Raw genomic sequence first — 58,014 nt, 5'->3', positions numbered from 1 at the left:
GTTGGAGAGCGAGGTGCTAGGGGTTGGAGAGCGAGGTGCTAGGGGTTGGAGAGTGGGGAGCGAGGGGTTGGAGAGTGAGGAGCGAGGGGTTGGAGAGCGAGGGGTTGGAGAGTGAGGAGCGAGGGGTTGGAGAGTGAGGAGCGAGGGGTTGGAGAGCGAGGAGCGAGGGGTTGGAGAGTGGGGAGCGAGGGGTTGGAGAGCGAGGGGTTGGAGAGCGAGGAGCGAGGGGTTGGAGAGCGAGGTGCTAGGGGTTGGAGAGCGAGGTGCTAGGGGTTGTAGAGTGAGGAGCGAGGGGTTGGAGAGTGGGGAGCGAGGGGTTGGAGAGTGGGGAGCGAGGGGTTGGAGAGTGAGGAGCGAGGGTTTGGAGAGCGAGGAGCGAGGGGTTGGAGAGTGGGGAGCGAGGGGTTGGACAGCGAGGGGTTGGAGAGCGAGGTGCTAGGGGTTGGAGAGTGAGGAGCGAGGGGTTGGAGAGTGAGGAGCGAGGGGTTGGAGAGCGAGGAGCGAGGGGTTGGAGAGTGGGGAGCGAGGGGTTGGAGAGCGAGGAGCGAGGGGTTGGAGAGCGAGGAGCGAGGGGTTGGAGAGCGAGGAGCGAGGGGTTGGAGAGCGAGGTGCTAGGGGTTGGAGAGCGGGGAGCGAGGGGTTGGAGAGCGAGGAGCGAGGGGTTGGAGAGCGAGGAGCGAGGGGTTGGAGAGCGAGGAGATAGGGGTTGGAGAGCGAGGTGCTAGGGGTTGGAGAGTGAGGAGCGAGGGGTTGGAGAGTGAGGTGCGAGGGGTTGGAGGGTGAGGGGTTGGAGAGCGAGGGGCGAGGGGTTGGAGAGCGAGGAGATAGGGGTTGGAGAGCGAGGGGCTAGGGGTTGGAGAGTGAGGAGGAAGGAGTTGGAGAGTGAGGGCCAATTGGAGCGGAGAGTGAGGGCCAATTGGAGCGGAGAGTGAGGGGCGATTGGAGCGGAGAGTGAGGGGCGATTGGAGCGGAGAGTGAGGGCCGATTGGAGCGGAGAGTGTGAGGAGGTATTGGAGAGGAGTGTGAGGAGGTATTGGAGAGGAGTGTGAGGAGGTATTGGAGAGGAGTGTGAGGAGGTATTGGAGAGGAGTGTGAGGAGGTATTGGAGAGGAGTGTGAGGAGGTATTGGAGAGGAGTGTGAGGAGGTATTGGAGAGGAGTGTGAGGAGGTATTGGATAGGAGTGTGAGGAGGTATTGGAGAGTGTGAGGAGGTATTGGAGAGTGAGGAGGTATTGGAGAGTGAGGAGGTATTGGAGAGGAGTGTGAGGGGGTATTGGAGAGGAGTGTGAGGGCTTGGAGAGGAGTGTGAGGGATTGGAGAGGAGTGTGAGGGGTTGGCGAGGAGTGTGAGGGGTTGTTGAGGAGTTGTAGAGGAGTGTGAGGGCTTGGAGAGGAGTGTGAGGGCTTGGAGAGGAGTGTGAGGGATTGGAGAGGAGTGTGAGGGGTTGGCGAGGAGTGTGAGGGGTTGTTGAGGAGTTGTAGAGGAGTGTGAGGAGTTGTAGAGGAGTGTGATGAGGTATTGGAGAGGAGTGTGATGAGGTATTGGATAGGAGTGTGAGGAGGTATTGGATAGGAGTGTGAGGAGGTATTGGATAGGAGTGTGAGGAGGTATTGGAGAGGAGTGTGAGGAGGTATTGGAGAGGAGTGTGAGGAGGTATTGGAGAGGAGTGTGAGGAGGTATTGGAGAGGAGTGTGAGGAGGTATTGGATAGGAGTGTGAGGAGGTATTGGAGAGTGTGAGGAGGTATTGGAGAGTGAGGAGGTATTGGAGAGGAGTGTGAGGGGGTATTGGAGAGGAGTGTGAGGAGGTGTTGGAGAGGAGTGTGAGGTGTTGGAGAGGAGTGTGGGGAGGTGTTGGAGAGGAGCGAGAGTGAGGAGCGTTTGGAGAGGCGAGTGAGTGAGGAGCGTTTGGAGAGGCGAGTGAGGAGCGATTGGGGAGGAGAGTGAGGAGCGATTGGAGAGGAGAGTGAGGCGCGATTGGAGAGGCGAGTGAGGCCCGATTGGAGGGGAGTATGAGGAATTGAAGATGAGTGTGACGGATTTGAGAGGAGTGTGAGGGATTGGAGAGGAGTGTGAGGGATTGGAGAGGAGTGTGAGGGATTGGAGAGGAGTGTGAGGGATTGTAGAGGAGTGTGAGGGATTGTAGAGGAGTGAGGGATTGGAGAGGAGTGTGAGGGATTCGAGAGGAGTGTGAGGGGTTGGAGAGGAGAGGAGTGTGAGGGGTTGGAGAGGAGAGAGGGGTTGGAGAGTGAGGAGCGATTGCAGAGGTGAGTGAGGAGCGATTGGAGAGGCCAGTGAGGCGCGATTGGAGGGGTGTATGAGGAATTGAAGAGGAGTGTGAGGGATTTGAGAGGAGTGTGAGGGATTTGAGAGGAGTGTGAGGGATTTGAGAGGAGTGTGAGGGATTGGAGAGGAGTGTGAGGAATTGGAGAGGATTGTGAGGGATTGGAGAGGAGTTTGAGGGATTGGAGAGGAGTGTGAATGGTTGGAGAGGAGTGTGAGGGGTTGGAGAGGAGTGTGAGGGGTTGGAGAGGAGTGTGAGGGGTTGGAGAGGAGTGTGAGGGGTTGGCGAGGAGTGTGAGGGGTTGGCGAGGAGTGTGAGGGGTTGGCGAGGAGTGTGAGGGGTTGGCGAGGAGTGTGAGGGGTTGGAGAGGAGTGTGAGGGGTTGGAGAGGAGTGTGAGGGGTTGGAGAGGAGTGTGAGGGGTTGGAGAGGAGTGTGAGGGGTTGGAGAGGAGTGTGAGGGGTTGGAGAGGAGGTATTGGAGAGGAGTGTGAGGAGGTATTGGAGACGAGTTTGAGGAGGTATTGGAGAGGAGTGTGAGGAGGTATTGGAGAGGGGTGTGAGGAGGTATTGGAGAGGAGTGTGAGGAGGTATTGGAGAGGAGTGTGAGGAGGAGTGGCATTGGAGAGGCATGAGGGTGGAGATGAGTGAGGAGTCACATATTATGTGAAATAAATAAATTGTGTTCATTGCACCATTTTAACCATTTTGTAATTATGCCGCCATTTAATGTGCAGCATGTAAATCAAGATGTCGAAATGTCACACACGTCCATACCCGTGGGATTCCCACGGGTGACCCCACTAGTTCTAAATATTATTGTACTGTACATACTTTATAGATGTATTCACATTCGAATTGTACTGTACATACTTTATTGATGTGCAGGGAGTGTGATGTATTTGTGATGTGATGTGATGTGATGTTGTTTGTTGTTGTATACTTTATTGATGTATTTACATTGTAATTATACTGTACATACTTTATCGACGCATTCACATTCGAATTGTACTGTACATACTTTATTGATATATTTACATTCTAATTGTAGTGTACATACTTTATGGACCTATTTACATTATAATTGTACTTTACATACTTTATAGACGTACTTACATTATGATTGTACTGTACATACTTTATAGACGTATTTACATTATGATTGTAGTGTACATACTTTATAGACGTATTTACATTATAATTGTACTTTACATACTTTATAGACGTATTTACGTTATGATTGTAGTGTATATACTTTACAGACGTATTTACATTATGATTGTACTGGACATACTTTATAGACGTATTTACATTACGATTGCACTGTACATACTTCATAGACGTACTCCCATTCTAATTGTAGATGCTGTACTTTACAGAGGTCGCTGGAGCGAATCGACTTCGCCTTGGAGGGGTACAGAGACATTGGGGGAGTGCCGTGAGTTTGGGTTAAAGGACTAGATAAGGTGGTACCATCTTAAGATAGTGATTGTAGGGTGAATTGCTATTATTATTTGTGTCGTGATTCCGGTGTGATTTATAATATATTATTATTGTTTGTTCATAACCCTTGGTGTGGTTTCACTATTGATTTGATTGTTTCATTAGATGATTTCATTGAGGGTTTCATTATTGATTGATTTCAACCAAGGATAACATATCTTTCTGCCGGGGACCCTCTCGGGGTTCGGAGGTTTACCGAGACCAGGGGATAGGGGAGGAGCCCGTAACACTACCTTAATCCAGTATCACTGCTCACCTCCACTCATTTATTTCTCTTTTTCCTGCCTATGGAGCCAAGTTCCACATCCGCTTCAATCCCTTTTTTCCCTCCTAGTTTTCAAGACAACTGTTCACCACAATCTCATCCAAAACCATGATCTTTTTGCACATTTGTTAACCCCCTCCCTCCATCCCACCCAAATCCCTCCTAGATCCACTTCCAAATTTCCCGTTTTATTCCCTCCTGAGAGTTTCCTCCTGTATCCATCTTGTCCACCCGAGGCATCCTCTCCTGCCCCCTCATTCCTCCCACACCCATTGTTTCTCCAAGCCTGCCACTATCTTGGCCTTCAACTCTGCTGTTGGTGTTTCCCCACTCTCTCAACTGTTCCTTTTGTGCTGTTGCATCCTCATCCCTTCAGTGTACTGGTACTAGCTCTTTCACGAGCCTCGACTATGTATACAAAAAAAAAAAAAAAAAAAAAGAGGTACTTGCTTGAAAAAAATATAACGTGTAAAAATTGTTGTCTATTTTGGTACATTATGTGCGGACAATCAGACAGACAAACAGACCCAAAATGCAAGACAAGGCGAGGCTAATAAGCCGAAATGTAATGAGTAGCCTACTGAAGCCATGTGTATTTGACGGCGCAAAACTGCATGAATTATTGTAAACTTGCTGGAGACCTGGAATCTAAAGAGGGCTTGCCCCGAGGCGTGCACCGCAAGCTTTTGATGAAGCCCTTCAAACAGCCCACTGGCGGAAATACCATGGTGTCTCCAGACGTGTGGTCACAGCACTGTCTGTTTGCTGTGTATCCCACGTGACCGCACAGAAGATTGATGTTACTATATAGTCAGCAGCACTCATGGAGGCCGGAAGGGTCGGAGGTAAACACATATTACAGGGAAACGTAAATACTACGTCATATAATTGTGTGACAGCATAACACAGAGGTCGACCTGAAGACCTACAGTCATAACGTGACATCGGTGGCCCATCTGCTAGCATTAGTTGGTGAACACTAAACATCCCAAAATGTTTGTTTTTTCCCAATGTGCAGGCGAGTCATCGCCTGCATCCAGAACAAATTGCAAATTCCTGCACAATCGCTGTCAGTTGAACGTCAGGCCTGGATGGCCAGTTCGTGAAAGACTTTCCCCGGCTGACCCCAAAATGTGAAAATAATTTGTGCCACTAAATAAGTCGTAGTGGAATGGATAAAGAGACAAACTCAGGGAAGACGTGGAATGTCCATGAGTACAACGAGGACACTTCTGGCGAGTACAAGTATGGTGAAGATTTCAAATGACAAAATAGAATCCACAACAAGGTCGGGTAAGAGACGTTTCGGGAGGTATTTCGGGAGTTCGCTGCTATAACTCCAATTCGGTGGGAACTAGAACTCAGCTCTCCGTAAGGATGTCCGTTTCCGTTACTCCAAGTGACGTCATTCTCTCTCTCAATGAAGATCGGCCAAGAAATAATAGAAATCGCCTTTTCTCCTTGCGACACTCATCCAAATAGTGGAAAAAGCACCCGGAAACAAAAACTATGATTGGTGGCTAAAAATGGTGGAACACGCTTCACGGTAAAACCATCACAACACTGTTGGAATGGTGTAGCAGATGACAGAAGACATGACCCAACTAACACAACTCAGTTAAAACGTTGTTACCCTCACCAGAGGAGAGGGGATTGCGTCTGAGTCAGTTTGTCTGTCTGTCTCTTTCTTTGTCTGTTTTTTGTCCCCCGTCGCACCGCGGAGCGAAAGGGGGACTATGGTTTTCCCCTCCTTCCGTGTGTCTGTCTGTCCGTGCGTGCGTGCGTAAGCGAAGGACCGCATTCGAATTTGGTGTGTGGGTGCAACCCACGTCAAAATCCAAGATGGCCGCCGCCATGTATGTCTGATGCCATGTATGTCTGAACCTTGTGAGCGGAATATCTTGAAAAATAAGCGAAGTACCAACTTCTAATCTTGTGTGTGGGTGTATCTATGCATAAGGAAGAACGCTATTGAAAATTGGGTCGCCACGTCAAAATCCAAGATGGCCGCCACCATATATATGTCTGAACCTTGTGAGCGACATAACTGGGAAAAATAAACGAACTACTAACTTCTAATCTGGTGTATTAGGCTATGAGCCGAGGGGTCGACCATGCTCAATCAGAGGGAGGATGGCTAACAGTTATTTTTGGCAAGGCCAAGGTCCCTAGTGCTGAAAAAAATGTGATAGCAGTGTGAAACTCTTAGCCGTATCTGTGTTATCATCACATTTGTCAGATCACCCATTTATCGCTTTTCGGGTCATTTTTCCCGCTTAAGATTTAGGGGGTGGGGTTAGTTTTTTGGCTCTCAAATAATATCACGTGTATATATCAGCTAGTGTGGTATATCAGGTAAAAGGTTATTGAATTACCTTTCAAATGATGTATAGAAAGTGCCTGTGTGATCTATAGTAACCTCTTTATAATGATTATTAAAACATAATTATTTCCACCAACTCTCAAAACTTCATCACAAAATCCCCAATTTTAGGAACAAAAATAGGCAAAAATCAAAAGGTATGTAAAAGGTATGTTTCGATTTGAGACACACATACAGTATAATTAGAGTCAATATCCTCACACATATGATCATGATGTGCAATGAAATTCAATGCAATATGTGTAGACATGCTAATACGAATGTTGTCATCAATGTCAATATTTTCATTATATTTTAGGTGATTTGCAACCATGACAGCGGTGCACGACATCTAATGTATTTCTCTTTGTAGATTTGTTGGTGCAGAATACATTTTTAAGCAACTATAGCAACTGATGCTAATTTGTAGTAGTGGTGGTGGTGGTGGTCTCATTCGATATTATGTGTCTTTCCAGGTGAGACGGTGGTGGTGATATTGGTGGTGGTGAAACAGAGTGTACCGCAGATAGACAATTGAACAAATACTTGCAATGGAGATTGCAATCACTCAGAAAGTTCCCAAGGACGTTTGTATCATTCATAAGCTATCGTTAGATGTCAAACCAGAAGATCCGCTCATAAGCCCTCAAACATTCGATTCGTGGACTACATTGCTGGATGCGGCCAAAATACGGAACCATGCACCCATTCTCGACCTTGCTCAGTTGCTGCCAGAGAAGGAGATTCCCCGAGTATTCTACCACAGGCAGTGCAGGAGCGTGTTCACCATGAAGCGAGATTTGGAAGCACTGAAACGAAAAGCTGAATCCAATTTAACCGACGATGCTGCTGCAACATGTTCAGCGAGCAAGAGACAAGCCAGAAGGGCATCTTCGGAATCACGCATCTATGAACCGGATTGTATATTCTGTGGAAAGACCAAGTGGTGCAAGGGAACGTCATCCCGTGAAAAGTTGAGCAAGGCTGTTGATCTGAGAGCAGATGAAACACTGCGAAACAGCGCCGTGCGTAAATGTGACACGAAAATCATGGCTGCCACAAGTAGAGACATTGTGGCAGCTGAAGCACGATACCATTTCTCTTGCTACAGAAGTTACACGAGACCATACACGAGACAATTCGGCAACAATTATTGACGGGATGCTCCTTATACAGAAGGTGGCAGGTGATCAAACTACATATGCCGAAGTGGCCATGATTGTCCTATCCATGGCCCTGAAGGATGGATGCAGTAGCCAGAGGATCGATGTCGTCTTTGACACCTACAAAGAGACTTCCATCAAAAACAGCGAACGGTTAACCAGGGGGGAAGAACTTGGACTTGAGCTGAAAAACATCACGGCATCTCAAATTGTAAGGCAATGGCGCAAGTTTCTCAGCTATGTTGGGAACAAGTCAAGTCTTATCATGTTCCTGGTCGAAGAGTGGAAGAAACCAGAGTACATCAGACGCCTACAGGGAAAGGTTCTCTTTGTAACATGCGATGACAAGTGTTATCAGATCACATCTGATGCTAGCCAAGAAGTAGTGGCCCTGGAAAGCACACACGAGGAAGCAGATGGTCGTCTGTTCTTGCATTCTGCCCATGCTGCCGCACATGGATACCAGTCTGTGCTTATTAGCTCAGATGACACCGACGTACTTGTCATTGGCTTGGCATTTCATACCAAGATTCATGCCAAGTTGTTTCAGAAATGTGGCACCAAAGCAAGGGCTAAAATCCTAGACATAGGGAAAATAGGAAAGTCAGTCGGCACAAATGTATGTCAGGCCCTAATTGGAATGCATGCCTATACCGGATGCGACACAGTCAGCACGTTCGCTGGACGAGGAAAACTGACTGCAATAAAACTCATCAGAACCAACAAAGATGTGCAGGATGCATGTACACAGCTGGGAGAGGACTGGGACGTCAGTGAGGAACTGATGGATAAATTGGAGAACTTCACTTGTCATGTACGCACCGAAGTCGGGGACAGTGAAGGTGAATAACTTGAGATATCACCTGTTCTGTGCCAAGAGGGGAGAGATCGACAGTCACCAGCTACCTCCGTGCAAAGACTGCTTAACCAAACATGCACAGCGAGCCAACTATCAAGCCGCTATTTGGAAGAGGAGTCTCAAGATGGATCCAGCAGTACCGAGTCCAATCGGGAAAGGATGGCACTGGGATACCCAGGATGGTCGCGTGCAGCTGGCAGTCGACTGGATGCAAGGACAGCCCGCACCACAGGCGGTTCTGGATTTACTGGCATGCACCTGTTCGAAAAGATGCACACTACCCATGTGTGTCTGCATGGCCAGTGGTTTGAAGTGCACAGACATGTGCAAACTCACCACATGTGACAACCAGAGAGTGTATGGTGAGAGTGATGACAGTTCGGCAGAAGACGATGAAGAAGACGACGACGATGACGAGGATAACTTCTGAATTGTAGAACTGTATGGAGAAAGATCATGTACATATGTGTAACAAATATGGTGTACGCTGAATTGATACCTCGTGTACTTTATGGTATGATGTCTATAAATATATGTTGCTTAAATAGAAAGTACATTGTTTTCCTTTGGTTTACTTTATGTATAGCTGGTAATATAAGAGAACCATACAACACTACAAGACTAAAAACGTTTGCATGAATATGATGTAAATTATCTCGCCAAGTTAGGGTACATCAGGATACATACATATACATGGAGTAGGTTAATCATCACATGCATCATACGTCTGTGGTATATTCAAGAACACCACATACAGTTTGGTCATAATGCCTTCCTATTTTTAGAATTAGACATTTCTGACACCAATTTCAGTACTTTTTGGCCTATATATGGCTGACATCCCAATATTATATATACTATTTTTAGACCAATAATGGTATACAAACTATATACATGCTGTCGGTCAAAAATCGTAAAATGTAAATCAATATATCATAAGAGCGGAAAGATATACATTTATGGATTTTAGGTCATGGTTACAGCAACTACTGTATATTGGATTTTCTCATCTTTATCAAGGTGTATGAGATTTAAGGCCCAAATTTGACTTTAATCATACTGTGTGTTTCTCAAATTCAAAAATGCATTTAATATCCGCCAAACTGAATTTTTGCCTAATTTTGTTTTCATTGGGGATTTTGTGATAAATTTTTGAGGGTTGGCGGAAATAATTATGTTTTAATGATCATAAAGAGGTTACTATATATCACACAGGCACTTCCTATACATCATGTGAAAGATAATTCAATTACCTTTCACCTGGTATACAACACTAACTGATACATATAGGAGATATTATTTGAAAGCCCCAAAACGAACCCTACCCCCTAAATCTTAGGCGGAAAAATTACCGAAAGCGTTATTGGGGTGGTCTGACAAATGTGATGATAACACAGATACGGCTAAGAGTTTCACACTGGTATCACATTTTTTTCAGCACTAGGGTCCCTGGCCTTGCCAAAAATAACTGTTAGCCATCCTCCCTCTGATTGAGCATAATGTCGAAAATTTGAGGGTCTGGCTCATAGCCTATATGGGTGTATCTACGCATAAGGAAGAACGCTATTGAAAATTGGGTCGCCACGTCAAAATCCAAGATGGCCGCCTCCATGTATGTCTGAACCTTGTGAGCGAAATATCATATCATAGCATGTTTTCTGCGTCTTCCACTTTGTCAACTCACATCACTTCCCCGACGGGGGACCTAGGCGTAACGCTTGTTTACTTGTGAAAATCGAAGCTTTTTCAAGTTTATTGGTTGGGCTTATGCGTTATTCTGTCTGTCTGTATGTCAGTCACCTACAGGTCACAATTTTCAACCGATCTTCAACAAACTTTACCAAATAGTATAAGCAAGAAACCAATTGGTCATAAGCAAGAAGCCTATTTTTTTGGGGGGCAACAGGTCAACATAGGCCAAAGGTCGCAACTTTGTCAAATTTATTGGCACCAACTATGTCTAACTTTGTCAATTTCTTTCAATCATCCGATTGACTTGAAATTTGAAGAGGACTTGCATATCTGGTCACTGAATTGAACCACCAAGTATTTTCTCAGGTCAACATTGGCCAAAAGGTCAACATAGACCAAATTTCTAAAATCCTCAATTTTTATCTGATTAACTTGAAATTTTAAGAGGACTTGCATATCTGCTCACTGAATTCAACCACCAACTATTTTTGAGGTCAACATAGGCCAAAAAGTCAACATAGGCCAAAAGGTCAACATAGGCCAAGTTTCTAAAATCCTCAATTTTCATCCAATTAACTTTAAATTTGAAGAGGATTTGCACATCTGGTCACTGAATTGAACCACCAAGTATTTTTAAGGTCAACATAGGCCAAAAGGTCAGCAAAGGCCAAGTTTATAAAATCCTCAATTTTCATCCGATTAACTTGAAATTTTAAGAGGATTTGCATATCTGGACACTGAATTGAACCACCAACTATTTTTGAGGTTAACATAGGCCAAAAAGTCAACATAGGCCAAAAGGTCAACATAGGCCAAAAGGTCAACATAGGCCAAGTTTCTAAAATCCTCAATTTTCATCCAATTAACTTGAAATTTGAAGAGGATTTGCATATCTGGTCACTGAATTGAACCACCAAGTATTTTTAAGGTCAACATAGGCCAAAAGGTCAGCAAAGGCCAAGTTTATAAAATCCTCAATTGTCATCCGATTAACTTGAAAATTTAAGAGGATTTGCATATCTGGACACTGAATTGAACCACCAACTATTTTTGAGGTTAACATAGGCCAAAAAGTCAACATAGGCCAAAAGGTCAACATAGGCCAAAAGGTCAACATAGGCCAAGTTTCTAAAATCCTCAATTTTCATCCAATTAACTAGAAATTAGAAGAGGATTTGCATATCTGGTCACTGAATTCAACCCCCAACTATTTTTGAGGTCAACATTGGCTAAAAAGTCAACATAGGCCAGATTTCTAAAATCCTCAATTTTCATCGGATTGACTTGAAATTTTAAAAGGATTTGCATATCTGGACATTAAATTCGATCACAAAGTATTTTTGACGTCAACATAAGCCAACAACTTATTTTAGGGACTTCGCAAGTATTGTGCCATGCACGACATATTTCTTGTTTGTCTGTCTGCACAGAATAAATATGATTTTCTCAACAACCGTTGGTCCGATTGGCAGGAAATTTCCACCATAGGTGCACCTCCTCCTGTGGAATGTTTTTATGATAATTATTACGTCATCTGCCGCATGGGTACGGGCGCCATCTTGGAAAAAAACCCAAAATAATTTGCACCTCGATATCTCCGAAAGTGCTGCAAAGAAACAATTGAGCCATGGCTCATTGTAAAGAACTCTCCATGGGGAATGACATATGTTATTGATGATGTCACAGGTGCCTCCATTATGGCGTCATAATTCGACAAGTACAAAACTTCATCCGATCAAGATGAAATTTATTGAGCGTCATCAAGGGATAAATTGGTGGAGAAAAATTATAATGATGACGCTAAACAGATAGAGGCAAAACCACCCAGCTGGGCCCTGTGCCCAGCTGGGTGGTACAAAACCACACCACCCAGCTGGGCCCTGTGCTTTTTCTGGTCTTCATCAATGATCTCTCCGACTCTCTGGAAAATCCTCTCTATCTCTTTTCTGATGCCTCCACTCCCTGCCGTTCCATACCTCATCCCTCAGATCGGCAGTCTGCAGCCTCCTCACTCTCTGCAGACCTGGACAAAATCACAGACTGGTCAAGCAAGTGGAACATGTCTTTCAATCCTGACAAATCTCACACTCTTACTATGTCTCTCCGAAAAGACCGACTGGAAAACCCTCCCATCTACTTTCTCAACAATCCTCTCCAAGAAGTTCTGCCTATCTGCCATGATCTGTCTATCTGTCTATCTGACTCAGTATCTGCCATGATCTTTCCTGGGAAAACCACATTTCCAAGCTGGCCTCCAAAGCCAGTCGACAACTGGGCATCCTCTGTCGTGCGAAGTCCTTCCTTGGCACACCTGAGCTCCTCACCACATGCAAGGCTTTCATCCGCAGCTCAATGGAATACTGCTCTCCCCTCTGGGCCGGTGCTAATGTCTCGCACTAAGCTCGTCTTCACGCTGTTGAAACCAAAGCTTTCAGAATCATTGGAATCTCCCGCGATGAAGCTAACTCCGAGGGCTTTTCACTTACTCACGGCAGGCAGGTTGGTGGTCTTTCTGTCTTCTACCGACTCCTCTCCGGGCTTGCTCCCACAGCTCTGTCTGTGCTCTGTCCCCCAAATATTCCTACAGGTCGCACAAGACCTGCCAGCAACCATCTGATGGTTAAACTGCCGAAATCAAGTCTCTCTGTACACCTTCACTCTTTCATTCCTCTTTTCTCCCGCCTCAGGAACAAACTCCCTCACTCTCTTCAATCCCACTCCTCCCTTCAGGTATTTAAAGCAGCTGTTCACCACCATCTCTTATCTTCCCCCATCCAAGACCTTGATCTTTCCTACCCCCGTTAATTCACCCCAGATCCAGTTTTTGGAAATACTGACTTCTTTCCTGGAAGTCCTTGCAGTGTCCATCTGTTTTTTTTACCTCTTCCACCACCCCCCCCCCTCTTCCCATGCCTCCTGCCCCCAAGCCCTCTCCCTTCCACAGATCTCCCGATGTCCCTGCTCTCAAATGTTGTACTTGTGTGCTTCCTTCTCTCTCCCCATCTTGTCTCCCACTCCCTTTATCATTTGTTTTATTTGTCAGTTTGTCTTTTTGTGATCAATGTTAGCTCTTACGTGAGCCTCGATCTTGTAACCCCCCAAAAAAACAACAACAAAAAAATCATTACACGCATGATCGCATACCCATGACAAACAAAAAGTTCTCGGACCATGATGTCATAGGTCGCATAATTTGGCGACTATGATTTTCTGAAGAATAATAATTTAAAAAGCCACTCCTCCAGAACGGCTGGATAGATTGAACGGAAACTTCACCCATATCTTCCCCATGCCTTGCATGTACCATACTGCCCTTGAATAATTCATACGTCACATGGTTTCGTGGCTATATTCGATTGAATGAAAATCCTTTAAAAAATTATATCTCTTGAACCGCTTCATTGATCGATGTTAAACTTCAAAGTAATGTAGTAGTCGTAAATCAGAACATGTGTTTAAAATTTCAATATGATTGGTCTTACAGTGTGGCAGTTAGAAGATGTTATTGTTTGAAGAAGAAGAAACTCTACTATATTATCTTCTCAGGCCATGTGAGTTTTCAATACATCTATTAGTTATGTACTGTTTGAAGTCAGTGGCATCCTGTCTATTAATTATGTACGTCTATTACCTGTGTACTATCAGAATGTACCTTTCGACACTTTGGAATGCTGAGAGCCATTGGACCTTCAAAGAACATTTAAGACCTCTCAAGACCCTTAAGACCACCAAGACCCCAACATACCCTGAAGATCCTTAAATACCATGAAAAACCAGAGGACCCCAAGGACCCAAAACACCCTGAGGACTGAAAAGACCCATAGAACCTTGATGACCCAAAAGACCCCGAGGACAGCCTCATTAAAAAACCTTTTTAAATACAGTATTGAATTCAGTTTTATAAAGAGGACGTGATGTGTCTCGCGTGTCTTATTTAAGTTGGGTTGTACAAAATAATGAAAGAATGTACAAAACCACCCCACAAAATACACCTCACAAACACATCCTGGCGAGGGTCTGCAATCTCTGATGGCTCTTTCCTGTTTATTGGTTGTAAACGTGGTCTATTTACAAACGATGGTTGTAAACACGACGTCTATTTCCCAACGTTGGTACAACGTTGTTTGTTGGTTGTAAACGTGATGGCTATTTACCAACTTTGGCCCAACGTTGTTTATTGGTCACAAACATGACGTCTATTTACCAACTTTGGCCCAACGTTGTTTATTGGTTGTAAACACGACGTCTATTTACCAACTTTGGCCCAACATTGTTTATTGGTTGTAAACACGACGTCTATTTACCAACTTTGGCCCAACGTTGTTTATTGGTTGTAAACACGTCTATTTACCAACTTTGGCCCAACGTTGTTTATTGGTTGTAAACACGACGTCTATTTACCAACTTTGGCCCAACGTTGTTTATTGGTTGTAAACACGACGTCTATTTACCAACTTTGGCCCAACGTTGTTTATTGGTTGTAAACACGACGTCTATTTACCAACTTTGGCCCAACGTTGTTTATTGGTTGTAAACACGACGTCTTTTTACCAACTTTGGCCCAAAGCTGTTTATTGGTCGTAAAAACGACGTCTATTTACCAACTTTGGCTCAACGTTGTTTATTGGTTGTAAACACGACGTCTATTTACCAACTTTGGCCCAACGTTGTTTATTGGTTGTAAACACGACGTCTATTTACCAACTTTGGCCCAACGTTGTTTATTGGTTGTAAACACGACGTCTTTTTACCAACTTTGGCCCAAAGCTGTTTATTGGTCGTAAAAACGACGTCTATTTACCAACTTTGGCCCAACGTTGTTTATTGGTCGTAAACACGACGTTTATTTACCAACTTTGGCCCAACGTTGTTTATTGGTTGTAAACACGACGTATATTTACCAACATTGGCCCAACGTTGTTTATTGGTTGTAAACACGACGTCTATTTACCAACTTTGGCCCAACGTTGTTTATTGGTTGTAAACACGACGTCTATTTACCAACTTTGGCCCAACGTTGTTTATTGGTTGTAAACACGACGTCTATTTACCAACTTTGGCCCAACGTTGTTTATTGGTTGTAAACACGACGTCTATTTACCAACTTTGGCCCAACGTTGTTTATTGGTTGTAAACACGACGTCTTTTTACCAACTTTGGCCCAACGTTGTTTATTGGTCGTAAACACGACGTTTATTTACCAACTTTGGCCCAACGTTGTTTATTGGTTGTAAACACGACGTATATTTACCAACTTTGGCCCAACGTTGTTTATTGGTTGTAAACACGACATATATTTACCAACATTGGCCCAACGTTGTTTATTGGTTGTAAACACGACGTCTATTTACCAACTTTGGCCCAACGTTGTTTATTGGTCGTAAACATTACGTCTATTTACCAACTTTGGCCCAACGTTGTTTATTGGTTGTAAACGTGACGTCTATTTTCCAACATTGGCCCGACATTGGTTTTTGGTTGTAAATGTGAATCCAAACTAAATCAGTTTCTTGGTTTAGGTTTGTCTGGATAGTTAAAAACGACAACAAAATGTAATTATTTTATTGAAAATTTTGAAAAAAAACATGCAGCACACATAGGGTTAATGAGTGTTATTTGATGTGAAATCCTCCAAATATGACTGACTGTTAGGTACTTTCATAGGTTTACCACAACAACGTTGGGCCAACGTAATTTTGTCTTGTCCGAAAACTCATCAAAATCCGTCCACAACCTTTTGAGATATCCTTCTAACAGACAGAGGGGTGAAAACATAACCTCTGTCCATCTTCGGAGGTAAATATCTCTAAGAGAGATGAGAGAGAAATATATATTTTTCTTGGAAATGTTTTCATGGTAATTCGATCCTGATACTTTGATAACTAGATGGTAGGGGAGAAGCAGGTTAGTTGATACAACCTACCTCCTAGCCCTCAGAAATGAAACTTATGTAAATGCTACCCTCTGTTGTTAGCTAGTTGCATTACATATCATTGATAAGTAGGTCAAGAAGTTACAGACAAAGAAAGGGTGTGATTCTCCAAAAAACCTGATTTGTGTCCTGAGTAAAAACGCCAACAAAAGGTAAGATCATTTATTGTGATAATATTACATAGATTTCACAGGAGTTCTCATTGGTTGATTATACCTTGTGAAAGTGGCTTTCAGCCTACGCTGCTTTGATTGCCAGGATAATACACATAAGCATGTGGGCAACATGTGTTGCAAAAAACCCATGCATGGGTTAGATGATACAGTCTGCATAAGTTAGTTGATACGCGTATCAACTAACCCTACCGACCTGTATTAGTCTGGAGGCACTTCCAGGAAATGTGACAGTAGGGGTACACTCATGTTACAAGCTGGCAACAATGTTTTTCTGAAAGCCCAGACCTCTAGGAACCCAAAAAGTCTTGTTGCCAGCTTGGGAAATGGTTTGGACCAGATTTGTGGCCGTTTTTCAAAATGGCCGCCTACATTTTTGGTGTTTTCTAATATTTGAGCTCTAGAACTTATATCTGGCTGTCTTAAAGGTCTCTAGGGTTATGACCTTATAACATATAGTCATACAACAATCCTCACCCAAATTGGGGTGCATGGCATATCTATAAGTGGTTTTATTGAAGCAAAAAGGCAAAAATATGCCTGAAAAACGCCTTCATTTTGATTTTTCCAAATCACTAAATTGCATACTGTGAAGTTGTTCTTTGGTCAATTTCTTTCAAAATAGTTTTAAAATTTGCCCAGATCCCTCCTCTTCATTAGCAAATCTTCAGGAATATACCCAAGTTCTCAGAAAATATGTTTTATGCATGATCAGCTACCCCTACCCCCTAAATCACAAAACGTGCCAATTTTCAATATTTCCAGATTCCAACCAATATCATTGTTGTATGACTTTTTCTCATCATGATAGGTCCAAATTAACTTACTCTATGTGATTAGGTGTTAATAAAAATTGAATTTCACACTTTAGTGAAAATCCAAGATGGCTGCCAAATGGCCAATAAAATATAATATTTCACATTATGACGTTAAGTTAAGGTAATGCAGTCTACCATTTGATACCAACACATTTTTGAGACATAATATATTGCAATAATGATGCTTTCCTTTGTATCCTTCCTCAGGTCCTGCCCGAATCATCATTTTAACATAATTGTTGTGTTAACAATGTACTATAACATATTGCTTGTTGCATGTGCTGTAAATAGCTTTCAGTGTTGTGGTAGACGTAGTCTTTGTCTCTTTCCAGATATGAATGAAGATGGAACCTGTAGCTGTGATAGGCGGGAGACGGAAGAGAGAATCAGTTGCACTGGACATCGACTGGAGCACATGCTTCATTTGCCAAGGCAACAGAAAAAATGAAAAGACAACCAAGCCCACAGATGTTGGTCTCGAACGCTTTAAAGACTGTGTGATTACGAGACAGAAATACCATGACCATGAGTACATCTCAACACTTGACAGAATACAGAGTATTGACCTTGATGATGAAAAAGAACACATAGTATGGCACAGGGGCTGTTATTCAAAGTTTACACATGCCAACCATATTGAGAGACTGAAAAATCGGCATGAAAAGGAAGCAAAGGACTCGTGTGACCAACCATCTACATGCATTCGCCCCTCTTCTAGAGCATCAGTTGCTTCAGTGTCCTGGGACAAATGTATTTTCTGTCAGGAGGATAAGGCAGGAAAGCAATTGAGGAATGTAGCCACTTTAGAGACCTCAGACAGAATACTAAATGATGCTCAAAAGAACAAGATTATGAGATGCCGGTTGGCAGGAATAAGTGACCTAATAGCTGCTGAAGGGAAGTACCACCTTCCTTGTTATGTAACCTTCAGGAGGAAGTCTGAGTCAACTGTGGTAGAAGAAGGCCCAGAATATCCACCAGATGTTTGTTTCAACAAAATGATCGAGGAGGTGGATGCTGGGCTGTCTGGAGGAGACATCTATACCATGAAAACCATCTGGCACCAATACTGTTACATGATGAGAAGAGACTTCAGTGTCTGTGTGGAGCAATGTGACCGACAGAGTTACAAAGCATTCAAGAACAAAGTCAAAAGGGTATTAGGAGATAGGGCAGATTTTGTACAGTCCATGAATCAACAGGATTCACTTCTAGTCTTCCCACTAATTCAAACAGGTATTGTTGTTCAGAACTTAGCAGAGATGGCAGATGAGCTAGAACAAAGTGAGATACAAGATTCTGATGAAACCTCCCAGCACATTCCATCTTTCTCAGCCGAAACAAAGGACAAGGAACTCTTGAGTTGGCTTTACAGAGTGGCAGTCAAAATGAGAAATGACATCAAGACAATGCCAGGACACTCAGATATTGGAGACATCAATACTGAAAGTGCACAGAAGGTGGTTCCTGAAAGCCTTTACATTTTCCTACGCCTGCTGTGTGATTGTGACAGCATATTTGAAGATTCTGAAGGGACCTCCGAAGGTGATGATGATGGAGAAAGCAAAAGGATTTTGAGCATAGCACAGGACATAGTATGTTTGGCATCTGGTGGCAGAAAGCAGACACCAAAGCAACTAGGGCTAGCTCTCACTGTTCACCAAGCAACAAGGTCCAAGGACTTGGTGCAACTAATGCATGCTGCAGGACATGGTGTTAGTTATGAAACTGTAAGAAGAGCTGACACTGCCCTTGCAAACTCTGTCTTGGCCAGATATGTTGAGCAAAACAACACAATAATACCCCTGAATTTTGCACAAGCTACCTACCAAGGATACATCAGATATGCTAATGATAACATTGACATCATAGAGGAGACCCTTGACGGTCAAGGCTCCTTTCATGCCTCACAGTCCGCTGCCTTTCGAAGAAGCATACCTGGCGAAAAGACCATTGCACCTGATGTCAAGTCAAGCAGTAGCAGATCTGTAACTGTGCCAGTAGCCTAGTCAAAAAATCTGAAAATGTGCCTTTCTAGAATGATTGAGGCATTTTTGAGTAAAAGCAAACAAACCACTTTTTCTGGGGTAGTTTTTCATGCTGAATATGAATCTGTTGTTTGCCAAGCCCAAAAATGCGTAATTAGGTCACTAATCAAGGTCAAAGGTCAATGAGTGCAAAATTCAATTTTTTTGAAAAAATGCTTTATTTTACATCCCCTATCTGTACATTTCAATTATTTTACAATATTTTGTCTAGTAAGGTTGCTAAAGCTTTTCAAAATCTTATTTTTAAAGGAAAACGTGAGGACACATCTATGCTCATTTGCCTTTATCTCTGTAAGGGGCGACAATTAGTTTTTGCGTAATTTGCTTGCAGTTTAACCTCTAAATGCACAATGGGGCAGAGTTTTTATGCTCCTATTGATGGTCTAGAGATAGATTTTATAAAGACAGAATCTAAATGTCACCGGTAAACAACATAGGTCAAAGGTCAATGAGTGCGAAAGTCTTGTAATGACGTAACAGTTACTTGCACTTGAAACCATCCCTTTCACTCAACAGTGAAAGTGGCTTCATCTTTCTGACCCCAATGCATTTGCCATGTTTGTCAAATCATTTCCATTCAGACAGAGCAGGGTGTTCTTCAATAGACCCTTAATGATGAAGAATGAATCTAATAGCCTAGCATAAGCCATCTAGTTCGTACCCTAGGCATCAGGCATTAAACATTTCAGGAGTACAGGTAAGGGTCTTTTTAAGATTGTTAAAAAATGAAATATAAAATCAAATGAAAGTAAAGGAATGCATTCTTCTTTGGTGAGATACATGTACATACAAATGTGTAATGTATGCTTGACATCTCACATCATAGGCAGGCCTACATACATGTACATTTACCTAACAGTAGTAAAAAGACAGGCAGGGCATGGGCATTGACGATGAGTGCCTAATGCATCTACCACTAATGAATTAGTGATATCGGTTAGATGTTTTGTCTTGAAGAAGCTTTACTTTGTGTCTTTGAGAATAAGATTAAAACCCGGGCCAACACTGCCTGCGCTTATTCGATCATTTAAGGGCTGTTGCAGTATATCATACAACGTTGTAGTTTTCATGGTCAGAACATGCGTGCCTGGTGCTTAGTTTGGTTTCTGTTTCTCCCCTCAGGCCAACCATGGAACCTATTGCCAGCCTCAAGCGACAGCGTGAGGATGTGTCGTTTGAACTTTGTATCATTTGTCAGGGAACTAGCCAGGTCAAAGATACGATTTTCAACCAGACAAACCAGGGTATTGCTGCCATCAGAGAGGCGACCGAGCTCCGATGCAAACTTAGACACTATGAATTTCGATCAGCCGTGGACAGGCTTTCGACTCTCTTTGCAGAGCCTCCAGAAAGTCTCCCCAAACTTAAATGGCATAAGCTATGTTACTCTGCATACACACACAAGGGGAAAATAAATGCTAAGCTAGCCAAGGAACAATCGAAAAACGAAAAAGATCCTGAAAGAAAGAGTGTTTCGGCTGAAGCATGTCCGTTTTTACGCAGTAGTACTACTAAGATGAACTGGACATTGTGTATGTTCTGCCAGAACTTTGACAAGAAGCAGAAGACAAGTCGTGTCACAACCTTCAAAATGAGTAATGAAATTACGGAAAAAGCTAAATTTGTACATAACATCTTAGTCCGTACTGCAAATGAGAATGATTTAATCTCAGCTGAGGCATGTTACCATGTTAACTGTCTTAGTAAATTCTTTAGGGATGTCAAAAGGGCGGAAACTGAAAGCAAATCAGCAGACATGGCGATATCATGGTTGTGTCAAGAGCTGCGTCACTCTGCTGAGAAAGGGCACGTATTTGAACTATCTGCAGTGTTCGAGAGGTACAAAGAGTTAGCCAGTGAGTGCGACGGCACAATTCCTACATCGTATCTTAGTAGACTGGGGACTTTTAAAGAAACTTTGTCGAATTGCATTGGGGACATTTATGAATTTCTTGTGCTAAGAAATTTGGCGCCTTCAGAGAAACAAACTTTGCTTCTTCCACGACATTTCAGTCACATACCTCTTTCAGAAATGGTGTGCGGTCAGAACAGTGCAGACTATATTCCCATATTTAGACAACAGGATGATCATTTTCTGTCTTTAGTGCACGTTGCTCTGCAACTCCGCAGTGATATCATGTCACATCCTGCATTCGAAGGTTGCGATGTAAGCGAAAAAGCAGAGTTGGCAAGTGTACCACCATCTGTACTCATGTTTGTGAATATCTTGCTTGGAGGCCAAAGTAGTGTCGATGCTGAGTTTGACGAAAGTGAGATGTCTGAAACTGGTTGGGTGAAGAAGACAAGGGTCCTTAGCATTGGACAAGACATGGTCTATGGTGTATGTGGAGACAAGAAGGCACCGCCTAAACACGTTGGAATGGGTATGACGCTGCACCAGTCAACTCGATCAAAGAAATTAGTTGAGCTATTCCATAATGCTGGGCACATAATCAGCTATAACCGGGTTCTTAGGTATGACACTGCCATGGCTGAAAACACTCTGAAAGCGCTTGATCAAGAAACTGGGGCAGTTGTTACCAGCAACCTGGTTTCGGGACGATTTGTGCATTTTTCTGGCGACAATATTGACATCAATGACTCTACCCTAGATGGCAAAAATACATTTCACGCTACTCAGTTAGCTGCCTGGCAGAGGGGGCCATCTGCTGAAAGCGGTCTTGGAGACATCAAACCATCCAATACGTCAACGTTGGATATACCAACAGCAGTTGAAAAGATCCAACAACAGCAGTTTCCGACACCATCAAAGAAGGTCACAGAAGATGCTGAAAAGTTCATTTGCCATATCTACAAGGAACCATCTGAGAACTGCAATCAAGCCCGCATTAAACTGTTCAACAAATGCCATGCAACGGAGACCCTACCTCCATCTAGTGATGCAGCAAAGTTCCACATAGAGCGTGCAAACTACCAAAGTTTCATTTGGAGAGAGGCCAGTAATCCAATGACAGATCTGCCACCGCCGACTGATTGTGGATGGAAACTCGTTGATGACAAGTTGTCACCGGTTCTTACAACTTTACCGTCAATTCCAAAGGGATGCCGAGAACTTACTCAGTGTGGTTGCAAGAAAGGTTGCAGTTCTGATAGTTGCTCTTGTCGGAAGTGGGGGAAACAGTTCTGCACTGAGGCCTGCAAGTGCAATGCCAGTGAAACACCATGTCGAAACAGGCCAAAGTAGGGGGGGGGGGGGGGGTCAGAGCTTACACAGTTAAGCTAATTGGCATTCCCCTGGATGGCTCCTCCTTCCAGCCAATCAGTCTGACAGACTGCAATTGATTCAGGATTAATTAAGAATACATGTGATAATGATCAACTGCCTGCACTCCAAACATGTTTGCCATGAAGTGCATTTTGCGCCTTGTGCCATGTAAGTGCACTTTGCGCCTTGTGACCGTTAGCCTTAATTAAGTGGCTAATTAGTCAAATATTGACATTTAGTGTAGAAAACAATCTTGCTATTATATAGGACTCAGGTAAACCACTTCACTGATGGTATTTAAGGCAACAATTCAAGTGAATTAAAACAGTATGTCAAAAAACGAAAAGTTGCTTCATTACGGATATATTCACAAAAATCTGATTTTTTCCCTTCACAATTCCCTTTACTTTCATAATTGTGAAAAGCTGTAGTAACCTTACCAGACAAAATACTGTAAAATAATTGAAATGTACAGATAGGTGATGTAAAATAAAACATTTTTTCAAAAATTTTGAATTTTGCACTCATTGACCTTTGACCTTGATTAGTGACCTAATTACGCATTTTTGGGCTTGGCAAACAACAGATTCGTATTCAGCACGAAAAACTACCCCAGAAAAAGTGGTTTGCTTGCTTTTACTCAAAAATGCCTCATGAATTCACGTTTCCCAGAAATTTGACTAGACTACAGAGCATTTCAATGAGATTCAACCTTCAGGCATGGGCACCCAGAAACCCGAAGCAACATTTCCAGTAGCTGTGAAAGCTGATTGGTATATGGAATCGGATGCCCAGGTTATCTCTGAGGCTATGGCCATAGATGTGTCATGGCTCCTTGCACGTCAAGTCTCACACCGAGGACCAGCATGTTCCAGGCTGGACAGCATTTAACCAGCGTGTGTCTGATGTGAATCCAGCAAAGACTACAGTAGGGCCTATGCCGATAATCAATGAGCCTGCACATGAGTTTGACACCATCTGGACAGTGATTCAAAACTGCCAAAGGATGACTGCTGCACTAGGGCAAACGTATACAGTACTTACCTTTGATGAGCAACTGTACTGTAAAGCCAAGATGTTGCAGTGGGCCAAACCAGACAAATGCAAAAACCTAGTGGTGATGCTTGGTGGTTTCCATATTCAAATGAATTTCACCAAGGTTATTGGACAGTACATGGCAGATTCCGGCTTGAAGGACATTCTGGTAGAAAGTGGTGTGTATGGCGAGAACACTGCACAGAACATCCTCAACGGGAAACAATGGAACCGCACAATCCGTGCCCACAAGCTTGTGTTTGAGGCATTATGGCGAATTCTGTGGCAGAAGATCCTACATTGGCTGAATGAAAATGAAGTACAGATTGATGCAGAAATCAATCAGGTATCAGAGGACCTTTCGAGAGCTTTCCAGCAGGCAGACGATGAGGCCATCTACAGTGCTCTGAGGCGTCTGGTGCCCAAGGCCTACCAGGTCAGTGCCCTAATAGAAGACATGGACAGGGAACACGAGGCAAATGTGTGGCCAATGTGCCAATGTGCCACATGCCAATGTGCCAAATCCAGGAATCCCCAATCCAACAACATCCGGCTGGTACCTTGAGGACAACCAGCTGATGCCCCGTCTCATGACCAAGGAAGGGCTCACAGCAGAATGTGTCAAAATTGCGACGTGTGCATGTACCTCAAAGGCCCGTCCATGTCTAACTAGCAGGTGCAACTGTAGGAAAAATGGATTGCGGTGCACATTGGCATGCAAATGTGCAGACTTATGCAGGAACCCCCTCAATGACTCTGATAGTGATTAGACGACATGCATGGAAACTTGAGTATATTCCATAATGTCATATTGTTACTATGCTGGCTGTATTTGACGTAATGTAACTAGTCTTGCTTCAGCTCTGTTCCACCAATGTATTACTAGTCTATGATATGACTGTATCCCACATTCTGTCACTTATGTATGAATAGCCAGATTAGCTTGTTGGGTATGACTTTGTTAATTCAGTGCCAAATATTTGTTTAGTTTAAAGGTGCAAGCATTGCATTGACGTTTGTATTGTTTGGATCAGTGTAACATAATAATGTTTGCATTATGTATACAAGTTATGTATGTTTATTTTTGTTTTACATTAAATAATATAGCTTATATTTTACAATCTTCTATGTCTTCATTTATGTAAGTGCCTTGTTTGTCAGCTATGTTGGAACTAATATACTCCGCAAACAAGGCACTTCCAAATCGACACTACTTTCCTGAAATTCAAATGTTATAAAACATAAATTTTACATAAAGTCCCCCTCTAAAATAATACATCTTCAACTCATCAAGACTCTTTCACATACATGTGACCTATAGAATAGTAGTGCCTCATATATTTAGTATAAATGGAACATTTTAGAAGTGCCTCTGAATGAAATTGCAGTCTTATGGTCTCGCGCCACCAAATATTCTATGGCCATTTGGCAGCCATCTTGGATTTTCACTAAAGTGTGAAATTCAATTTTTATTAACACCTAATCACATAGAGTAAGTTAATTTGGACCTATCATGATGAGAAAAAGTCGTACAACAATGATATTGGTTGGAATCTGGAAATATTGAAAATTGGCACGTTTTGTGATTTAGGGGGTAGGGGTAGCTGATCATGCATAAAACATATTTTCTGAGAACTTGGGTATATTCCTGAAGATTTGCTAATGAAGAGGAGGGATCTGGGCAAATTTTAAAACTATTTTGAAAGAAATTGACCAAAGAACAACTTCACAGTATGCAATTTAGTGATTTGGAAAAATCAAAATGAAGGCGTTTTTCAGGCATATTTTTGCCTTTTTGCTTCAATAAAACCACTTATAGATATGCCATGCACCCCAATTTGGGTGAGGATTGTTGTATGACTATATGTTATAAGGTCATAACCCTAGAGACCTTTAAGACAGCCAGATATAAGTTCTAGAGCTCAAATATTAGAAAACACCAAAAATGTAGGCGGCCATTTTGAAAAATGGCCACAAATCTGGTCCAAACCATTTCCCAAGCTGGCAACAAGACTTTTTGGGTTCCTAGAGGTCTGGGCTTTCAGAAAAACATTGTTGCCAGCTTGTAACATGAGTGTACCCCTACCACCTTTTCTAGGCCACTTTTGGGGATATGCCTCCAGACTATATCAACCAACCCATTCATTTTTATTTTTTTTACAAAACAATGCTGTAGTCATTTGTAACTGGGCTTCATACATCATAATATATGTAGGCCTATATAGCCTACACTGTACATATTTAGAATATAAGAATAAAACATCTTTAGAATAATATAAGTCCATCTGAGTTGTGAATCTTGTTCCTTTCCTGATATTTGATGCTTGCCGATTCATTTGTTTGGCAGATCTTTTTTTCTCTCTAAATTAACCTTTAGCCCTATTGTTCGATATACTTTACATTACCTATGTATACATAGTAGGTATACAACAGAATAAATAACAAACAAACAGCATTAATTAACAGTGCTCATTGACTGAAAATACCATGAGTACAAATATTATACAGAAATGATGGTATGTTGCCTAGTTTGATGTGTATCTGTTATTATGTGCATGCTAATTTTTTACCATTGGCAGAAACACCATGTAAATCGATGTATCATCTAACTCATTCACCATGTAAATCAATGTTTCATCTTACCCATTCACACCTACCAAGGTGTATCAACTAACCCACTTGGTCAGGTCAGATGATACGTATGACAAACAGTTTTTTTTGTGAGCCACCATTCCAAGTTTGATAATGCAGCAGATCTGGCATGCTTCACAGATATGTCCAAGACCCTGATATTTATTTTGGACAATTATTGAATCCTGTCGAGCTAATAGTCTTCATTATAGGCCAACATAACTGAAAAGTGTATCAACTAACCTGCCTCTCCCCTATTCATAGAATACTTACCCTGCGCAGTCAACTTGTTGTGAGCCAACTGTTCTGTTTTTGAACATTTTATTTCTTTGATCCAATATGGCTGCCAGACCACGTGAGCGATGACATCATAACTTTATATTCTCTAATATAATTGTTGCATAGATCACGCTCAATACATTTCAAACTGATCAGATTAAGCGTTGTCTCTGTCGAATTATGACGTCATAATTATGGCACCAATGACGTCATTGTTAACAATACCTATTCCCCACATGGAGTTATTTACAATGAGCCATGTTTCAATTTTTCCATGCAGCGGTTTTGGAGATGAGCCATGTTTCAATTTTTCCATGCAGCGGTTTTGGAGATACCGCAACATTTTAAGTTTTTTCCAAGATGGCGTCTGTACCGCATGACCTATGACGTCATGATTATCATTGACGTATTCTACAGGAGGAGGCGCTCCTATGGTGAAAATTTTGTGCCCATTAGACCAACAGTTGCTGAGAATTTTTTTTTCACAATGATCGGATGAGTGTTGTACTTGTCGAATTATGACCTCATAATGAAGGCATCGATGACATCATCATTAACATATCTTATTCCCCAAGGTGAGTACTTGACAATGCGCCATGTTTAAATTTTTTCCATTAAGGCTTAAGCGGCTTGGGAGATATAGAGATGACGTTTTTCCAAGATGGCGTCCATAGCACGTGACCTGTGACGTCATAATTATCAGCAAAAAAATCTACAGGCAGAGGCGCTCCTGCGGTAAAATATCATGTCAATCGGACCAACGGTTGCCGAGAAAATGATTTTTTAAAATGCAGACACGTACATACGGCACACGGCACACCTACGGAACACGGCACACGTACGGCACACGGCACACGTTTTCAAGTGACTGCTTAACCCCGCTTTTCGTTTCGTGGGCACAGCGTAATAAATCAACAACGGGGGCCGGGGTGGGGGGGAATTCCATCCAACTGTCTGTCAGTGACGCGACGCCTCCCAAACAGTTGTGCAGATATTCATCAACTTGGTGGTTATGATCGCCACATGGCAAGAAGGTGCGAGAGTAGTATTATTTTGGCCCTGCCCCCTCGGGCTTCATGGTGCTGAGAACCAGGTCAATGTGGGGTTCATGGTGCCGAGAAACACGTCAATGTGGGGTTCATGGTGCCGAGAAACACGGCAATGTGGGGTTCATGGTGCCGAGAAACACGTCAATGTGGGGTTCATGTTGCCGAGAACCTCGTCAATGTGGGGTTCATGGTGCCAAGAACCTCGTCAATGTAGGGTTCGTGGTGCCGAGAACCAGGTCAATGTGGGGTTCATGGTGCCGAGAACCTCGTCAATGTAGGGTTCGTGGTGCCGAGAACCAGGTCAATGTGGGGTTCATGGTGACGAGAACCAGGTCAATGTGGGGTTCATGGTGACGAGATTCTGAGCACCTCCATGAGGTTTCATTTTTCTGTTTTTATTTTCATGAATGTTTGGGTGGGGGGCAAGAGGAGGGGAGAGGGGGGGCGAAAGGTAAGGCCCATGGGAAGGATGAGGGAAATCCTGTCTATACTCCCAGGTCTCTACTACTACACGAGCCTGGGAGGGGGCGGACCATTCAAAACCTCACATGAAAACAAACAGGACAACGAGAGACAACGAGGTCGTGACCGTGCACTGCCCGAGTCAAGTGATGGAATTGCGCACTTTATATGCTGGAGAGGCGGACCTCGTAGAGGACATGCCCTTCTGATCCATCCCAACATTTGTCTTCTTTCCTTCCCTCTCTGTGCTGTCCATTAAGGCTTAAGCGGCTTGGGAGATATGGAGATGTGACGTTTTTCCAAGATGGCGTCCGTAGCACGTGACCTATGACGTCATAATTATCAGCAAAAAAATCTGCAGGCAGAGGCGCTCCTACGGTGAAATTTCATGTCAATCGGACCAACGGTTGCCGAGAAAATGCATTTTTAAAAAGCAGACACGTCCGTACGGCACATGTACGCACCCGAATCCTAACTGTGTTTTCGCTTGGCGAGCACAGGGTAATAATTCCTACATATTTTTAAAAGTCCATTATGGCGTTGTCTATTTTCGGTGTTCAAGGTTCAAGAACCCAGTGTTCAAGGTTAGCACATGCAAGGACAACAAAACCCCAAACAAAGCAAAATAACACAAAAAATGATGCCAACGTTTACATTTCTCTTTTAATATCTCCTCCACGTGCTATGTGCAAAATCTTGGAATCTGCTCCGTTGAGGTGCTAGCAGGAGGTGCTGCATCACGAAGCCCCTGCTCTCTCTTGAGAGAGTGAACGTTAAATAATTATCTACCGTTATTTAAACGAGCATGACCGGGAATAAGGACCAACGTCATGGATCTCGCCCCCAATTACGGCAATCCTAAACATTTCAAGGGAAGATCCCGTTTTTTTGTCAAGCCGAATGATGATGCAATAGATGAGGGCGAGACTACCAGAAGTGGGGCTACATCCGGGCACTGTGGACCATAGCAACCTGGCTGCTGTTGAAAACAAAACCCGTCTGACAGGTTAATGCAGTGGTTCTTAACCTTTTTAAAGGTGCCGAACCCGAACGAAACCCACCAAACCCTCGCGGAACTCCTCAAATTTGACAAAAAAAATTAAGAAGAATTGCATCTTAATGCGTTTTCTGTTCTTTTCGGGAGGCGATCTGGGAAATGCTCTGGTAATTATCTGGTTTTGTTTTGGCAAGGGCCACCCTCAAATCATTTTTGCATGCAAGCCTGCTCCTTTTCTTTGTTTTAATGTCCACCAGTTTCGAAAACGCATGCTCGCAGAGATACGTTGTAACGAACGGCGTGAGGATCTCAAGGGCAATTTTAGTGATGTGAGGATACCCTTCCATTTGGCGGCACCAAAACGTTGAGAGCGTTGTTGTGCCGAAGAGTTGTTGTTGAGTCTGGCTCTGCTGAAGTTCGATGAGGTCGTCGAGGTATTGGTCGTTGACATCTGCCGTTGCAACGTCAAAAGTAAACGGCTGCCGCACCCATGCTGGTTACTGCTCTTGGTCGGGGATGTAGCCGTCGAATGACTTTCCCAGCTCATATCATCCAAGTGCGTGGCAATCGCTTGCTTCAGCTCCCCCGGTACAGCAGTGCCTCCAACGTCAGACTCATCTTCGATCCTGCTCACACACTCGTCCAGCAGCGAAAAGTTCGCGAAGTTGTTCTCTGTTCGCCGCCTCCACAACGGTAACTTATTTCGGAAAGCGCTCAGCTTTTCTCCAGATTCGATGACATTCACTCCACCGCCCTGCATCTGGCAATTGAGATCATTGAGTGCGTCGAAGATGTCAGCCAAGTATGCCAAGGAGAGGATGAACTCTGACTCTTGGAAGTGCGTTGCATGGCAATGCTGGTGTTCTCGCAAAAACAGGGCTAATTCTAAACGCAAGGCAAAAACACGGCTCACTACCTTCCCTCGTGATAACCATCAAACGTTAGAGTGGTAGAGAAGGACTTCGAATTCAGAGCCGATTTCATTGCACAGCTCTTTGAAGATGCGATGATTCAGAGCACGGCTTCGCACGTAATTCACAGTTTCAACGACGATTTTCAGAACATTGGCCAGTTTTGGAGGCAGGGTTTTTGATGCCAAGGCGTGTCTGTGCAGGACGCAGTGCGTGACGATGATGTGTGGTGCATCGGCCTTCACCAGCGCTCCAAAACCGGAGTTGCATCCCAGCATGGCTGGAGCTCCATCCGAGCAAACGGCAGACACCATGTTCCACGAGAGGCCGTTGCTTCTGAAGAAGTCGTCCACAAGCTTCTTCATGTCAGCTGCCTTCGTCATTGTTGTGAGAGGCTTGCAGAACAGAAAGTCTTCCTTGATCTCGTCTCCTTTGACATAACGCACAAATAAGATGAGCTGGCTCAAATTCGTAACGTCAGTGGTCTCGTCGAGGTGAAGGCTGAATTTCGTCGGGCTCGCGACTAAATCTGCAACTACCTGGGCGAGGATGTCGTCACTCATGTCATCGATTCTGCATCTGATGGTGTCATTTGAGAGTGGAACGAGAGACAACTTGTTTTCAGCAGCTTTTCCCAGCATGATGTTGGCCATCTTCAACGCGGCAGGTATGATGAGTGTCTCGCCAACGGTGTGCGGTTTGCCCTGCTTTGCGAACAGGTACGCAACTTCATACGACGCGGTGAGGATCGGTTTGTCAATTGGAACAAAGCCGAGAGTGGGCAAGGTAGCACTTGCGTCGAATCGGACTCTCTTCAATTTGAATTCATCCAGCGTTGCGTCTTTGTACTGCCCCATCGCCGTGCAGTTTGTTGAAGTGTTCCCGTCGTTTTGCTGGTGCAAGGCTGCAGTTGTTCAACTTGACATTGCAAAGCATGCATTGAGGACGCTGACTTCCGTCCCGTTCCGTCAAACACGTGAACCCGTACAGCACATAATCCTCCGACCACTTCCTTTTTTTGCTCGACATACTGCAAAAAAAAAAAAAAAGTAACAAATTGATCTTAATTGAGTTCGGGCAAATAATTATATGACAAAAATAAAAAAAGAAACATTCTTAAATATAATCTGTACCTCTCTGAAAACTGAGAAATTTTAACGAAGAAAACATAACTTATAGTTACGATGATGGGATTTATTATCTACTTAACCCTATGTCACCTCAAATCCCATTATAATATGACATATGAAACTGTGAATTGTTAGTTTTGAATTGCGACCAAAGGAGTTATATCACCTCCACCTAATTTTCTGAGTAATTCAATCATATTTTATAATCACCATCCACTTTTGACTTTAATAACTCTGAACCCACCCTGCATATCCACAAACATTTCCAACTTACTTTTCAATTAATCAGTAACTCCAAAGTAATCCTGGTGTGTACCCTGGTTAGAATAGGAACACCGTATCCCTGCGTGTTGTAAGAGGCGACAAAGTGGGTTGGCGTCATGAAGGGCATCCGGCCATAAAAACATTGCCTCAAAAAGAGAACCATGACAATTACAACTACATATGGGCAGAGTACAGCCCGAAGTGGAGATCGGTTTCTGAGGTTTGGGACATGGAATGTAGGGGCAATGACAGGGAGATCAGGAGAAGTGGTGGAAGTATTGGTCAGAAGAAGAGTGGACATATGTTGTGTGCAAGAGACGAGATGGAAGGGAAGTGGTGTGAGAATGGTGAAGGGTAGGCAGGGACAGAAATACAAGTTTGTGTGGCAAGGGTGCCTGGAGGGCGTGAATGGTGTTGGTGTCCTGTTTTCTGAGGAGTTTGTAGACAGTGTGGTGAGTGTGACTAGAGTGAGTGAAAGGTTGATGATGGTGAAAATGATGATTGGAAAGCTCTTGGTGAACGTCATCTCGGGATATTCTCCGCAGGTTGGTCGGAGCGATGAAGAGAAGGACAAGTTCTGGTGTGCGATAGAGAAGCTGATGGAAAACGTGAAAGATGAGGAAGTTGTTGTGGTAGGAGGAGACCTAAATGGACATGTGGGAAGGAGTATGGACGGTTTTGAGGGAGTTCATGGGGGTTACGGATATGGTGTGAGAAATGGAGAAGGTGAAAGGATTTTGGAGTTTGCTGATGGAGCTGATTTGTTGATTTGTAATACTCAGTTCCAGAAAGGGGATAATAAGCTTGTTACATACACGTCAGGTGGGTCGACGACAACCGTTGACTACCTGATTATATGATGAGATGATGAGATAGGGGGCACCTCCGGGACACAAAGGTGATCCCGGTAGTCAACTCATTGAAAGAGGTGACTGTAAGGGAGGCATTAAAAGAGAGGCTGAGTAGGGTAGAGGATGATGAGATAGGGGGCACCTCCGGGACACAAAGGTGATCCCGGGGGAGGAGGCTGTTTCACAGCACCACTTGGTTGTCTGCGACATGAGGGTGAAAGGTGCGAGGAGAGCTCGGCGGGTGAAGTACCAACCGAGAATGAAGGTGTGGATGTTGAAAGAGGTGACAGTAAGGGAGGCATTAAAAGAGAGGCTGAGTAGGGTAGAGGATGATGTGGTTGAGCTTGAACATGGTTGGATGTCAATGAAAGATAGTCTGTTGGGAGCCGTTGGTGAGGTATGTGGATGGACAAAAGGACCACCGAGGCACTCGGAAACATGGTGGTGGGATGATGAAGTTGGAAAGAGGATTGACGAGAAGAGGAAGAAGTTCAAGGAGTGGCAGAAGGCGAAGGGTACGGGAGCAGAAAAAGCAGAGCATGAAAGTTATAAGGCAGCCAAGAAGGCTGCAAAGAAAGAGGTAGCAAAGGCGCAGGAGGCATGTCGGAAAATGTTCGGAGAACGCTTGGATTCGGAAGAGGGTCAGAGAGCGGTACTCAGGATTGCAAAGCAGATAGCGAAAGAGAGGTGTGATGTAATGGGGGTGAGTTGCTTGAAGGATGACGTGGGACAAATCGTTGTGGACCCAGATGGAATTAAAGGAAGATGGAAAAGATATATGGAAATGCTGTTGAATACAGAGAATGAATGGGATGGCAACATAGAGAGTAACCCAGTTTTAGGACCGGCAGAGAAGATAACTGAGAAGGAAGTTGAGGAAGCGATAAAAGCAATGAAGAGTAGAAAAGCGGGAGGGCCGACAGGAGTTGTGGGAGATATGTTGAAGGCAGCAGGAAGTTGGGGTGTGAAGAGAATGACAGAGATCTGTAATCTGGTGGTGAAAGAAGGCCGCATTCCAGTGGATTGGGAACTAAGTACCCTCATCCCTCTATACAAGGGGAAAGGTGACCCTCTGGAGTGTGGCTCGTACTGAGCGATAAAGTTATTGGAACATGGAATGAAGGTATTGGAAAGGGTGTTGGAGAGGAGGATAAGGAAGAAGGTGAAGATCGACGAAATGCAGTTTGGATTTATGCCAGGAAGAGGAACGACAGACGCGCTCTTTATTGTGAGGCAGTTGCAGGAGAAGTACATGGAGAAGAGGAAGAAGTTGTTTCTTGGGTTTGTTGATCTGGAGAAAGCATTCAATAGGGTTCCACGCGAAGTATTGACATGGGCATTGAGGAAGTTAGAAGTGGAGGAATGGTTGATCAGAGTAGTGATGGCAATGTACAAAAGAGCGCGCACAGCTGTAAGGACGAAGGACGGGAACAGTGGTGAGTTTGAGATGAAGGTGGGAGTGCATCAGGGGCCGGTACTAAGTCCACTACTATTTGTAGCTGTGATGGAGGTGCTGGCTCAGAACGTAAAGGAGGGTTTACTGTGGGAGTTGTTGTATGCAGATGATCTGGTGTTGATTGCGGAAAGTATGGATGGACTGAAGGAAAAGATGAACAAGTGGAAGGAATGTATGGAGACAAAAGGTCTGAAGGTGAATATAGGAAAGACGAAGGTGATGGCATGTGGTGAGGTGGAAAGAACTGGGAAGTGGCCATGTGCTGTGTGCAGGAAGGGTGTCAGAGTGAACTCCATTCAATGTACAATGTGCGCTGAGTGGGTTCATCAAAAATGTAGCGGTCTGAGAGGGTCATTAACCAGTGTGGCAGCTACATTCAAATGTAAGGTGTGCACAGAGGGAGCTGCAGATGGAGGAAATGTTGAGTTGGATCTTGGAGACGGCGTGAAGCTGGAAGGTGTGAAAACATTTTGCTACCTCGGAGACATGCTGAATGGAGAAGGTGGATCAGACTCGGCAACGGTTGCTAGAGTGAGATGTGCATGGAAGAAGTTTCGGGAACTGAGTGGCGTGCTGATGAGGCGGGGAGTGTCGTTGAAGCTGAAGGGAAAGGTGTATGCTGTATGTGTGAGAAGTGTTATGATTTATGGGAGCGAGACATGGGTCATGAACGTAGAGCAGCAACGAAGGCTGGAAAGGGTGGAAATGCGAATGGTTCGGTGGATGTGCGGAGTATCGTTGAGAGAGAGGAAGACAAATGATGAATTGCGAAAGATGATGGGAATAGACCCTGTGATTGATGCTGTGGAGAGGAACAGGTTGAGATGGTTTGGTCATGTGTTGAGGAAGGATGAAAGTGACTGGTTGAGAAGAGTGATGGAAATGAATGTAGAAGGAACTAGAGGATGGGGAAGACCAAGAAAGACTTGGCTAAAGATGGTGGAAGAAGAAATGCGGGCAAGGGGGTTGACAAGGAGAGATGCAGAAAATAGTGCAAAATGGAGAAGATTGTCATGGGGCCTGCAAGGCTAACCCCCGCTCTGGCAGGGAAAATGGCCTTAAAATGCCTGTTGTTGTTGTTGTAGTAACTCCAAAGTAAGGCGCGACCAATGACGCACGGCACACGGCAAGCTAATCGAGGCTATTCACTGGAATTTCCGAACACCTGCAAAGTCCAAAATCCAGTAAGCAAGTAAGCACCATCAACAGAATAATTAGCAAGTTGCTCATTGATTCAACTTACTACAGTCAGTGTGAAACAACTTATCTTAAACACAGACCAGAGAAACCATGAATGGGATGGGAATACAATCACAAATAACATTCCATTCCTTCGTAATATACATAGCAAAATAATAATAATATTAATAATAAACGTAATTACATATAGATTCAAAATTGATAGAAGACTAAAAAAAAAACAAATTGCAATGCGTTTCGGAGGACCTCCGCCGAACCCCTGAGACTGGCTCACTGAACCCCTGGGGTTCGGCCGAACCCACGTTAAGAACCACGGGGTAGTTAATGCTGTGCTGCACTGCACAGCAACACGTGCCCTTTTGTGGTTTGTTTTCAGCGTATCCAATCACGTGACTGTTGTCGCGAAGGGTGCACTAACCGGAAGTTACGTGGTTCCGCGGGCGGCTATAGTTTGATGCTGTGCATTTACACAGAGGAAGATTACGGTGCCGTTAGACAAGATTCAGCCGACAAGAGAAACTTAAACAGATTCAACGTCATTTGCTCGATATAATTAACAATAAGCCAAACCAGAGAACGGACTATTTGCATATAGCGATAATTTTGATTCCTCGGGTCACTTCCTTGGTTTAGTCATACCGGAAGTGATCATCCCGGAAGTAGTATTAAAAGGTTGTGACAGTTAACCTGAAACATACGCTATTGTGGAAATATTTCCGTGTTTGACATTTCACAACTATTATTGTTTCTAGGGTTATTTTTTTTCATACTTGTACTTGAGGTAAACGGTGCCTAGAATTGTTTCAACGCGATCCTCCGACCACGTCACATCTCCACATTACTCACTTCCGCTTAAACCTTGAAGGTTCCCATTTCAAACGGGACGTTTTGTTTAATCCATTAATATATCTTCTGTTTTCATCTTTAAAATCCCTTGTTTTATATTTTGTACGTCATGTGTGTGGCTCCACATCGACCACTCGGAGGGTGGTAAGGAGGGGAAATGGTAAGGAGGGGAAAAAAACCCATCACGAAAAACAACAACAACAACCACTTCCGGATTATTGTTTTCCCATTCATTTGCCATGCTGGCTTGCGTCTTTGCCCTGCTGTCTCACTGACTGGCCCCCCTGATCCCTCCTCTGTCCATGCTCCTCATTTAGGTTCGCAGCATGCATCCCCTCACCGCCGTTTGCTTCGTGTTCGCCGGTTGCTCCAGCAACGTGGTGTTCCTCGAACTATTGGTCAGGTATTACTATTAACAACATGTCGTCGTCTTGTTGCAGGAGGGGGAAATAGACATCATCCCCTAATGTCACCACCATATCCATATGTATTTCCTTGGGAGGCCTTTCTTGTGTAGGTACTTGATCACAGCTCGGAGCTCCGGTGTCTCCATGTTGACCAAATTTAGGAGGGTTCCCTACTTGGAGTATACGCTCTGGAAAATCTTCAAACAGAAATATGGAATTATCAAGGCATATCATGATAGCATGGATAGATCTTTATACTCTGTATCTTTCATCATCCTACCATGTCTGCAAGTATGTTAGGCTACAAACAAATTGATCACCGCTCGTTACTTCCGCTATCGTTATGTTTTCACCCCCTGTCTGTTTGTCGATTTTTCAAGTATATTTGGTCGGTTGCGTTTGTTATTCTGTCTGTTTCTTTGTCATTCGCCTACAGGTCACAATTCTAAACCGATCGTCATGAAACTTCACCAAGTTGTAGAGGTCGTCCCAATTGAGAAGCCTATTGATTTTGAGGTCAAAGGTCATCTGGGGGTCAAGTTTTTTAAATCGCAATTTTTAATCTGATAGACTTGAAAATTGAACAGCATATGCATATTGCCTCACTGAATTGGGATACCAACTATTTTTCAGGTCAGAAGGTCAAAGGCCAACTTAAGGTCAAACTTCTAAAATCATCAATTTTCATCTAAAAATCATCACTTTTTGTCCTGTTGACCCGAGCTTTGATCAATATCGTCAATTTTGATCTGGATGAAATGGACAATTTGCTGGATCAGTTGCAACCTTTTTTCGGCTGGGGGGGGGGGGGGTGGGGGAAGAGACATCCGACCGCACTTGTCCAAATAGGGTGGGGTTGGGGTCGATTTTGCAAGTATCGTGCTCTGCATGACGTCTTCTTGTTTGTTTGTCTGTCTGTGAGCACGATATCTCAAAAAGTTATGGACAGATTTGGATGAAACTTGGTGGACAGGTAGGTGGGTGGCAAACACGAATCAATTCAATTTTGGTGAAGATTCGAATGCAGATTTTTTTTTTGAGATGAGATATTTTAAGTGATAATTTTTGAGAGAAACTTTTTTCATTAAAAATACCTTTTGAGTGATTTTTAAATGATAATGGTATAGGGTCAAAACGATATATAACATGATATTTCAAAAAGTTGTGGATGGATTAGGACAAAACTCGGTGGATGGGTTGTTCAGGCAACAAGAACAAGCCGCTTAGATTTTTGTTTAGCTCTGGATCCAGATCCGGCCTATCAGTGGGATACAAAACGTAAACTGCTCAGCTTAGTTATGTTCGTTACTACCTCTACGACAGTACTTCTTTAATGACTCAAATGATTCCCTCTTTGTCGTGGGGTTGGCTGAGCAAAGTTTTTCAGCAAGTCACGAATCAGCTGCACAGGCCTGACGTTCAACTAAACGAGGCAGTAATTTGTATTTTCTTCAGGATGCCGGCGATAACTCTCCGTACGCTTCACCAGACACCGTGGAATGTTGCACGCCCACCAACTAATGCTAGCAGATGGGACATCCAGCTTAGTGTACATCCGCGGGGTGACAAACTCAGTGATGCAACGCCCTGACTTCGAAGCACGGAACCTGTATTTTATAGTCTGATCAGGAATCTAACCCAGACTAGGCATCTCAGAGGTAAATGTGGTACCTCAGCACCATAGTCTGGGACACTCGTTGAATATGTTTATCGGTGAATATTCAATTGACCAGGAAGTGTTATATTTTACCATCATTCATTATACTCATGACCTTTGCCTTTATGATACCGTGCTCTAAAATTTCATTTTCCAGAGAATTTCCAGGAGCTGGGAATATCGTCACCTTCTCACAGTTTGTTTTCATAAGTTTGGAAGGCTTTATCTTCACAACAGATTTTGGCCGCAAGCAACCCACAATTCCCTTGAGGTATGATTGCAAAAAGGCTCTGATGTTTTTGTTGCTAAATTATTTATTTATTTATATCTATACATAATTAATCAAGGCTCATGGAAAAGCAACATGCTGATAGTGAGGCAATGTTGAGCAAGTGCATATGAGACATGGAGGAACGAGTGAGCAAATGAGCATCCTGCAGATTGGAGCAAAGGTATACTTGCACTAGCAGTGATAGAACACCTGGTACTTCATTTGAATTGGTTAGCTAGAGAGTGGTTATGTGGGAACATTTCAGTTATGCAGATAGTGCATGGAGAGGATGATGTGGAATGGTAAACATAGACAAATACCAATATTCATTTTGTAGTGATTTGGAACATAGAATAGAAAGAACAATCATGTCCCACAACCCTCCCAACCCCACAACCCTCCCGACCCCACAACCCTCCCGACCCCACAACCCTCCCGACCCCACAACCCTCCCGACCCCACAACCCTCCCGACCCCACAACCCTCCCGACCCCACAACCCTACCGACCCCACAACCCTACCGACCACATAATCCTTCCGACCTCACAACCCTTCCGACCTCACAACCCTTCCGACCTCACAACCCTTCCGACCCCACAACCCTTCCGACCTCACAACCCTTCCGACCTCACAACCCTTCCGACCTCACAACCCTTCCGACCTCACAACCCTTCCGACCTCACAACCCTTCCGACCTCACAACCCTTCCGACCTCACAACCCTTCCGACCCCAAAACCCTTCCGACCCCAAAACCCTTCCGACCCCAAAACCCTTCCGACCCCACAACCCTTCCGACCCCACAACCCTTCCGACCCCACAACCCTTCCGACCTCACAACCCTTCCGACCTCACAACCCTTCCGACCCCACAACCCTTCCGGCCCCACAACCCTTCGCTTGTTTACGGCATTAAAAAATCTGCCCCTTCGGGGATATATGGTGGGGGGAAGGGGAAGGGGGGCTTGCACCCCAAAATAGGTATTTGCTTTCCTCTCAGAAACTACACATGCAATTCTGATGAAACTTGACCACAACCTTAATCACTTGTGTTGTACCAAAGTGTGGTCCTGGCATTTAAAAAATCGGGGTCTAAGGTGGTCTATGGGGTGGGGGTGGGGGGGCTTTCCCCCTAACATAGGTATTTGTTTTTTTCTCAGAACCTACACACACAATTTTGATGAAACTTCGCCACAACCTTCATCATCAGTGCTTTAGCAATGTTTGTACAAGGCATTGGAAAAATTGGGGTCTGAGGAGGTACACGGGGTGGGAGGGGGGGTTGCCCCCCAAAATAGGTATTTTTTGTTTGTTTGTTTGAAGTCTTATGATTATGTTAGTATGATTCCACATGCTGTCCTGTTTTCTAGCAAGCATTGAAATTGGTTTAACATACCTTTAGTCAGTGCAGTATACTGTTTATTCAATCAGGTGAGCGCCAGGGGTATTGCCCCTATGTTTTTTGCTCCGTTTATGTTTCATCCCTGCTTTTCCCTTCCTCTTCTTGCTCTATTTGAGCTTGCATGCAGCTTGTTCACCCCATGTGTCCTCCTCTCCCTCACTTTGATCTCATTATTCTTCAAGCCCATTCCTCCTCTGAGGGTCACTCTGTTGTGTCCCTCCACCTTGTTGTAGGTGTTTCCCTCTTTCCACCATTGTCTCCTTGTTCTGTTACGTTCTGTGCTCCAGCTCTTCAATGAGCCTTGACTTCGTATAAAAAAAAACATTTACAGACTTTGGATAAATTTGAACACCGTATATATTATTTGAGAAGTGTTTGTTTGTTTATTTGACTTCTATGGACTCCTGAACCGCTGGAAGGAATAAGTTTAAAACTGCTGATTGCATTGTACCCGAGAAGGTTTTACGAGTAGATGATAAAATAAATAATAGCTCAGGGGTTCAGGGAAAGGGGATCACCCAAATGATCTCAATGTACGTGTGTGTATTATTTCGCGCCACGTTTGGTGGGGGGTGGATATTACATATCATCCCGTCCATAATTCTGGGGGAAATAATCCGTCCATAAGGAAGACTTCTTCGCTAGTTATACTAAAATACACTAATTCTCTGTATGCATGCCTGAACCTTATATAATGGAAAATGGCTTGGCTGACCTCCACTGATTTTTACATACGTGATGGGTGCACCCTGTGTCAGGTCATGAACATAAAATACATTTCTCTTCTCCCTCACCCCTTCCGTCCCCCTCTCCTCTTACCCCCACTCTACACGAGTGTGTGGATATGACTTGCAATCGTCATCTGTGTGAACATTATAACTGACCCGTGTTGGAGGGGGACGGTATTGAGATGGGCAAACAAGGCCAATTAAGAAGAGAATAAAGTCCTCTAATTCCCAGAAGGAACGGGTAGTACTAGTTTAGTCAAAATAGAGAAACTGCTTACTAACTAGTTGGTCCACAAGTTTCAAAACTTGTTTAGCAGCTACATTGCAGCATAAAATGTGATACAGATGCGTACTGTAATTCTGTTCATAATTTATTTTTCTTTTTATTCTCAGAAAATACGTCACTATGGTCACAATGTTCTTCTTCATCAATTTAGTTAATAACTACGCTCTCAATTTCAACATAACGATGCCGCTGCACATGATATTTCGCTCGGTGAGTGTGTTAATGTTGCTGGATTCTTTAAAGGCCCGATGAGAGGAATTGCTCTTTGCTGGCTAAGTTTGTTATTTGACAAATCTACCTGAAATCTGACAGATTATTTGGTTTCTGTATGCTGCAGGGTTCCCTTATTGCAAACATGGTACTGGGAATTATAATACTGAAAAAAAGGTGAGAAAAGTAAGCATTGGTTGTGCATTTTTTAAAATCAAAGCTTGTTTATTGTGTCTTGCAGCTATTGTTTAAATATTTTTGTATTTTAAAATATTTTTATTTTTATTTATTTATTATATTTTATTTTATTGTATTTTTTATATATTTTTTCCTTGATATTTTATTTTATTTATTGACTTTTTATTAATTAATTTATTTTTATTATTTTATATTTTCTTTTATTTATATTTTATTTTATTGTTTTATTTTATTATTTAATTATTTAAATTAAGTAATGCATCTTTTTTTTTTCTTTTTTTTTATTGTATTTGTATTTTTTATTTAACTCTTTTTTTAATTATTATTCGTTGTAAAACATTGTTTTTAGCTCTTAGGGGATCAAACTGCTTTATTTTCAGGTATTCCATGTCCAAGTATCTGTCCATTGCCTTGGTGTCCCTGGGGATCGCAATTTGCATCTTGATGTCTGCAAAGCAGGTGGTAAGTGTGTAATCAAAGACATGTAAATGCATTTTTACCTGCAAGATATCATTGTGTTCACCAAATATCACCAACTGCGCAGATTTCTTTCTTGACAATGTTAAATGCTAGGTTTTCATTCCTATTTTATAAGACATCCCAGGTACCTCTGATGTCGTGAGCCTTTTGCACTACTGTTGTGCTTCCATCTCTCAGACAAACAAGCAGAGTGAGGATGAAGAGGGCAGTTATGCTTTCATTTACTGGATGATAGGTAAGCTGGTGGAACTGCAAGGTTGTAGTATGATTGAACAATATGTAGCATGAGACAAAATGAGTGTTTAAACTGTGAGTAAGCATTGTGTTGTCTATTACGTCACGTCGGACATACATTCTGCTTATAGACCATCAACCAATGGAGCCAGACATTTTCTCTTGTGTTGGCCCGCTGCCTCAAGTAAGTCTAAATTATTTGCGCAGTATTTTTTTGAATACATAGTCGAGGCTTGTGGAAGAGCTAGTACGCTGAACAGATCAGGCCGTAACAGGACACAAAAGGAACAGCAGAGAGAAGGGGGAAATACCAACAGCAGAGTTAAAGGCCAATATAGAGGCAGACTTGGACAAACAATGTGTGTGGGGAAGAACGGAGGGCATGAGACGATACATGGGATGGACAAGATGGATACGGAAGGAAACTTTCAGGACGGAAAAATGCAAATTTGGAAGGAGGAGGGCTTGAGATATGGGGGGTGGGGGGGTGGTGGGGGGAGTTAACAAGGGTAGAAAAGATCATAGTTTTGGATTGGGGATGATGTGAGATGGTGGTGAATAGGTGTCTTGAACACCTGGATGGAAGAATGAGATTGAAGACAATGTGGAAGTCGGTTCCACAGGTGAGAAGAAGGAGGAACAAATGAGTGGAGGTGAGCAGTGATTCTGGAATTAAAGTGTCACCAGAAGGGGGTTGTTGGTGGTGGACCATGTGTGCCCTGCAGAAACCTGGGGGGTACAAAGCACAGAAAGAGCAGAGGGTGCAAGACCAGAAAGGATGTGGTAGAAGACAGACAGGCCACTGACTTGTCTGTGATGGCGAAATGATATGCCCATAGACTCGGCTTCATCGCGGGAGATTCCAACAATCTTGAAGGCCTCGATTTCCACAGCGTCAAGCTGAGAAAGATGTGAGGCAGGGGAGGCAGCCCAGAGGGGAAAGCAGTACCCCCATAAAGCTACAGAAGGCCTTGTAGGTGGATAAGAGTTCAGGTGTGACAAGGAAAGACTTTGTATGGCGGAGGATGCCCAGTCGGCAGCTGGCTTTGGAGGCCAACTTAGAAATGTGGCTTGCCCGAGAAAGATAATGGCTGATAGTGGGACCCAGGAGTTTGAATGACTGAACTTCCTGAAGAGGATTGTTAAGAAAGTAAATGGGGTGTGGGGGGGTGGGGTGGTGGGGGCTTGCCAGATGGTCCTTTCGGAGAGAGATAGTGGGAGTGGGAGATTTGTCAGGATTGAAAGACATTCCAAGTGTTTGACCATCTTGTGAGCTTGTCCATGTCTGAGGAGAGGGAAGAGGCTGCAGACCGCTTGTCTGAAGAATGTGGGATGCCACGGCAGAAGGTGTAGTCATTAGCAAACACATAAAGGGGATTTTCCAGAGAGTCAGAGAGATCATTTATGAATATCAGGAATAGGACCTGGCCCAGAATACTTCCTTGGGGCACTCCAGCCATGACAGGGAAAGGAGATGAAAGGATTCTGTTGAGAGCCTCATGTTGGCTATGAGAGTATAGGAAGTCAGTAAGCCATTGGTGAGTTAACCTTGGATGCCATAAGCACAGTGTAAAGCAGGATGCCAGACTGTATCAAAAGCACGAGATATATCCAGAGAGACAGCCCTGATCTCACGTCTAACATTGAAGGCCTCCATACATTATTGAGTAAGTAGAATCGGCATGTCCAAGGTTGAGTGACCTGGTCTGAAACCAAATTGGTGATCTGAGATGAGGTTGTTGGAGAAAAGGAAGGATTTCATATTTAACTGCAAGACCTTGCTGATGATTGGAAGTAAGCTGATAGGTCTGTAGTTAAGTGGATCTGTTTTTGCACCTTTTATGTATTGCAGTGATGTTGACATATTTCCAAGCATATAGTGGTGCATAGTGCACAGCCAGTGGCTGCTGGTTGCATCATATTCTGGGTGAGTGGCTGGTGCTTATGCAATGCCTCTCGATAACCAGTCATTTGGTACTGATTTTGCCAACTTCAGAGAGATGACAGGCTGAGTCAACCCACCTTGTGTTAATTCAACGGCATGACAGGGGCTTGAACTCAGGACCCTAAGATCGCAACCGAACCACCTTAGCTGAAAAGCCAACACCAGGCTTACTACCAAGCAGATGGAAGTTGACATAGGGCAAATGATTGGGTTAAAATGGCAGAGAGAGGATTGCAAGAACAGCACAGCAGGTTTTTAGGACACGTGATCTGATGCCTTCCGGTCCAGTAGCAGAGTCAGAGTCGAGGGCTGAAAGAACCTTCTCCATCTTCTCAGCTGCAATAGACACAAAGTCCAGGAGCTGTTGGGTACGACAGGGAATGATGGGTACGGAGAGTGAGGGGTTGGGGACACTGCAAGACCTGTGTGGTGTTCTTGAGAAGAAGAAGAAGAAGAAGACGAAGAGGAAGATACATCTAGTGGTGGAGAAGGAAAGCACAAGTAGCAATTATGAAAGAGATACAAGGGTTGACATGCATTTTTAAAATGATTTTAAATGCTTTTAAAGGAATAAGAAGTGTTTATATTTAATGTAGATTCAGTTTGGAGAAAAGAGCAGTGGGGGTGGAGAACCAGAAGCAGAAGATTATTCAAGTCAAAATGAGAATTATTGAGTCAAAAATTTAAAAAATGTTTGTATTTGTTTTGATTTTTGAAGTGATGAGGGAACATATGATAGTGTTGAGGAGATAGAAGCAAGATACCCGGGATGGAAGCAAGAAATACTTTCTATCTGAGGGAAGGCCGTGTCGGTGAACAATACGAAACAAACACAAACGGACAAATTAACATGAAATATTGCACGGGATACAACAGAAACACCTAGACGAAGAAAATGCAACATAAAAACACGACAAAACTGGTTTGGAAAACTCACCTTTGAGGTGAAAAGAGGAAATCATATTTTCGCCACGTGCAAAGAAAGCCCCCAAACCACCATTTTGATTTTATTATGCAACCACCAAAACCAGGGGTACCAAACTGAATGTTAAAAATAAGGATACGTTCCATGTTAAAGCAAATTGTTTGACGATATCTGTTGACTATTGATCGCCGACACGTTTTACTGCGCAAGGTGTGCTATTTTGGTGGTCTTGGCGTATGAGCAAAAACATGATGATTTATTACATAAAATGGAGAAGTGTATGTCTTTTGTTTTGCCTACCGTAGGTATCGGCATGCTCACGTTCGCCCTCTTCATGTCTGCTTATATGGGCATCTTTCAGGAGATTCTGTACAAACAATATGGGAAATTTCCCAAAGAGGCTCTTTTCTACAACGTAAGAAAGTTGTGTTCTGTTACCCCTCTCAAAAGCTCAGATCTAGCTATTCATGCAGTGCAGTCAGAAGAGATCGCCGCACCATGTGGTTGGGGATTTCATGATAAAACTCTATGACCACAATATTTTTTATGGTACCATCTATTTAAATGTCTGCTTCATTAATATTATTTTTAAACTTTCACTTCCCCTTTCCTTCCACCTCCTCTTTCCTTCCACCTCCTCTTTCCTTCCACCTCCTCTCGTTTCATTGGCTAATATTGCCGACCTATCCTAGCATATGCTGCCGCTGCCTGGCTTCCTACTGTTTGCTGAAGACATCTACAGGCATGCCCTGCTGTTCAGCCAAAGTGGTATGAAACTCCCATATTCTTGGATTATCATTTTATCTGCTATTTTAAAGCACCATGTTACAGAGTACTAAGGCCAAAAAATAATTGCATGAACATAGCATTATACTAGGGGTGTACGGTGTACCGATAAATATCGTGATTCCATCCGACAATACGATGTGTACAGTATTACGATTTCTTCCCTCAAATTTCCAATTGGAATATGTCATTGCATTATTACCTCCACCACCAAAGGTGGATGGATGGTGGTTATGTTTTCACCCCTGGCTGTCTGTCCGTTTGTGAACAAAATATCTCCAAAAGTTGTGGACGGAATCGGACGAAATTTGGCAGAGATGTAGCGTATGTGACAAGGACGAAATGATTAGATTTTGGTGAAGATCAGGATTTGGATCCGGCTACTAGAATTTTTAAAGTGATTCTTCACCATTGGGAGATAGGGCCGAAAACGATACATAGCAGGATATCTCAAAAAGTTATGGACGGATTTAGATGAAACTTGTTGGACCAGTTGTGTGTGTGACAAGGAAGAATCAATTAAATTTTGGTGAAGATCCGGATCCGGATCCAGCTTGTAGAATTTTAAAGTGATTCTTCACCATTGAGTGATATGGCCAACCAGGCAGAGGTATGCTCTCTACTGAGTGCCGTTGTAGTTTTCTTTGTAAAAGTATTTATCTGCACATAGCCTACCTATTTGGGATCCACCTAATCTTCCTCAATCACCATTGAATGGATGGTATCTTTTCACATGCTATTTTGTGTGTATGTGTTTCTGTTGATGAGTGATGATGCTGTGCAACAATAAGGGGCCTTTATTCTAATTGCTGCACTGGTGGTTAAAACAAGACCGATAGTCTAACAACGGCATAGCCGGGCTTGTTCCAAACTTTATTTGAACCTGGGTGGAGATACCAGTTAGCAAATAATGTAAGCATTAACTTGTTTTGACTTCAGGCATGTACAGCCGGTTCGTGAATGACTTGGGTTAAAAAAAAAACGGTGAATGGCAAATGATGAACCAATAAATTATACATTCCTTTGCCACCTTCAGTCGAATGTCAGGCATTGACAGCAGGTTCGTGAATGACTTGGATAAAAAATGTACCCAGTCTGAATGCTGCTATAGCCAATCAATGGGGAAACTGCAAATGTGGAATCGGCGAATGTCACGGATGGAAACCCTTACGTCATTTCCTCATTCTGCTTTAACTCAATATCTCTCTATTTTGATTCCAAACAGCATCATTCATCATTCCAATCATAAATTAATATATCAAAATATGATGTTAAATCACGATTGTATTGAGATATCAAACCAGCGAAAAACGTCATCATATATTCACTTCCGGATTCAGGAGCAAGGTCCGTGTTGATCGCATTTCAAAATCATAATTTTATTGAGGAATTTCTGAAACCTCCTACCTACCTTACGACACCTGCTGGGACCCTAAAACTGCTTGCCAATGTCAATGAGGTACGCTTTTATTAAACTAGTCTTTCACGTAGCTGATATAAAGTTTCACAGATCAAATATAACATTAATGTTTATACATACAAATGCTGTATTGTGATTTGTATCATATTACCAACTATCGTGATGGTTCAATATTCCGTCGTATTGGGACACCCCTCCAAGATGCCACGCAAATGTATTGTCATGTTGACAGCCACTGTTAAACCGCATGGCTGCGACACGTACTGCAAACGCCGAAGCAGATCACTTTGTGGATGACCAAAACCACGTTTAACCCAGCCCAGACCCAGCTTTACACGAGGGGAAACCCAGGATGAGACACTCTTAACCTGTCCAATCACGAAGGACAACTTTGTACTAAACAGGCACTTAATACAGGGTTAAAATGCTGTGTCCTTTCTATGAATGTGAAACGGGCTAAGGCCTTATTTCTATTACTGACTCTCCATGAACATAACAATATTGACAGACACCATTAAGTTGTCGTAATAAAGGCAATAAAAGGTGCAAGAAAGCTTAATAAAGATAACAAAGATGAGTAAAAGATTAAGGCTGCCGCATCATATCTACCATATAAAACACAGTCAGTTTGTTGTGCAGATGTCTGCCCCCTTCATAAGGGTAGGTTTCAAAGGCCAATCTTTTAACACTATTGTGTGTTCACTATGATCTATTTTTGAGGATAAAACAAACTCGAAAAACATTTTCCATAAAAGAGTAATTATGTTTCTTCTAATGGAATTGTAGACGGTGGCTTGCAAACCGAGCCTCAAGGGCGGTGTGCAGAAGCGTTTTTTTCAATAACAATAAATACAAGACGCACAGAAGTGAAATTCGCTGCACGTGATGTGCAACGCGCGCAGAGTAAAACGAGTGTTCATTTACAGTCACGTGAAAAAGTAAGTACACCCCATGTAAAGTTTTGACTTTTTCAACATACAGCTATTTGATCTTCATTTCAACAATATTGATAGATAAAGGTGATATAATATAACAAATATCATGAAACATTTACATTTTGTAGTCCATTGTATAATTTAAATAAACATAAATGCAAATTTCACATGTGGAAAAAGTCAGTACACCCCGACATTTATCACAACTTCAAATACCTAAAATTAGAATCAGGTGCACCAGCTCAGGTGCAAATGATTAGAACATCATTAGAGAGGATCTTGGAGGAACCTGTCTTATTTAAACCTCAGACATTTAGTTTGGTTTGCTCTTTGTTGTTGAAGTGTGCGGCGTCACCATGTCTAGATCAAAAGAGCTCTCTGAGGCCTTCAGAAAGAAGGTTATAGATGCCTACGAGTCTGGGAAGAGATTTAAAAAGATCTCCAAACAATTTGAAATCAATCATTCGACTGTTCGGAAGATCATCTACAAGTGGAGAAGATTCCAAACAACTGCCAACTTGTTCAGGCCAGGCCGCCCCAGCAAGTTCAGCCCGAGAGCAGACCGCAAGATGCTGAAAGAAGTCTCTAAGAACCCCAGAATGTCATCACGTGACCTACAGGTAGCTCTTGCCACTGTTGATGTCAAAGTGCACGAGTCTACCATTAGAAAGAGGCTGCACAAATTTGATCTACATGGGAGGTGTGCCAGGAGAAAACCTTTGCTGTCCAGAAAGAACATCAGGGCAAGACTAAAGTTTGCCAATGAACACCGAGGTAAAGACCAGCACTTCTGGAACAATGTGCTCTGGACAGATGAGTCAAAGGTAGAGCTATTTGGCCACAGTACCAGAAGACATGTTTGGTGAAAACCAAAGACACCATTTGACCACAAGAACCTGATACCAACTATAAAGCATGGTGGTGGAAATATTATGGTTTGGGGCAGCTTTGCTGCATCAGGGCCTGGGAAGCTCACCATCATAGAATCCACTGTGAATTCTTCGTTGTACCAGAGGGTGCTTGAGGATAATGTGAGGCCACCTGTCGGAAAGTTGAAGCTCAACCGAAGGTGGACCTTGCAACATGACAATTTCCCTAAACATACCAGTAAATCCACCAAGGAATGGCTGAAAAGAAAGAAATGGAGGGTTCTGGAATGGCCAAGTCAAAGCCTGGATCTAAATCCCATCGAGATGTTGTGGGGGGATTTCAAACGAGCTGTGCATGCAGGAAACCCCTCAAACATTGCACAGCTGAAAGAATTCTGCATGGAGGAGTGGGCAAAAATTTCTCCCAGTCGTTGTCAGAGACTGGTGGACAGTTATAAGAAATGCCTAATTGAGGTTGTTTCTGCCAAAGTGGGCAATAACACCTATTAGAGCCAAGGGTGTACTTACTTCTTCCACATGCGAAATTTGCATTTATGTTTATTTAAATTATACAATGGACTACAAAATGTAAATGTTTCATGATATTTGTTATATTATATCACCTTTATCTATCAATATTGTTGAAATGAAGATCAAATAGCTGTATGTTGAAATATGTTGAAAAAGTCAAAACTTTACATGGGGTGTACTTACTTTTTCACGTGACTGTACACCCGTAGGATGTCTAATAAATAAAGATATTAGCACACCTGGCCCCTAGGCCAAGGCTTCAGACTTTGGCAGGCTCATGAAGCTGCACAGTCGAAGAAACTGTTCCAACCTGTCATTTTTGATGGGATTTTTTACTCGTAGATCATAAATTAGCCATGTCTGTTTGTCTTTGTTGTGTTATAACTTGAGAACGGATTTAAAGAAATCCAACTACGGTACATTCAGGGCACTCCCGGGAAGGTCTATGATGCAATTTTTTTTTTAATGGACACGTGTCGATACTGAAAACGCCAACTTGTGACGCTGGATCCCTGCACGGAGGGCAGGATCTTTCATGATTCCTTTTTTTTGTTCTTTCTCCATAGATTAGCCATCGCAGGAAAGGGAAAAGGAAAGCCCCGTTTATTTTAGCATTTATGTGAAGGTAGAGACGAGGAGAGCTCAGAATTTGTTTCTTGGCATGGCCCATGCCTAATACTTACCCCAGACAGTTTGATCAAGCGAAAGATGAGATGGGGTATGGGATTCCGTTCCGGGTTACTTTCCAGGTTAGGGTTATTACCGGAGGTGACATCACATACCGTGGCGTATAACCAGAGTGCACCATGACATCCATCTTGCTATCCAACTGCCTGTTGATGATGTCTCAACAATAAAGCTATATTGTTGCTTACACCACAACTTGTCAACATAACATGGGGAGGGTGAGAAATTACTTTTATTTTGATCTTCCTATTGGTGTGTTCTTGTATATTATTCACAATTCAGCATCTAAAAAGGCTATGATGAATATCCTATTACCAATCTCGTCACTTCCTGAGTATACAGCTGGGCCGGTATCTATACACCACCTAATTATTTTTTTCCCATTAACAAATAACAAACTCTGGGGTTTTTATTTTTGCAAATACGCAATGATTGATACTCCCGTCAGCAAAGCGACGGGTCTTATATTCTGGTGACTTTTAAAGCAAGAGTAAATGGTAAATGTAATAACATTACTAGTCAATGCAAATGTGTATTTTTGCAAATAATGTCAAAGCAAATGCCAATGACAGAGTTTTGTAATAATCAAAATGATTTTCTTTACTTTGGGATATTTACGTAGTTGTGATATTATCTTGTTGTCTATATATATGAATATGAATGATCGTTTTAAAGGCCATTTTCCCCGCTAGAGCGGGGGTTGGCCTTGCGGGCCCCATGACAATCATGGTTCCCTGTTTGAGGCAATGTTTTTATGGCCGGATGCCCATCCTGATGCCAACCCTTGGTCGGCTCTTACGATGCGCAGGGATACGGTGTACCTATTCTAAATCGGGGTACACACCGTGATCATTCATCCCAGCAAGCTGGTACTCAATTTGCCGACCTCGGAAGGATGACAGGCTGAGTCAACCCCCCTGGCGTTAATTCAGCGATCGACCGGAATTCGAACCCAGGATCCTAGGATCCCAAGCCGGCACCCTAACCGCTAAGCCAACACCAGGCAACCTAACCGCTAAGCCAACATATTCCTGTCTGAAGGAATTAATTGCAGTGATTTGTTGGGAATGAGAATCCAGCTTATGTTTTTTTTGTTTTTTGCTCTTTCAGTGCCTCTACTTGTTCCTGTCCTGGGTCTGTCCATTCCTAAGATGTGGTTCTTCCTCTTCATTAATGTCATCACACAGTATCCTTTGCTTTGCTTATCTGGTCAGATGCTATTCCATGACCTGAAGAGCTAGGTATGGAGAGTTCTTAGACTTAGAGGAATGATGTTAATTGAGAGATAAGAAAATTGAGGGAAAGAAAGGAAGCAGAAAATACAATTATGAAGGTTGCAGATCAACAATGTCACCATTTTACATTTTTAACATGTATATAGCCTGGCCTGTCAGGATAGCCAGCTTCTGAGCTGTCTAGCATTGATTTGACTCTTGGCCCCACGATAAACTGTTACCCTGGTGTTTCACAGCTTGGTGCGCCACCCTTCTAGATGGACATTCAGCGAGATGTCCCATCTGCTGGCGTTATTTGGGGGACTTTAAGATCTCACAATATCCTTAGTTAAAAGTAGGTGAGTTAGTGCTGGCACTCTGGCTAAATTCCAAAATTCTGTGATCTACAGTTGGATGTCATGCCTGTCCAGCTGTCTCATGAAAGGCTTGGGCCTGAAACGTTTTCCAGCCAAAGGCGGAAACAATTAGGACAGTAGTATTAGTATTGGTAGTAGTATATCAGTATACCTTATTTTGAGTTTTCTTAAATTGTCCTCCTCCAGATATGTGTGCATTCGCTCCGTATTTATTTTGACAACAGAGTGCACGTCACTCACAGTCACGCTCGTTGTCACATTGCGCAAGTTCTTCAGTCTCATAATCTCCATTATGTACTTTGGAAACCCATTCACATCCTGGCACTGGTTCGGCTCTAGTATTGTTTTATTGGGCACGCTGCTCTACACAGGGTTACTTGGCCGCCTGGCAGGGACACCCATGGCACGCAAGGCTGATTAGCACAAGAAAAACGAAACCGTTGGAGAAACTTATCGGAAAATGTTTGAAATTTTGCTTTCGTATAGATTTGGAGCAGAAGTGGCAAGTGGAATTATCAGGGTAAGAGAAAAATATAGAAAAGGATGGGATTGTTTCTGATTTAAATTTGGATGTTTTTTTTTGTCTGGACTGCTCTTTATGGCTACACTTGTTACCTGCCTGGCTTTGCTTAGGATGTGGTATCAAGTTATGTGCCTTACTGAAGGTGAGGGGAAAGGGATGGAGGAGGGAATATATGGCATGATAACAGGGGTGTGTCTAATACAGATGATTGTGTGGTGGTTATTGAATGTTTTAGGGAGTTGTTTGAAGCATGGAATGATAAGGGGAAACTTTGCCAACTCCTCTGCTTCTTAAAAGTTTTGCTGCTTATCTCGAAAGTTCTTTTTACAGTGCATTGGGCTGTGTTTTGGGAATAATTTTGGATACATTTTTTCCAACATGCAGTTCTCATGCTGCAACTTTGATTGAATAATTTATTTTTTCAAATAATAAGCAACAGGACAGTGTTAAAAACTCGATAGCAATGTAAAGGATAGATTGTTGTCCACATGCTGGCCGCTGAAAGTGTTTATTGGCAATATTCGTTTTCACAGAAAAAAACTGAACTAACCCATGGTCGGTCTTTGAATCCCACTGCCATGTTGCACCAGAGTCTAGGAAACAGGCCACTTGTGTGGAGGTACGTTTGCATTTTACAATATGAGAGGGAAGTCAGCAAAAACAAAAGAATGCACTCTAATTTACACTAAACATGCAAAAAGAAAGTGCTGCAAAGGCCCACAATACGTCAAATGGTAAACACGGTTGTGAGTAATAAAAACTTTTAAAATACACCGCCACTCCGTGCCTTTATTGCACCAACTTCTTCATGATGCCTTCAAAATGTTCCTTAGCTATGTGAATGGGGCAATTACTTATGCTTAGATTGGGAAAACGTTTGAATGCATTATTGGTCCTTCTTTTTCTTTAACATTATTTTTGCTTCTGCATCCATCAATATTTTACACATGGAAAGAGGTTTTACAGGCTCCAGATACACCTGATGTATTCTATGCTTCCAGTCAGTATCATGACCTTGGATCATGCATGAAGGAAACATTATAAAGCATTACCAGAAAGCGTTTGGAAATTGATCAACATTCAATGGTGATATCAGAATCTTGCATGCAAGGAAATTTCTGAAAAAAACTAGATGGTATTCAAAGAATACTTACCCCATGTAGTCAACTTGGTACGAGCCAACTCTTGTTTCTGAAGGTTGTTTTATTTGATCCAATATGGCTGCCAGACCACGTGAGCGATTACATTATAAATTTACATTCTCTAACAATATAATTGTTGCATAGATCACGCTCGAGAAATTTCAAACTGATCAGACGAAGCGTTGTCTCTGTCGAATTATGACATAATTGAGGCACCAATGACGTCATCATTAACGAGACTTATTACCCATGGGGAGTACTTGACAATGAACCACATTTCAATTTTTTCCATTGAGCGGTTTCGGAGATATAGAGGCTTAACGTTTTTCCAAGATGGCGTCTGTACCATGTGACCTATGATGTCATAATTATGAATAAAAAATTATACAGGCGGAGGCGCTCCTTTGGTAAAATTTATTGTCAATCCGACCAACGGTTGCAGAAAAAGAATATTTAAAATGCAGACATGCATGTACGCCACACGTACACACACAACTGATCACTTGACCCTCTTTTTCGCTTCGCAAACGCAGGGTGATGAACTTTTATGACTATTAATTTGAGACCTGTGGGTAGTTGGCCCACCGAAGTGGCATAGACATATCCAGTTCCTTATGAATAAACTTCAGACACCTTCTCTTATTTCTGTTCCTACACCTGTAGAAGAGGTTGATGAGGAAATAGCTAATGATATCAATTAAAAATTTGCTTTGGCATCCCAAAGTAGATTTCCTGTGATGATAGATGAACTTCCCCCATACCCTCCAGTTGAAAAGACATCCTAAGGTGAAGTTTGGGAAATGTGCTGCGAGTTAAGATCAACATTAGAAAAACCATTGTTTTTGATGACATACCAAAAGCAGTTATAAATAGTGGGGCTGCTTAACTGATGAATTGTGCCTTTTCCCTTAAAAGCATGAAACTTGGCACATGGCTAGAATACCCCAAAAGAAAGATTTTTAGTCCAGGGGGCATCTCCAATTTCACCCCATATGGCGGCCATCTTGAAATTCAGGATGGCCGTCATACAAGACCTGTTTTGATGAATATCTCCATAATTAGAACAGATATCAAAATGGTTGAAGTGCCTATACCTACATTTTTAGGGTCTAGGAATCCAATGGCAACATAAAATATTCAATAGTATATGGCAGCCATCTTGAAATCCAAGATGGCCGCCATAACAGACCTGTTTTGATGAATATCTCCATAATTAGAACAGCTATCTAAATGGTTGCAGTGCCTACACCTACATTTTTAGGGTCTAGGAATCCAATGGTAACATAAAATATTAAGCAGTCATATGAAAATATTAATTTTGCATAGTATCATGCATACTGGGAATGCATATAAATACTCTTAACAGGTTGGCATTCTTCAGTGATTAAAAGTGTCTATGACATCGCAGACTGTAACTGTGCCATCTTGTGGTTTTCTAGTCTTTGCTGCATTCTCCATCACATGCGCAGAGAGAAGTACAGGGAAGTGCAGCTTTCTTACACCGGCAACGACCAGTACATCCTTTTTTGCACCCACACTTAACAAGTTCATTGCAGATCTTTGCAGCCTCTGGAAGTGTTGTCCATATTGGTTTGAACTGGCCAGCAGACGTTTTTTGCCAACCCCATTCAGTGGGGCTTGGTAGATCAGGCTTAGCATGCAATGCTTGTCCCCAGCATAGTGCGCCTTGGTATACTGCCCGCTTTACGTGCTGCACAAGGGCATCATATGTTGGTGGAATTGATTCCACAGGTCTGCCCTTCTTTGCAAACAGTTTCTTTCGTACAATGTTAATGTCAGTAGCAGTACTTGTGCGATCATACAACAGAATAACAAATCTCTCAATGACGTTCATGCAGGTTTCAGTTATCTCTGTGCTCTGGTGGCAAATTTGTGCTAGTACCTCTGTGAGCTCAGGGAATGATTCCCACACATTCCATGCAGTTACCTTTCCACGCCCATTAAACGCTGAAGAAGTGTCACACCCTGTTAGTGCATGAAACATGGGGAGGGCTTTAGATTTCTCAGGGCCAAGAGCTGTGGCTATATCATGTGCAGAGATAAATCGCATGTTCTTGCCTGTCCCAAATTGTAACCATATCATCACTGAAAGCTTCTGGGATGCTGTAACTGCAAGCACGACAACATCTGTGTCCACAGTTTGTATGAGGACCTTACTATGCCCTCTCTGTGTTGCATCAGCAGCATGTAGGAACATCCGACCATCTGCCTCTTCCTGAGTGCACGGGGAGAGTGATTCTAGATCAATGCGTGGTGGAGCAGTAAGAACCTCTGTATCAAGTGTGACAACTAGCTCCTTGCGCTGGTCTTCAAATGATTTAATTGTTTCATTGGAAAGGAAGCTGAAGAGTTCACGCTTGTTTTCATCAACTCGAAGAAAGTTCTGCCACTGTCCAGGAATTGCAACTGAGGTATCTACTCGTCGGCGAACCCCCTTGCCACGCTTTTCACGGGTCATGCTCTTAAGGCTGTCGGGTAGGTAACGGTCCCACACCAGATCAAGTCGGGTTGCAGATTTGTACTGTGAGAAAACAAATGGGATGAAGACCTTTTCGGCATATTCGCCAAATGTTTTGACTGTGCCAACATCGGGCTTTAGCTTTTGAACAATTACTGCCCCGTCAAGTATGACACGTCACCTCTGGCATCTGTGTGCTTGATGGTGAAAGTTCCTCTAAGCAGTCCAAAAGTCGCTCTTTGTACCAGGTCGAAGCCTCCCATCCTTGGACAGAGATGGAGGGAAAGATTGATTTTCATGACGGAAAAATTCATCCAGGTTTCCTGGATTCATCAAGGACCAAAAGGTCAGCGGTTTCTTCAAGAAATGGATTACCTAGCTCCTCGATAACTGATACAAGTGATCTGACATGTTTGTCAAAGGTCATCTGGTTGCTTTTATTCTGATCATGATGCAGTGATGGCGCTTTGCTTTCATGTTGCTCCTGTGCAGTCTCAAACTCATCAATCACCCTTGAGACCTCTGGACCTGCAACCATCCATCTTTGCAGAGCATGGGCATTGTCCAGCAGACCCACAGCTCCTCCATCTCCCTTGATACGTGCATTGTTCTGTTCATGTGCATGATCTGTAGCAATTGAAGAAAATTTGCGTTGGGTCTTTTGTACCGTGAACATGCCAGCTCGGAAATTATCCAGAACTTTAGGGTGTGTCTTGTGCAAGTCCATCATATCACGCAAATGGACTGTGACCCATCTTGCATAGTGCGTATGGTCAAGAGCAAAGAACCACGGAAGAAGCTCCCATAAAGCATCTAAGTACATTTCAAAGTCAGCCTCCCTCAATGAGCGCACAAAGGTCAGGATGCTGTTCTCCAATGCCATCGTGAGACTCCAGTATTGGAACTGTGGGTGTTCCAATATGTTGCCATTGGATTTTATGTTGCCATTGGATTTCTAGACCCTAAAAATGTAGGTATAGGCACTTCAACCATTTTGATATCTGTTCTAATTATGGAGATATTCATCAAAATAGGTCTTGTATGACGGCCATCCTGAATGTCAAGATGGCCGCCATATGGGGTGAAATTGTGGATGCCCCCTGGACTAAAAATCTTTCTTTTCGGGTATTCTAGCCATGTGCCAAGTTTCATGCTTTTAAGGGAAAAGGCACAATCGATCCGAATTTTTTAGCTAAGCCACCCAGCTAAAAGTAATTTGCATAGAAACAGCATTTTCTTAACTGATATTTTTTTATTCATCGCTAAGAGAAAGAAACGTGCAGGGCTTGGAAGGATGCAACAGTCATCCTGATATCAAAAGAAAAATCAGCTGTAATCACAAAGTTAAGACTGGTCTTTTTAACATCTCGATGTGCAAAGGTATGTGAGGGAATTGGTACCAAGTTGATGCAGGATGACAACTACCAGTATTGGGAAGTATAAGGGGGGCATCGACCACACATTGTTTGATTGAATTGCTGCATGAATTCTCCAAGCGTTTTGATAAATCGAAGATGGTGGGGTGGGTAATTTTATTATCACAGACTTTTGAAGCATTTGATTCCATCAGTGACACTGTTACCCTCAGTAAGCTGATTGAGCTGGGAGTGAGAAGTGAGCTTATACCAGAGGTCACTGGTTTTCTCTGACTGGGAGTCCTTGCTCTGCGGTGTTCCATAAGGTACCAAGATTGGTTATCTTGTTTGGATTAGCGCAATCGACGATGCTTTAAAGTTTAAATTATTCAAAACCACAGAGGTGAAAATATGTTGGTGACCTTTAGCATCGTGATAAGTGAAGTGAAGTGAGGTCAGCAAATATGCCTTCTAAAGTGCAAACATGTTTGAGACTTTCGTGAATGGACAAAGAAGAACCATTTTACTCTGAATCCGCCAAAATGCTAATTTGTTTTAATCTGCCGGTCCTGAGAATTTATGAGAATGTTCTAAAGTTGTGAGAGAAACCAAAATTGTAAGTGTGTGGATACAGATAACTTGAAATGGGATAAATAGACAAAAGAGCAAAAGATGTGTTCACATGTTGAGCATATTGAACAAGTTCAGAGTGCTCCAAGAGGAGTTTAGTCCCATTTACAAGTCATGCGTTCTCCCAGTGCTTGAGTATGCTGCCCCTATATGGCACTCTGGACTTATTCAAGATAATATAGGAACGATCTCGAAAGTTCAGAGGAGAGCAATGCGGATTATTCATGGAGAACAGTACCGGCTAGGATATACTCCGAGGCCCTTCAGACTCCAGGCTTGAAACCCCTGGAAGAAAGGGAAGTGGACCTGCATAAGATTTGCTACTTGGTGTGTAAAATCAAATAGGTGCTCGAACAGACGACAATAGCTATTTAATGCAACTGACGAATAATTGCCAATGTAAAACTGATAAATGTATAACAGCAAGATATGAAAACAGTGTGTGAAGTGCAATTCTATTTCTAATAACAAATCTCAATAAATAATGTATTATGTATGTTCATGTTCATGTACCTAAATATATATAATGCTGGTTAAGTTTGATGTTTTTCTTGAAAAAAAAAAAGGTGGATGGGGAGGTGGGGAGGGGGGGAAACATTGATAGCTTGGATGTACACTGTATATATGCATGTATGTAAGAATATTGTAATTTTAATAAATAAAATTAATTCCTATACCTTGACAGTTACATGACAGCCGTATGTCCCATTGGGACGAAGAGGATAAGTGAAGTGAAGTGAATAGTTACAGGTATTTTTAACATATGACTCATTTTATTTTTATTTTACATATTTTGCGTTCAGGTACGGGTTGTATATAGAAGGAACTTTACATATTGTATCATTGTTCTGATTAAGCTTTTAATTGTACATTTTGTTGTGATTATATTTTATAA

The 58,014-nt window shown here is 42.9% G+C and overlaps 1 protein-coding gene across 1 annotated transcript; it reads left to right on the top strand.

The window, feature by feature from the left end:
- The first annotated feature begins 35,612 nt into the window (after nucleotides 1-35,612).
- Nucleotides 35,613-52,286, top strand: SLC35B4 (solute carrier family 35 member B4). Its single transcript, XM_068113280.2, has 10 exons — nucleotides 35,613-35,834; nucleotides 37,653-37,766; nucleotides 40,287-40,389; nucleotides 40,517-40,566; nucleotides 40,968-41,049; nucleotides 41,245-41,302; nucleotides 44,477-44,586; nucleotides 44,864-44,939; nucleotides 50,510-50,585; nucleotides 51,177-52,286. Exons 1-10 carry the CDS (start codon nucleotides 35,758-35,760, stop codon nucleotides 51,409-51,411), a joined length of 981 nt encoding a protein of 326 aa, XP_067969381.2. The 5' UTR covers nucleotides 35,613-35,757; the 3' UTR covers nucleotides 51,412-52,286.
- Nucleotides 52,287-58,014: the final 5,728 nt, after the last annotated feature.

The sequence above is a fragment of the Myxine glutinosa genome, chromosome 4 (genome assembly GCF_964187855.1).
Source record: "Myxine glutinosa chromosome 4, kmMyxGlut1.1, whole genome shotgun sequence".
Classification (NCBI taxonomy): Eukaryota; Metazoa; Chordata; class Myxini; order Myxiniformes; family Myxinidae; genus Myxine; species Myxine glutinosa.
The sequence above is the reverse complement of the archived record's forward strand: the minus strand, read 5'-3'. Positions and strand labels throughout refer to the sequence as shown.

What these genes read in the sequence shown, in the direction of transcription:
- SLC35B4 (XM_068113280.2), top strand. Translation starts at nt 35,758, where the DNA reads ATGCATCCCCTCACCGCCGTTTGCTTCGTGTTCGCCGGTTGCTCCAGC. An exon ending in TTCCTCGAACTATTGGTCAG is followed by an intron (nt 35,835 to 37,652) that starts GTATTACTATTA and finishes TTCATTTTCCAG; the next exon opens with AGAATTTCCAGGAGCTGGGA. An exon ending in TGCACATGATATTTCGCTCG is followed by an intron (nt 40,390 to 40,516) that starts GTGAGTGTGTTA and finishes TGTATGCTGCAG; the next exon opens with GGTTCCCTTATTGCAAACAT.